Source organism: Bombina bombina, chromosome 4 (assembly GCF_027579735.1).
Source record: "Bombina bombina isolate aBomBom1 chromosome 4, aBomBom1.pri, whole genome shotgun sequence".
Classification (NCBI taxonomy): Eukaryota; Metazoa; Chordata; class Amphibia; order Anura; family Bombinatoridae; genus Bombina; species Bombina bombina.
The window spans coordinates 856,631,579-856,703,667 of NC_069502.1; the positions used below are offsets into that span (position 1 = coordinate 856,631,579).

Here is a 72,089-nt window from a genome sequence, read left to right on the forward strand (position 1 = left end):
GGAGCACCCCAGCGGATTTATTGTGGACTTCTGTTGTGGTATTTTTAACACTGACCTTTATTTAATATTGACTGTTTTTTCTTGACACACATTTCTTTCTTGAAACATTTTTTTCTACACTGGACACATTTTTGAATTTATTGGATTTTTTTTTTTTTTTTTTTTTTTAATTTTACTGATTGTAACCACCTCATTTTTTAGCACATTGGAGTATTGCACCAAGTCACTTTGCAGTTTACCTGTGATATTGCTGTTTTTGCACATTCATCTTGTGTATATTGTTATAAGTGCTTATATATTTCACATTCTTATCCTCATTGTAATTAGCGTGGATCCATGCCATTTTAAATTGCTTTTAAATTGTATTTACAATACTGTATTTTTAAACCTTGTACCCTGAGTTGTATTAAATATTTTATATACCTTAGCCACTTGTTGGCGCCTAGGATTACCTTTTTCACATTATAGCAGTGAAAATAAAGACTCCTTAACTTTAGGAGTAAAGGATATTACACGCAGATAGATAAGTGTAACCAAAGTAAGTGAAAAGTTACTTTTGAAGTGATAGAATTGTGTCAATGTATGAAGCTAGCAACAGTATCTAACTGAATCTGGTAGCCTTTTACTATGCTAACCTAAGACTTCAAGCGTCTAACAAAGTTCATTAGAGGCATTCAGAGGAGACTCATTCACTTTCATAAGTATCCCAGTAGCTTTCAGGGTTATGCACATATACAGTTGATAAGTTCGTATAAGGATAGACTGTCAGTTAATACTTGCGGTTCTGTAGCACACTGATTAGCGGTTCTGTGAGGAGGTATAGCGTGGTGCTGGTAATTGGTGATTTCAGCGTTGCTGACAGGCGAGCTGCCGATGCAGCGTGTGATTCAACACAGCGTGTGGGAGAGGTGTGGTGCTGCAGAGTGCGGCTCTGTGTTCAGTGCAGGCCGATATCCAGCGGAAGTTGGAGTAGCTGCGGCTAGCTGGGGTTTGCTTAGGATGTCAGATGGCAGTTTAAACTGCAGCGAGGTTATGAGGTAAGATTAGATTAGGACTTCGAATCTTAGCACTTGTCAAAGTACTTGGAAGTGAAATTGACTTGAACTGTTTTAGAATCTTTGGCTTGAAGACAATATGTCTTAGAAATGGGCTAAGCAGAAACTTCTGTAGTCACTATGAACCTAATGAATCAAAATACTTAGCAGTGCAACAGGATGAGGAGGGGCCTTTTATAGACTTTTGAGCTATGCCTTAAAGGTACAGAACAGAACATTACAGAACACCCCCTCCAAGGAGCCGCTCCGCGGATCAGGGTCCAGGCCTGTCAGGCCGCTTACGGTGGAAGTCAGAGACAAGACGAGGAGCAGAAACAGCGGAAGACGATTCCCATGAATCCTCATCAGGACCAAAACCACTCCATCTGATCAGGTATTGGAGTGCCCTGCAGCGATATCGGGAATCCAAGATAGCCTGTACCTCGTACTCATTCCCTGTGTCGATTTGAGCAGGAGTAGGACGACGACCCGAGTCAGGTCTACCCGGGTGGTACGGTTTGAGCAGGGCTACATGGAAGACCGAGTGAATTCTGTATCTAGGAGGTAGAAGCAATCTGATGGAATTCCTATTCAGTACCTTTTCCACAGGGAAAGGACCAATGAAAAGAGGTGCTAGCTTCTTGGTTGGTACGGGTAGCTTCAAGTGCTTGGTGGAAAGCCACACTTTGTCACCAATCTTATAAGGGGGTGCGGTCGTTCTTCTTAAGTCGTAGTAGTGCTGTTGGGTTTTTTGTGCGTCCTGAAGGATGGACCTCAGGGTACAGAGTCCCTGAGCAATGGAATTCACTAAGTCATTAATGACTGGAGAATCAGTATTAGAGCAGTTATTGAGGTGATATGTGGGATGGAACCCGTAGTTGATGTAGAAAGGGGTGTTTCTTGTTGAAGCATTTGCAGAGTTATTAAAAGCAAATTCAGCTGATGGTAATAGATCTAACCAGTTATCCTGTTGTGCAGAACAGTAACAGCGTAGAAACTGCTCCAAAGTTTGGTTTGTTCTTTCACAAAGACCATTGCTCTGGGGATGGAAAGCGGTTGACATGCGCTTTTCTATTTGAAGTGTCTCGCATAGACATGACCAAAAGCGGGAAGTAAACTGCGTTCCCCTATCTGTGGTTATTGAGTCGGGGAGTCCATGTAAACGGACAATGTGGTTAAGGAAGAGTTGAGCAGTTTCTTTAGCAGTTGGTAGACCGATTGCAGGAAGGAAATGTGCCATTTTAGAAAAATGATCTACCACAACAAGTATCGTGTTGTGATTCCGAGATGTTGGAAGATCAACGATAAAGTCCATGGCGATGGCCTTCCATGATCTTTCCGGTACCGGTAAAGAAAGAAGTCAACCGTAGGGATGGTGTCTCAAGTGTTTGTTCTGTGAACAGGTGATACAAGACTTCACATATTCCTTTACGGAGTCAGTCATGTGTGGCCACCAGTAATCTCTTCTTAAAATGTGGAGAGTCTTTTGTACACCTGGATGACCAGCTAGCAGGGAGTCATGGGCTGATCGAAGTACTGTCCCACGTAAGGTGCTGGGAACGTAAATTTGTTTTCCTCTGTACAATAGTCCGTTAGCAGCTTTATGAAGTGAGAGAGAGTTTGTAGAGGTATCCCGATTCTGATGTAACAGGAGATCAGAGTTGTTAACTGTAGTGAGACCGATTATTCTGTCTTGAGGAACAATGGTGTCTGATTGGATGGAGGATAAGGGTCTCAGGTCTCTCCTGTATAAGGCATCAGCCTTTCCATTCTTTGTTCCAGGTCTATAGGTAATAACAAAATTGAACCTGCTGAAGAAAAGGCTCCAACGTACCTGGCAGGCACTGAGAGTCTTACTTGTCTTGAGGAACTGTAGGTTTCTATGGTCAGTGAGTATGACGATAGGCGTGGAGGTACCCTCAAGTAAATGCCTCGAAAATTCCAGAGAGGCTTTTATAGCCAGAAGTTCCTTGTCCCCCACAGCATAATTAAGTTCTGCAGTGTTCATGAGCCTAGAATAGTATGAAACGGGATGAAGACTTTGAGTCGGTGGATGTCTCTGGGATAGAACTGCTCCGTTTGCATGGTCCAAGGCATCAACCTATAAAGTGTACGGTAGTGATGGGTCAGGGAATTTGAGAATAGGTGCAGTTACGAACCGTCCTTTGAGAAGTTGAAAAGCGGTCTGGGCTTCTTTAGTCCAGATGAAGCGCTGATTTTTCTTGGTTAAAGTGGTTAATGGTTTTACTATAGCAGAGAATCCGTGTATAAATTTCCTGTAGAAATTTGAGAAGCCTAAGAACTTTTGCACGTCTTTTTTGGATGATGGTGTTGGCCAGTTCGTGACAGCCTCGACTTTGTTGTCTTCCATCTTGATTCCTGAGGGTGATATGTGGTATCCAAGGAAGGATATAGTGGTGGTATTGAATATACATTTCTCCACCTTTACGTAGAGGGAATGCTCTCTTAAACGGGTTAAAACCGTTTTTACATGAGAATATGATCTGGTAGATTGTCAGAATAAATCAAGATGTCGTCCAAGTAGATCACCATTATAACATCCAAGAGGTCCCGAAACAGGTCATTCATAAAGTGCTGGAATGTTGCGGGGGCATTGCACAGGCCGAATGGCATGACCGTATACTCGAACAAGCCATACCTTGTTCGAAAAGCGGTCAGCCATTCATCGCCCTTCCTGATTCGAACCAAATTGTAGGCTCCACGTAGGTCTAATTTCGTTAACACTTTAGCGCCTTGTAACCTTTCGATTAGTTCGGGTATAAGAGGTAACGGATACCTGTTTTTTTTCGTTCTGGCATTAAGCTCCCGGTAGTCTATAATAGGTCTTAAGCTTTTGTGCTTGTTTCTGACAAAAAAAATACCTGCGCCTGCAGAGGATGTTGAGGGTCTAATGAAACCTTTGCGCAGATTTTCATTCAGGTATTCTTTTAAGTGCTGTAGTTCAGGTTCCGATAAAGGAAATATATGACCATAACAGGGGCGTATTAAGGCATAGGCCAACAAGGCCGGTGCCTAGGGCAGCAGATTTTTAAGGGGCAGCAGAATTTTGAGTCCTTAGGGCCACTCTACTGTGGGTGCGCATGACGTGGTGACAGTGGAGGCGGAGCTCACTTGCGCAGCCTGGCCTGGACTGAGAGGGAATGCGGTATTCTTCCTGGCTCCACCGCGTGATTGAGACTCACACAGACTACACAGTGCAGTGTACACTACAACGTGACCACTGTGAAACAGCATATGCCTTTCTCCCTTCAATACATCTTCATTAGGCATTAAAATACTTAAACGGATTAGTCACTAAATACTTGTACATTTACTGTTTGTCTATCTGTCATGCATGCAAAGAATAATTATTTATTGCTGAATCTATACAACTATGTGACTTAAAACACAACTGAAAATATGTTGTATGCATTTAATACATTCAGAAATATTACAAGTATATACTTTATTATGATTGTATCATGTGACTTTATCCCCTAGGATACAATTCCTAAACCTATCATAACTACTGTTGTATTTTTTAAGTACTTTTAAAGGCCAGTTTGTATATTCATTACATATTTATCCAAGCAGATATTTTGCCTAAATAACTGTCAATCACCAAAGAAGATGTTTAAGGTTAAACAACTACCTACTGACAAACTATCATACAGTGAAGGATATTTTTTTCTGATATAAACACTTTAATCATCTGACTTGCAAAATAATGTCTTTTTATAAATATGTATATATGTGTGTGTGTGTAACCAGAGTGAATGCAAGCCCTGGTGAACATCTACTTAAAAAGACATTTGTTTTTTAATTTTTTACACCCTGCCCCAAAAATATTATGTCTAAAAAAGGCCTTAAACCTGGGGTGGGGTGGGGCAGCAGAATTTTGAGTGCCTAGGGCAGCACAAAACCTAAATACGCCCCTGGACCATAAGGAACGGTGACATCGGGTAGAAGTTCAATCGGGCAATCATATGGCCTGTGCGGTGGTAGAGCCTGGGCCTCTTTTTTATCGAAAACATCTGCAAACTCCTGATAGCAGTGGGGTATAGAGAGCTCTGTTATCTGTAGGAGGATACGTGGGCCTTGAGTGATGCAATGCTCTTTACACTCCTTGGATAGGAATTGCAGATCGCCGGTACCCCAATGAATAGAGGGGTTATGGAGTTTGAGCCACTTTAAACCTAGGATAAGTGGAAATAAAGGAGTTAAAATCACTTCAAATACTACAAATGGTGTGTTATCGGACCGGATTTAATGGAAGAACCATCCACAAGTCTAATAGGTAGTGAATTAAGCTTTTTTATTAGTGGAATATTGTGTAGTTTGACAAAATCATAATCAATGAAGTCTCCCGTGGCTCCGGAATCAATCACGGCTCGAGTACGTACTTGGAGTTGTTCCCACTGCAGAGAAACAGAGAAGCACAGGTGAGATGTTGATTTGTAATTAGTGACATGACAGACAGAATCTCTTTCGTTATAGGACTTACCCTTCCTTTGTCTGGTGAGGTTAGGGCAGTCCTTCACGGTATGTTCGGTACTAGCACAGTACATGCATAGGTTCAATTGCTTGCGGCGGGCTTTCTCCTCTGGTCTGAGGGGACCCTTGACGAAGGCGATCTCCATGGGCTCCTCTGTTGATCTAGAGGGCGCAACTGTGCTGATGTGCTTCTTCACATGATATTCAGGGGTACCCCTTTCAGATTCCCTCTCCCGGAGACGTCTGTCTATAGAGATGCAAAGAGATATTAGACACTCCAAGCTGGTAGGCATAGTGATGCGTGCCAACTCGTCCTTGATGCTTTCGCTGAGGCCCATTCGGAACTGGTTTTTGAGCGCATGCTCATTCCAGAGCGTGTCAGGAGCCCATCTTTTGTACTCTGCTATGTAGTCTTCTACAGGGCGTCTGCCCTGTCGGATTCCCCTAATTGCGGTTTCGGCAGTGGCTTGCCTGTCCTGATCCTGGTACAGAAGTGCCATAGCTGAGAAAAACGAGTCCAATGAGTTGAGGATAGGATCATTGGACTCATAGAAGGTATTAGCCCAGGTTCTTGCCTCTCCAGAGAGGTAAGAGATTACTGTCAGTACTCGAATGCGGTCATTCGGAAATGTTTTAGGTTTTAACTGAAAGAATAGGTTACAGGAGTTCTGAAAATCCCTGAACCGTGCCCTATCCCCTGAGAATTTTTCAGGGGGGCATATCTGTGGTTCAGGCAATTCACTTATTTCTGTTTTTGCTTGCATTTGTTCATTGATGTACTTCCGTAGTTGCTGATTTTCAGCCTTGATCTCTCGCAACCCTTGGAGCATAAGGTCCATATTTTGAGACAGGGTGCCAACCCTGGAGGATAGCTCACTTAAATCCATATTTTCTTATAGGCTGGTATGCTATTCTTTTTGTGGCTAAGTATTATGTAAGGTTCAGTAAGATAGACTAATAGTGTAGCATGCAGCCTATGAGTACCGCTCCGTCTCACACCAAACCTTTAGACTTTATAAGTATAAAGTCCAGTTCTTGCTCATAGACGTGAGGGGACTAAGATTTAGTCAGAAAATAGTGGAGGAGCAAGTGAATATAAAGTGAAAAAAGGAGGATTGATTAGCAGTGAAAATAAAGACTCCTTAACTTTAGGAGTAAAGGATATTACACGCAGATAGATAAGTGTAACCAAAGTAAGTGAAAAGTTACTTTTGAAGTGATAGAATTGTGTCAATGTATGAAGCTAGCAACAGTATCTAACTGGATCTGGTAGCCTTTTACTATGCTAACCTAAGACTTCAAGCGTCTAACAAAGTTCATTAGAGGCATTCAGAGGAGACTCATTCACTTTCATAAGTATCCCAGTAGCTTTCATGGTTATGCACATATACAGTTGATAAGTTCGTATAAGGATAGACTGTCAGTTAATACTTGCGGTTCCGTAGCACACTGATTAGCGGTTCTGTGAGGAGGTATAGCATGGTGCTGGTAATTGGTGATTTCAGCGTTGCTGACAGTCGAGCTGCCGATGCAGCGTGTGATTCAACACAGCGTGTGGGAGAGGTGTGGTGCTGCAGAGTGCGGCTCTGTGTTCAGTGCAGGCCGATATCCAGCGGAAGTTGGAGTAGCTGCGGCTAGCTGGGGTTTGCTTAGGATGTCAGATGGCAGTTTAAACTGCAGCGAGGTTATGAGGTAAGATTAGATTAGGACTTCGAATCTTAGCACTTGTCAAAGTACTTGGAAGTGAAATTGACTTGAACTGTTTTAGAATCTTTGGCTTGAAGACAATATGTCTTAGAAATGGGCTAAGCAGAAACTTCTGTAGTCACTATGAACCTAATGAATCAAAATACTTAGCAGTGCAACAGGATGAGGAGGGGCCTTTTATAGACTTTTGAGCTATGCCTTAAAGGTACAGAACAGAACATTACACCCATAGACTTCAATGTAGTGTGAATAGCATAAAAAAAAATAACGCCCTTACTCAATTGCTAACCCCCATTGCAATAAGCCCTCTACTTTAATAATGCCTAAAACACCACATAAACCACAGCAAAGTACCCCACTATTATCCCCTAAATTGCACCGCACTACACTATTAACTCCTAAACCGCCTTAAACCCACATCGCAAATGACTCCGCTACACTATTAACCCCTAAACCACCACTCATCCCTATATTAAATTACTCCTCTACACTATTAACCCCTAAACCGCCACAACCCCCATTATAAAGTGCCCACTAACATCACTAACCTAGCACCCCCTAAGTTACCAAAAAAACAACCTACCATTACATTAAAATATAAAAACTAATATTATAGAAAAAAAAACATTACATAAAATTGAAAAAAAACTCCCATCACTAAATCCAAAAATTGGTACTCACCAAACTTGAATCCGGCTCCTAGGTGATTGTCTTCGGCAGTGTTCCTTTCTTCATCCATGGCTGCGCTCCGCTGGGCCGGTCGTCTTCCATTTTCTTTCTTCCATCTGATGCTTCTTCTTTTTATCTTCCACCCAATACGTCTTCATGCGGTCACTGCTGCACACTGAAGATTGAATGCAAGGTTCCCCCTTATTTACAGACAGACGCAAGATGAGGAATCAAGTGTGTGTACACAAAGTGATAACATAATGGGATCTGATATTACCTGCATGCTCAGCCCATTTCAATAGGTTGTGTGTTTTTAAAGCACAAAACCAGCTAATTCATATAAACAAATAAACCTGAAAATGCAATTTCTCATACATTTTATACTCTGCAGCTGGTATAACAAGTCATTGGAAATACATTAAGAGAAATATAATTTTACTGTATACTGTCCCTTTAATGTAAGGGTAGGTTTGTTTGTTTTTGGATGCTAGGTTAGGAGTGTTAGGGGTTAGCGGTTAAGATTTTAGTGGGTATTTTGTGATGGGGGTAGTGCCGGTTTAGTGGCTAATAGTCTAACAGGGTAGTTTGCAATGTGGGGGTGTGGTGGTTTAGGGGTTAATAGTGTAGCACTTTAGGTTGTAATGTGGAGCTTTGGTGTTAAGGGGGTTAATAGTATAAAGGACCACTCAATGCAGTAGAATTTCAAGTTCATAATAAAAAGACAATGATTTAACACCTATTCTGAATTTCAAATAAGTAGCATTTTTTTAAAAAAAATTCTGACAAATTTATTTTTTCCCCAGAAAGTGCAAACATAAAACGACTGTACAAAATTTGATAATGGAAGTAAATTCGAAAGTGTCTTAAAACGTTGAGTTCTTTCTGAATCATAAAAGGTTTGTTTTGACTTGTGTCCCTTTTCAAGTTGCAACTTTTTCCTCCACCAAACTTTTTCGTGATCATATTTATTTTCAACTTGTAATACAAGCCCACATTGCCGCTTAACACCGCCCATAGAAAATATAGGGAGCTTAAATTTCTGAAAATTTAAACAGCACGCAACTTGTAATATGGATTTAAGTGTACAAAAAATACTGCAATCTCACGATCATATTTATGCTCCTTGAGCTAACAATAGCGCTCCACTCGTAATGTAGCCCATAGTGGGGCTTAGTGAGCTGTAAAGGGGAAAACTACAGAGCTGAATTCTGGGTCAGGAGGTTAAGGGACATTAGAACAAACTATCATGTAGTTCTGTTATCCCCAGATATACTGAAAGTAAACATTACAAGGTCTACTTAGTCTTTATCTGTGAGAGATCAGCGCAGGAGCACACACACAGTGCCAGTTTCAGCGTATATCAAGCCCCTGATTGTTGCATCAAGCATATGCACAGAGTGTACACACCAGTAGGAGGCCTCATGCTCCAAAATTGCCACCATCGGTTTGTAAATGGTGCCAGTCTTAGAGCACTAGACTGTTCCTTTAAGCTTAGTGCAAGATCAGCAGATTATAATGTACAGACTGGATCTTCCCCTCTTGATAACGCACTGTTCTATCAACAGAGCTCTTTAATGAAATGTCTGTATATTGAGCATGAAAGCTTTTTGCCCTCTCTGGCTTGTGTGGGGTGAGGACTAGGTGGTGCAGCAAGTGGGTTTGGGGAGGGGTTTAACTGGTTCCTGATTTCCTAGGAGCTAAATAGAAGAAAACAGCAGGACTTTGTCAAAGAACATACCTAGGTAGCCTCAGGAGTACACATGTCTTAAACACAATGGGGCAGATTTATCATGGCCTGAATGGTGCCTAATGCACCCGTTTCCACGTGAGCCTTCACGTCTTAAGACCGCTGCTCCTTAAAGGGACACTGAACCCAAATTGTTTATTTCATGATTCAGATAGAGCATGCAATTTTTTCCAACTTTCTAATTTACTCATATTATCATTTTTTTCTTCATTCTCTTGATATCTTTTTTTGAAAAGCAAGAATGTAAGTTTAGAAGCCGGACCATTTTTGGTTCACAACCTGGGTTGTCCTTGCTGATTGGACAGCACCAATAAACAAGTGCTGTCCCGCATCCTTAACCAAAAATTGTCTGGCTCCTTAGCTTAGATGCCTTCTTTATCAAATAAAGATAGCAAGAGAACAAAGAAAAAATGATAATAGGAGTAAATTAGAAAGTTGCTTAAAACTGCATGCTCTATATGAATCATAAAAGAAAAAAATTGGGTTTAGTGTCCCTTTAACTCCTCTGAGGCTGCGAACATCAATTCGCCCGATCGTGTACGATCGGGTTGATTGACACCCCCTGCTAGCGGCTGATTGGCCGCGAACCTGCAGGGGGCAGCATTGCACAAGCAGTTCACCAGAACTGCTTGTGCAATGCTAAATGCCGACAGAGTATGCTGTCAGCATTCAGAGATGTCTGGTGGACATGATCCGCCAGACATTGATAAATCGGCCCCTATATGACAACAGTATTTTTAGCAATATCAAACACTGAAAACACTGCTCCAAATAGTTCTCAAGATACAAATATTTTGGCATAAATAATGAGATGCCAGCAAGCTGGTTATATTGCAGAGCCTAGTGATCCCGAGCCCTAAAGGCATCTTAAAAGCAAGCCCTGGATTTGATATTTATGGGTCCTTGCATTGTCTCTCTAGTTTCATATCACTATATTGTGTGTGTGCTTTATTTTCTCCATTTGTTCTATTTATTGTGCACAGCATGAGATCTACATTACCCAGCATGCCATGTAACTTATCTGCGATGTAACTTATCTGGTTTTCAGTAAGATCAGCTGCTCCAAGACATTACACAGTTCATAGCCCACACAGTAGCACTGTCAGTGTGTGTACAAAGTGGGGCCATGACCTTGCAAGCAGCTACATGGGTGCCCATAGCCATAGCGTCACACACTCTCTATATAAAATAATGTGTTTGTCCAGCCCAGATCTAGTGAATAATCCGGCACCTAAGGAATACATTTACATAAGTTTGCATCAGGATGAAGTTGTTCAGCTAACTCTAAATATTGAAGCTCATTAGCTGAGTAGTGTCTGGTTACATGAACATATTTACCAGGGGAAGCCATATGTCTCTCAACGCCCTGATATGTGCCTGCTGAGGTACAGCCTGTTTCCCTAATGCTACCTGATGTTGTTATAAAGCTGACCTGACTCTTGACCGTTATATTCTTCTTTCCTCTCAATCATTAATTCATGTTTTGGGTAATCAGGCATATCTTCATGATACCAAATTGTAATGTTTTTGTCCCCAAGTCAGGTATAGGGACTGTTGGGATACTAGTGTTTTATTGTCACTGTCAGGTATATGGTCTGTTGGAATGTTAGTGATGTATTTTTCTCCTTTTAGGTATAGGGGCTGTTGGAATACTAGTGCTATTTTATCCTCCTGTCAGATATAGGAGCTGTTACTAGTAGTGAATACTAGTGCTGTATTGTCTCTATGTCAGTTAAAGGGGCTGTTGGAATACTAGTACTGTATTGTCTCCATGTCAGGTATTGGGTCTGTTGGAATTCTAGTACTGAATTGTCCCCATGTCAAGGTTGCCGTTATTTCCACTGAAATAAAGGCACCTCAAAGGGGAAATGGTTACATTATACAAATATATACAATTATCAGACCTTTTCATTAATAGGACTCACAAAGTACAAGAGGATCTATTGAGCCTTGAGGAACAGAGATTTCACCTACATCATTGTAAGGGGTTCCTTAAGTAAGAACAATAAGGATATGAAATTCTCTGTTGTTGTTAGAAATTCAGTTGATGTTTATTTTTATTTTTTAAAGGACTGGATGTGTTTTTGGCAAAGCAGGGCATGCAGGGATAAAACAGTATAGACAGTATAGTAGCTGGGTATACAGGGATATAGCAGTATAGTAGCAGGCTATACAGGGATATAACCATATTGACAGTATAGTAGCTGGGTATACAGGGATATAACAGTATAGTAGCAGGCTATACATGACTATAACAGTATTCACAGTATAGTAGCTGGTTATACAGGGACATAACATTATAGTAGCAGGGTATACAGGGATATAACAGTATAGTAGCAGGGTATACAGGGATATAACAGTATTGACAGTATTGTAGCTGGGTATACAGGGATATAACAGTATAGTAGCAGGGTATACAGGGATATAACAGTAAAGTAGCAGGCTATACAGGGATATAACAGTATTGACAGTATAGTAACAGGCTATACAGGGCCTTTGAAAAAGCAGGATGCGAAACGTGCGTCAGGCGCTTTGTGACTTGATTAGGTCCTGACCAGGGGGCCGTTGGTATTGTATTGCAGCTATATTTGATATGTTCTATTTGCTTTATTGATTTAACCCTATACTAGATGCTTTTGTAGTACCAGATTAGGACAGGAATACCCAGTGTTTTTAAATAATTGTGTAGTAGCAACACGTGAGACTAGCAGTTCGCCAATCCCTTTTTTGCGGTTCTCCTTAGGGAGATAGTATAGTCACCGGTAGACTCGATATTAGAGCTCCTTTTATTTCGTGTTGCACTATATAATGGGGATAATTACCTCCTTTGAACCTTTTCTGGTATTAGGCCTTATATTTTATTGTATAGGTGTTTGCTGCGTGATTTATACAATACTGTGATTTGGACCTTTCATGTCCCTGTATGTTATTTCTCGTTTTAAGTGTTTTAAAAGTGATTTTATATTTCTCTTTTTTTATTTTCTTTTTTTTTTTTTTTCTTTTTCTTTTTTCTTTTCTCTTGATGACATAATAAAGAAAATACAATATACAAAACACCAATTATACAAAAACCAAGAGTACAGTTCGAAAACAAAATTTCAGGAATATTTTCCATTAATTCTCCTTCTTTCGTTTCCTACGTAACTTCAACAATTATAAATTTCATTGTTCTATTTGTTAAACTTAAACAATAACTTCATTTATTTCATAGAAGGAAGATATCAAATCTCAGGTGTGCAGAGCTGGCACGGTGGGGAGGAGAAAAAAAAATATTAGGATAATTATTGTGGCATGGAGGATCTAACCCAGCTATCTAGCTTGTCCAACTAGTGGGGAAATTACCATTAAGCATGTTTAATTGGAAGAAAATAGATTGCTTAAATGGAAAAACCATATGTTTTTGAATTCCCATTGGCATTATTTGGATAACTCTGGTCCATTTGGCAAAAAAAGATTCTATTTGTTTTTCATTCCAAATCTGTATATTATATTGATCTATTATTATTTGTGTTTCTATACGCTTGGAAAACTCAACCATACTGGGGGCTGACGTGGCGTTCCATTTTTCTAATATTAATATCCGCCCAATCATAATAGCCGTATTAATTAAATGAATGTTCCTATACTTTTCCCCTAGGCTAACTAGAAAAACAATCTGTTGGGATTTTAATTATATCTGTGTGTCCAAAAATTTATTGAGCCAAAAATTAATTTTGGACACCACCAAAAACAGTGGAGTAGATCCGCCCTATCTGAACTGCATCTAGGACATAAGTTACTAGATATATACCACCCTGTGATTTTTTTTAGGGGTAATGTAAATCATATTAATCAGTTTAAATTGTGATTCTTTGGAGACATTAGAAGTTTTTGGTTTTTTTGCCAATGAAAAGCTTGCTTGGATATTTTCCAAAGTCACTTCTGTGAACAGTCTATTCCATTTAGTTAATGTTACATTCATAAATTGCAGTCCCATATGGCAAATCAGGGAATTGTAGAAATTAGTGATTGCAAAGTTACCTTTCGAATAAGCTTTAATATTATCTGTTAAGTTTCCTAATTGCCAGTCTGGGCTATATTTAATTTTTATCGCCTGGAAAAAGTGTCTAAGTTGTAAATATGCAAAAAATTCAGATTGGGGAATTCCAAATTCTCTGGTAATCTGGTAAAAGGGTTTGATATGGCCAGATAAGATATCTACTATTTGAACAAGGTAAATTAATCCTTGGTTCTTCCATTTTGAAAAGATTGATCGACCCAATCCTGCAATGAATTCTGGATTCCCAGTAATCGTTAGATACTTCGATACGTATGGTATTACATTGATCTGTAAGCATGTTCTATGCCAGGCACGAATAATATTAGTAAAGGTTATCATATTGCTAATGTTAGCTGGTAATTTAGATGGGCAACAGTGCAAGATCGCATTTAATGTAAATGGCGAGACCAGGTCTGATTCTATTTCTAATGAGGTCAGGTATTCTTTCTTGGTGATCCAGTCTACTGCATATTTGAACAGGGAAACCCAGTTGTAATATTGTATATTTGGAAATGCCATCCCAGCCATACTTTTACGCATGGCCAGTTTCTGGATAGATATTCGTGGTCTTTTCCCATGCCATATAAAAGAGGAACAAACCCGGTTAAACGAACCTAGATCTCTCCGGGATATTAAAAGCGGAAGATTTTGTAACAAGTATAATAATTTAGGGAATAAAACAATTTTAATTAGAGCCACACGTGCAGAGAGAGATAGGGGCAAATTCATACATTGTTCTAATTTATTTTTCCCGTATTCAAAGAATTCCGGGAAATTTAATGCGTACCAGTGTGCAGGATCTGCACTAAGAACAATACCTAAATATTTTATACTTTCCACTTCTTTGAAAGGATGACTTCTTATACTATAGGGAGTCCTCATAATCCAAAGTAACTCTTATTTAGAAGTGTTTATTTTATATCCTGAAATGGAGCTATAAACATCTATAATACGTATTAATTGAGGAATACTCTGTGCTGTATTATTAAGAAAAATAAGCAGGTCATCTGCGTACAGGAGGAGAGTCAAAATATTCTTCCCCAGACATATCCCTTTAAGTTCCTGTCTTAGCAGAATCGCTAGTGGTTCCAGCGATAAATTAAACAAGAGTGGCGACAGGGGACACCCTTGTCTAGTACCTCTATTTAGCTTAAATCTCTCTGAAATGTCATCATTAATAATCAGAGACGAGCATGGATTCTTATAGATATTATGAATAAATTGTTGAAATTGTCCTATAAGGCCGAATTTTGTCAATGAGGTAAATAAATGATCCCAGGTAATCGAGTCGAATGCCTTCTCGGCATCGACTGTAAGGATTGCTGAATCATTTCTTAGGTGGGTTCCTTCTGAATAGGCTTTGTTCCGGTACCAATCCAGCAGAATTGTGACTTTCTGCAAGCTTTTCATTGAACTACGGCCTATCATAAATCCTACTTGGTCACTGTGAATTAATGGGTCAAGATATTTCTGCAGTCTAACAAGATAGTTGTTATTAATTTATAATCTACATTAAGTAGAGATATGGGGCGATAGGAGGCGGGATTCTTCTGAATAGGCTTTGTTCCGGTACCAATCCAGCAGAATTGTGACTTTCTGCAAGCTTTTCATTGAACTACGGCCTATCATAAATCCTACTTGGTCACTGTGAATTAATGGGTCAAGATATTTCTGCAGTCTAACAAGATAGTTGTTATTAATTTATAATCTACATTAAGTAGAGATATGGGGCGATAGGAGGCGGGATTTTCAGCATCTTTATCTTTTTTAAGAATCAGGGCTATGTTAGAAGCTGCAAAGTTATTGGAGCACTCTTTTTCATTCTGGTAATACTCATTAAACAACTTAAATAAAATTGGACTTATTTGTTCTTGGAGCATTTTATAAAATTCGGAAGGGAGGAAATCAGGCCCTGGAGCCTTACTTAATTTAGAGGTTTTAATATTTGCTTTAATTTCCTCCATAGAGATCGGTTGATTAAGATTATTTAATTGCTCCAGGGATATTTTAGGGATTTTGATACTCTGCCAAAATATTTCTTTATTTTCAAGGTGAACCTCTCTTTCTGCATATAAGTCCTGATAAAACTTATGGAAAACTTTTTTTATGTCTGAATTGTTAGTGAATCTTTGTTTATTAGATTGGACTGCCATTATCATGTTATTTGAATTTTTCTTAGTGAGTCGTGCAAGATATTTCGCTGAATGCCCTGAAAAACCCCCATATAGTGCTCTATGTCTCAATTCTCTGCTTGCTGTTTGTTGCTTTAAAAATAGATCTCTCTCAGATTTGGCCTTAATATACTTATCCCAATTTTGTTTGTTTGCTGTTGAAATATATGTCCTAAAGCTATTCTTCAGAGCATTGGCTAACTGATACTCCCTCTGCTTATTCTTACGTTTCCATTTGCACATATATTCTTTTATTTCCCCTCTAAAAAAGCATTTAGCAGTCTCCCAAAAGATTTCTATTTTATTTATATATATTTTGTTAAAATTGTAAAACTCTGTCCATTTAGACTGTAACCAATTTTTAAATTTAATATTATGGACCAAATGTTTAGGAAAGAAAAATTTAGAAAAATTATTTAGTTCCTTCTTAAGATTAGTTTTAATAACCAAAGTTAAGATAGCATGGTCCGAAATCACTATGGCCTAGATTTGGAGTTCGGCGGTAAAAGGGCTGTTAACGCTCCGCGGGCTTTTTTCTGGCCGCACCATAAAATTAACTCTGGTATCGAGAGTTAAAACAAATGCTGCGTTAGGCTCCAAAAAAGGAGCGTAGAGCATTTTTACCGCAAATGCAACTCTCGATACCAGAGTTGCTTACGGACGCGGCCGGCATCAAAAACGTGCTCGTGCACGATTCCCCCATAGGAAACAATGGGGCTGTTTGAGCTGAAAAAAAACCTAACACCTGCAAAAAAGCAGCGTTCAGCTCCTAACGCAGCCCCATTGTTTCCTATGGGAAAACACTTCCTACGTCTGCACCTAACACCCTAACATGTACCCCGAGTCTAAACACCCCTAACCTTACACTTATTAACCCCTATTCTGCCGCCCCCGCTATCGCTGACCCCTGCATTACACTTTTAACCCCTAATCTGCCGCTCCGTAAACCGCCGCAACCTACGTTATCCCTATGTACCCCTAATCTGCTGCCCTAACATCGCCGACCCCTATGTTATATTTATTAACCCCTAATCTGCCCCCCACAACGTTGCCGACACCTACCTACACTTATTAACCCCTAATCTGCCGAGCGGACCTGAGCGCTACTATAATAAAGTTATTAGCCCCTAATCCGCCTCACTAACCCTATCATAAATAGTATTAACCCCCTAATCTGCCCTCCATAACATCGCCGACACCTAACTTCAATTATTAACCCCTAATCTTCCGATCGGAGCTCACCGCTATTCTAATAAATGTATTAACCCCTAAAGCTAAGTCTAACCCTAACACTAACACCCCCCTAAATTAAATATAATTTACATCTAACGAAATAAATTAACTCTTATTAAATAAATTAATCCTATTTAAAGCTAAATACTTACCTGTAAAATAAACCCTAATATAGCTACAATATAAATTATAATTATATTATAGCTATTTTAGGATTAATATTTATTTTACAGGCAACTTGGTATTTATTTTAACTAGGTACAATAGCTATTAAATAGTTAAGAACTATTTAATAGTTACCTAGTTAAAATAATTAAAAAATTACCTGTAAAATAAATCCTAACCTAAGATATAATTAAACCTAACACTACCCTATCAATAAAATAATTAAATAAACTACCTACAATTACCTACAATTAACCTAACACTACACTATCAATAAATTAAATAAACACAATTGCTACAAATAAATACAATTAAATAAACTAGCTAAAGTACAAAAAATAAAAAAGAACTAAGTTACAGAAAATAAAAAAATATTTACAAACATAAGAAAAATATTACAACAATTTTAAACTAATTACACCTACTCTAAGCCCCCTAATAAAATAACAAAGCCCCCCAAAATAAAAAATTCCCTACCCTATTCTAAATTAAAAAAGTTACAAGCTCTTTTACCTTACCAGCCCTGAACAGGGCCCTTTGCGGGGCATGCCCCAAGAAGTTCAGCTCTTTTGCCTGTAAAAAAAAACATACAATACCCCCCCCCAACATTACAACCCACCACCCACATACCCCTAATCTAACCCAAACCCCCCTTAAATAAACCTAACATTAAGCCCCTGAAGATCTTCCTACCTTGTCTTCACCATCCAGGTATCACCGATCGGTCCTGGCTCCGATATCTTCATCCAACCCAAGCGGGGGCTAGACATCCACTGAAGAAGTCCAGAAGAGGGTCCAAAGTCTTCCTCCTATCCGGCAAGAAGAGGACATCCGGACCGGCAAACATCTTCTCCAAGCGGCATCTTCGATCTTCTTCCATCCGGAGCGAAGCGGCAGGATCCTGAAGACCTCTAGCGCGGAACATCCATCCGGCCCGACGACTGATCGACGAATGACTGTTCCTTTAAGGGACGTCATCCAAGATGGCGTCCCTCGAATTCCGATTGGCTGATAGGATTCTATCAGCCAATCGGAATTAAGGTATGAATTTTCTGATTGGCTGATGGAATCAGCCAATCAGAATCAAGTTCAATCCGATTGGCTGATCCAATCAGCCAATCAGATTGAGCTCGCATTCTATTGGCTGTTCCGATCAGCCAATAGAATGCGAGCTCAATCTGATTGGCTGATTGGATCAGCCAATCGGATTGAACTAGATTCTGATTGGCTGATTCCATCAGCCAATCAGAAAATTCATACCTTAATTCCGATTGGCTGATAGAATCCTATCAGCCAATCGGAATTCGAGGGACGCCATCTTGGATGACGTCCCTTAAAGGAACAGTCATTCATCGATCAGTCGTCGGGCCGGATGGATGTTCCGCGCTGGAGGTCTTCAGGATCCTGCCGCTTCGCTCCGGATGGAAGAAGATCGAAGATGCCGCTTGGAGAAGATGTTTGCCGGTCCGGATGTCCTCTTCTTGCCGGATAGGAGGAAGACTTTGGACCCTCTTCTGGACTTCTTCAGTGGATGTCTAGCCCCCGCTTGGGTTGGATGAAGATATCGGAGCCAGGACCGATCGGTGATACCTGGATGGTGAAGACAAGGTAGGAAGATCTTCAGGGGATTAGTGTTAGGTTTATTTAAGGGGGGTTTGGGTTAGATTAGGGGTATGTGGCTGGTGGGTTGTAATGTTGGGGGGGGGTATTGTATGTTTTTTTTTACAGGCAAAAGAGCTGAACTTCTTGGGGCATGCCCCGCAAAGGGCCCTGTTCAGGGCTGGTAAGGTAAAAGAGCTTGTAACTTTTTTAATTTAGAATAGGGTAGGGATTTTTTTATTTTGGGGGGCTTTGTTATTTTATTAGGGGGCTTAGAGTAGGTGTAATTAGTTTAAAATTGTTGTAATATTTTTCTTATGTTTGTAAATATTTTTTTATTTTCTGTAACTTAGTTCTTTTTTATTTTTTGTACTTTAGCTAGTTTATTTAATTGTATTTATTTGTAGCAATTGTGTTTATTTAATTTATTGATAGTGTAGTGTTAGGTTAATTGTAGGTAATTGTAGGTAGTTTATTTAATTATTTTATTGATAGGGTAGTGTTAGGTTTAATTATATCTTAGGTTAGGATTTATTTTACAGGTAATTTTGTAATTATTTTAACTAGGTAACTATTAAATAGTTCTTAACTATTTAATAGCTATTGTACCTAGTTAAAATAAATACCAAGTTGCCTGTAAAATAAATATTAATCCTAAAATAGCTATAATATAATTATAATTTATATTGTAGCTATATTAGGGTTTATTTTACAGGTAAGTATTTAGCTTTAAATAGGATTAATTTATTTAATAAGAGTTAATTTATTTCGTTAGATGTAAATTATATTTAATTTAGGGGGGTGTTAGTGTTAGGGTTAGACTTAGCTTTAGGGGTTAATACATTTATTAGAATAGCGGTGAGCTCCGATCGGAAGATTAGGGGTTAATAATTGAAGTTAGGTGTCGGCGATGTTATGGAGGGCAGATTAGGGGGTTAATACTATTTATGATAGGGTTAGTGAGGCGGATTAGGGGCTAATAACTTTATTATAGTAGCGCTCAGGTCCGCTCGGCAGATTAGGAGTTAATAAGTGTAGGTAGGTGTCGGCGACGTTGAGGGGGGCAGATTAGGGGTTAATAAATATAATATAGGGGTCGGCGGTGTTAGGGGCAGCAGATTAGGGGTACATAGGGATAACGTAGGTGGCGGCGCTTTGCGGTCGGAAGATTAGGGGTTAATTATTTTAAGTAGCTGGCGGCGATGTTGTGGGGGCAGATTAGGGGTTAATAAATGTAATATAGGGGTCGGCGGGGTTAGGGGCAGCAGATTAGGGGTACATAAGTATAATGTAGGTGGCGGTCGGCAGATTAGGGGTTAAAATTTTTAATCGAGTGGCGGCGATGTGGGGGGAGCTCGGTTTAGGGGTACGTAGGTAGTTTATGGGTGTTAGTGTACTTTAGGGTACAGTAGTTAAGAGCTTTATAAACCGGCGTTAGCCAGAAAGCTCTTAACTCCTGCTATTTTCAGGCGGCTGGAATTTTGTCGTTAGAGCTCTAACGCTCACTGCAGAAACGACTCTAAATACCGGTGTTAGAAAGATCCCATTGAAAAGATAGGCTACGCAAATGGCGTAGGGGGATCTGCGGTATGGAAAAGTCGCGGCTGTAAAGTGAGCGTTAGACCCTTTAATCACTGACTCCAAATACCAGCGGGCGGCCAGAACCAGCGTTAGGAGCCTCTAACGCTGGTTTTGACGGCTACCGCCGAACTCTAAATCTAGGCCTATGTCTGCAATGTCTGTAACTATATTTGATCCATATATTTTGTCTGAAACCAGGAACAGGTCAATTCTCGAGAATGTTTTGTGGCTTTTCGACTCACAGGTGTACATTCTCAAATCCGGGTTTTGTAGTCGCCAAATATCTTTGAGAGCCAGAGAATTACAAAAATTTCGGAGCAATCTATTTTCACAAGTTTTTTTACATTGCTGTCCTTTATCGAATCTATCAAGCTTAGAGTCAGGTACCATGTTAAAGTCCCCCGCTATAATTATATTTTCTTTGGAAAATCTTAAAAGTTTTCCCCGGAGGTTATCCCAGAATTCCCAATCAATTGAGTTGGGACCATATACGTTACATAAGATAAATACTGAGTTGTTAATTTCTATTTTTACTATTTGAAATCTACCCTCGCTATCTTCCTCATCATGGGCAACCTTATACATCAAGTTCTTGTTGAATAAAATTGCAACCCCCCTCTTTCTTTGAGTGCATGGAGTAGCAATCACTTCACCTACCCATTGAGTTTTTAATTTGGCTAACTCTGGGGCTTTAAGATGGGTCTCTTGTAAACAAAGGATATCCGGTTTTGTCTTCCCAGCCTGCCTAATGATAGATTTTCTTTTACTGGGGGAAGTTATCCCTCCGACATTCCAAGATAGAATTTTTATATCAGAGCCCGCCCTATTTTTTATAAAAAAAAAAAAATTGATATACCCCCCCCCCCGTGCCAAACACTTCCTGTAAGATATGAATGTATGTTCATAACTTCGAGTACATGCATATACCCAAGAAGGGAAAAGCAAAACCAGACACAAACCGAGCAAGACATTTAAATACAATACCTTTTAAGCATGATAATACTAAAACAGCAGGCTAATCAATCTTATTTTCTGTTAAAAAACTTTGTGCTTCCTTAGGGTCTTTTAATATCATAATTTCACCATTTAACCTCACTGCAATTTTTGCTGGGTACAGCAACCTAGCATTATAATTAGCTTGTATAAGTTTTGAACAAAATGGGGACATTTCCCTGCGTTTACCTAAAGTTTCTATAGAAAAATCTGAAAACAAGAGAATCTTGTGTTGTTCTATTGTCAATGGGTATTTCTTCCTATAGAATCTAAACGGATTAATCTTATCTTGAAAGTGCGATACTTTAACTATCACAGCTCTTGGTCTCGAATTTCCATCTTTACTTGTGAGTGTTTGTCCTACTCTGTGTGCACGTTTAATCCTTATAGGACTATTGTTTGGGCAATTTAATATCTCAGGAAGCATAGTAGAGGCAAAAGCAATTAGATCCTGATACTTGTCAGATTCTGGTAAACCAATTATCCTAAAATTGTTGCGGCGGGCACGATCCTCTATCTCTTCAATTCTGGCCTGCAGCTCATCTAACTTATTTTGGTGTACTATAATAAGTTGGTCTTGGCTATTAGCCCTGTCTTCTATGTCAGAAATCCTGTTTTCTGCTTCTTCAAGCCTGGTATGAAACTAAACAATATGACACTAGCATCTCACACGAAGCCACACCTAACACATCTATAAATCCCGACTGGCCTAACCTTCTCAGCCAAATAGCTGGAATTATCAATCCACAGTTTGATTCATTAAAGATAGAGATAACCACACTAACAAATGAGGTAAGACAGTTTCATACCACTCTTTTTTTATTTTCTTGATATAATAAATGTTGTTTTTTTTTTTTTTCCCCTTATATTGTGGTGAGGATTAAGAACCCCTCCATTTCATTGTGTGTCCTCTTTTGGATCAATCTAATTTAGTGTTTCCCAGAGTGCTTAAAAGATGCTACTTTTTATTTTCTTTTTTGTACTTAATTATCTATGTCTGCATCTAGCACCACCTGTCTGGAGGGCTTTCCTTAGCTGTCTCATTCAGGTTACTTATTGTATGATATATACTCCTTAATTATTTAATCAATATACAGGGATATAACAGTATAGTAGCAGGGTATACAGGGATATAACAGTATAGACAGTTTTGTAGCTTGTTCATACAAGGAGAAATCTGATTATCACTTATAGTGAAGAAGGAATGTTTTTTTTTCTTTGGGGCACAACTGGAAATAAATTAAATGTATTTCTTTGTTTGCCTTTTGTATAAACAAAAGTAACAGTTTTATGAGTTGAAAGCCGGACAGATAGCTCAGCATGCTAAGGCACCGTGGCTGAGCTCTGTAGCAACCCAAGGGTTGCAGGTTTGATCCCCAGTGAGGTCCACTCAGCCTTTCATTCTTCCGAGGTTGATAAAATGAGCAGCACCTTGAGACCCTTACGGGTGATTAGCTGCGCTTTACAAGTACCCAATACATACATACAGTTGATAAAAGACTCAAGTCCATCGAGTTCCACCTTTCATGCATTCCTAAGTAACTATTTAACAGATAGAAAAAGTACCACAGTGAGTGTATTTTGTGCTATTGTCTATCTGGAAAATACAGACATATAACAAAATCAGTTTAACCCTTGTTTAGTTTGTGTTGTAAAAAGTGCAGAGTGTGTGTACTTGGTGATATTGTCTGTCAGGGCAATACACAAACTGTTTTATGGTAAAGTTATAAAAACTAGATCATGTGATATAAAATATAAATCTGCTTTATTTGTACAGATGAAGATAACGCTGATATAGTGAAAGCTGAGATAACAGAAGATCTTTGTGTGAGTTGTCAGCTGGGAGACCCTAATGAGGAAACCACTGACAGTATCAGCCCAGGTGAGTGTGCACGTGTCTTGTGTTTAAGGGATGCAGGTCACAGGTGATTGTGCATGTATGGTATATCGGACACGAGTTACAGGTGAGTGTACATAAATGTGATAATTTGCTAAATAATTTTTAATGTGCCCATAGTAATACCTTGGTGACCACATGATTTTATTTATAAAGAGAGAGATATTGATACATCCCATGTTCACTACAAACATTACACATACACGTGTATTCTCACTGTGCAGGCATTAAAGGGACATTATACACTTGATTTTTCTTTGCATAAATGTTTTGTAGATGATCCATTTATATAGCCCATACAGGTTTTTTTTTTTTTTTTTTTTTTTTTTTTTAAAATCTATAGTTTTACTTATTTTTTAATAACATTGCTCTGATTGGCAGACTCCTAACCATGCCCCAAAGTTTTAGGAGAATACTTGCTCCTGTTTGTGTAAAGAGTCTTTTCGTATACAGGGGGAGGGGGGTGTCTGTTATTTCCCACTTAAAGTGGGTGTTCTAGCTACCTTTTTAATAGAGCTAAACTGGGAGCTTCTAAGTTTTGTTTTTTTTAAACGGTTTTCTACTGGATTTTTATATCCGTATCTGTGCATATTATTTTTTATAGTAGTGTCTATTTCTATTACATGCAGTTATATGAGAATTGGTGTATACTGTCCCTTTAAGGATATGACACCTTTAACCCTTTGAGTGCTAAGCAATTTCCCACCTGGGAGCTAAGCTGATTTGATGATCCCCAAGACAAGGTTAGGTGATTACAGGCTTCTAAGCAGCATGCTCCCTTTCCCTATACTTGTCATTGTAATTTTTCAAAAAAGTTACGGGGTGACGTCATCACGTCATTGCGCGTGATGTCACAGTGCAAAACTTGAAGCCCCGGCGATGCCTGTCACTATACAGGCCCGATCGCCAGAGTAGGAGCAGGTGGGAGCCCCCAGATCTCCCTCAATGTGTAAGAGTGCTAGCGACGGCCGTTGTTGGCACTCAGGGGGTTAAATGGCTCAGTGGTTGAGCACGGAGGAGAACCATATGTGTGTTATCGCATGAAGCCTGAGGAGGATTAAGTTCCTATAAATATGGCTATAGGTGATTAGCGAATATTAAGTAAAGGGAAGATTCTGTGATAGATAATTTTGTCTCTTGAGAATAACAGTTATTTACAAGAGAGGGACACAGGGCACATGTGAGTTTGTGTGTGTGTGTGAGGGATGCAATTCACATGTGAGTGTACATGTGTGTCGTATATGAGTGAAGCAGGTCACAGGTGTGTGTCATGTATGAGGGAAGCAAGGCTCAGGTGAGTGTACATGTGTGATGTGTCTGAAGGCAGCAGGGCACAGGTGAGTGTACGTGTGTAACATTCAGATATTACAGTTTCCTTGTGCAGTGCTAAAATGTGACCATATTTAAATTATCAGTGCAGGTGATGTTAAGACTGAAGTCACACTTAATGCTGAACAAACAAATGATCTGTATGTAAAGAGTCAGCAGGGAGTTGTGAAGCAGGAAATCGGTGACAATATCAGTACAGGTGAGTGCATGAGTGAGAGTATGATGTGTCTGAGGGATACAGATCACCTGACTCACTAAGGACAAGAATACAGTTGGAGCCCGGGCAACGAAGGAGTGGCTTTGGAAGAAGCATTTCAAGGTCCTGGAGTGGCCTAGCAAGTCTCCAGATCTCAACCCCATAGAAAACCTTTGGAGGGAGTTGAAAGTCCGTGTTGCCCAGCGACAGCCCCAAAACATCACTGCTCTAGAAGAGATCTGTATGCAGGAATGGGCCAACATACGAGCAACAGTGTGTGACAACCTTGTGAAGACTTACAGAAAACGTTTGACCTCTGTCATTGCCAACATAGGATATATAACAAAGTATTGAGATGAACTATTGATATTGACCAAATACTTATTTTCCACCATAATATGCAAATAAATTATTTCCAAATCGGACAATGTGATTGTCTGGATTTGTTTCCACATTTTGTCTCTCATAGTTGAGGTATACCTATGATGAGAATTACAGGCCTCTCTCATCTTCTTAAGTGGGAGAACTTGCACAACTGGTGGCTGACTAAATACTTTTTTGCCCCACTGTGTGTGTGTGTATGTATGTATGTATGTATATATATATATATATATATATATATATATATATATATATATATATATATATATATATATATATCCAAGATATAACACAAGCACTCACTGGACTTGATACAGGTGAAATAAAAAACATAATTTATGTAAGAACTTACCTGATAAATTCATTTCTTTCATATTAGCAAGAGTCCATGAGCTAGTGACGTATGGGATATACATTCCTACCAGGAGGGGCAAAGTTTCCCAAACCTTAAAATGCCTATAAATACACCCCTCACCACACCCACAATTCAGTTTAACGAATAGCCAAGAAGTGGGGTGATAAGAAAAGAGCGAAAGCATCAAAAAAATAAGGAATTGGAATAATTGTGCTTTATACAAAAAAATCATAACCACCACAAAAAAGGGTGGGCCTTATGGACTCTTGCTAATATGAAAGAAATGAATTTATCAGGTAAGTTCTTACATAAATTATGTTTTCTTTCATGTAATTAGCAAGAGTCCATGAGCTAGTGATGTATGGGATAATAAATACCCAAGATGTGGAACTTCCACGCAAGAGTCACTAGAGAGGGAGGGATAAATTAAAGACAGCCAATTCCGCTGAAAAATGAATCCACTACCCAAATCAAAAAAGTTTCAATTTTTATAATGAAAAAAACTGAAATTATAAGCAGAAGAATCAAACTGAGACAGCTGCCTGAAGTACCATTCTACCAAAACTGCTTCTAAGAAGAGAAAACATCAAAATGGTAGAACATAGTAAAAATATGCAAGAAGACCAAGTCATTGCTTTGCAAAATCTGATCAACAGAAGCTTCATTCTTTAAAAAGCCCAGGAAGTAGAAACTTACCTAGTAGAATGAGCCATAATCCTCCGAGGCGGGAATCCACCCGACTCCAAATAAGCATGATGAATCAAAAGTTTAAGCAAGATGCCAAATAAATGGCAGAAGCTTTTTGACCTTCCTAAAACCAGAAAAGATAAAAAATAGACTAGAAGTATATCTGAAATCTGAATAGCTTCAACATAGAAAGTAAGAATCTATCCAAAGAAGTCTTAGGAAAACAATAATTCCTTCCTAATGTTTGTTAGAATTTACAACTTTAGGTAAGAATTGAAATGAGGACAGCAAAAACCACCTTTTCCTGATGAAAAAAAAAAATCAGAAAAAAGAGATTCACAAGAAAGAACAGATAATTCAAAAGCTGTTCTAGCTGAAGAGATGTCCAAAAAGAACAATACTTTCCATGAAAGTAATTAATGTCCAGAGCAAGCATATGCTTAAATAGAAGAGCCTGAAAAACCTTCAGAACCCAAATAAGACTCCAAGGAGGAGAAATTGGCTTAATGACAGGTTTGATACGAATCAAAACCTGAAAAAAATTATGACTATCAGGAAGTAACACTGCCTTATCCTGATGAAAAATCAGAAAAAGATATTCACAAAAAAGAGCAGATAGCTCAAAAATTCTCTTAGCAGAAGAAATAACCAAAAGGAACAATACTTTTCCAAGAAAGTAATTTAATGTTCAGAAAATGCATAGTTTCAAACGGAGGAGCCTGTAAAGCCCTCAGCACCAAATTGAGACTCCAAAGAGGAGAGATTGAATTAATGACAGGCTTGATACGGACCAAAGCCTGAACAAAACAATGAATATCAGGATGATTAGCAATCTTTCTGTGAAAAAAGAACAGAAAGAGTAGAGATTTGTCCTAACAAAGAACTGCAGACAAAACCTTATCCAAACCAACCTGAAAAAAATAATAAAATTCTATGAATTTTAAAAGAATGCCAAGAAAAGTAGGTCTTCCAGACTCAATAATAAATCTTTCTAGAGACAGATTTACGAGCCTGAAACCAAGCGTTCAATCTCCATCCCTTCAAATTTAATGATTTGAGATCCTGATGGAAAAAATGGGCCTTGAGAAAGAAGGTCTGGTTTAAACGGAAGTGTCCAAGGTTGGCAACTGGCCATCCGAATGAAATCCGCATACCAAAACCTGAGAGGCCATGCTGGAGCCACCAGCATAACAAACAAATACTCCATAAGAATTTTGGAAATCATTTTGGAAGAAGAACTAGAGGCGGAAAGAAATAGGCAAAAAGATAATTTCCAAAGAAATGTCAATGCATACACTACTTCCGCCTGAGGATCCCCGGACCTGAATAGGCCCCTGGGAAGTTCTTTATTCAGATGAGATGCCAACAGATCTATTTCTAGAAATGCTCACATCTGAAAAATTGAAAAACATATCTGGGTATGAGAGACCATTCTCCCGGATGTAAAGCTTGAATAACAGAGATAATCCGCTTCCCAAATATCTATACCTGGGAAAAAAAACACAGAATTTAGATAGGAGCTGGATTTAGCCTAAGCTAATATCCGAAACACTTCTGTCACAGCCTAAGGACTGATAGTCCTACCCTGATGATTGGCATACACCATATTTGTGATATTGTCTGAAAAACAATAAACGTCTCTTCCTCAAAAAGAAACTAACTGAAAAACTCTGAGAAAACACGGAGTTCTAAAATATCAAATGGTAATCTCGCCTCCTGAGATTTCCAAACCCCTTGTGCTGACAGAGATCCTCAGACAGCCTCCCAACCAAAAAGACTCACATCTGTAGAGATCATGGTCCAGGTTGAGAACTAAATGATGGTGATCTTAACCACCAAATCAAGAGAGATAAATATTAGGATTTGAAGATTTAAAATGTGAAATCCTAGAATCCCTGCACCATAATTCAGCATAAAAGACTGGAAAGGTTCTGTCTATTGAAAATGAGCAAAGGGAATTGAATCCAATGCTGTGGCCATAAGACCTAAAACTTCTATGCATATATAGCAACTGAAGGAAATAATAGAGACTAAAGGTACCGACAGACGGAACCCAATAAAATTGTCCCTTGTCTGATAGAGACAAAGACAGTGACACAAACTATCTGGAAACCTAAAAAAGGTGACCCTTGTGAGAGGAATCAAGAGCTTTTGAAAAAAAGATCCTCTAACTATGTCCTGAAGAACAAAGTGAATCATATGAGATTCCGCATCCTCAGAAAATAATCTGAATAAATACAGAAAAAATATGCATTTATTGTATCTAATGAAAACAAATAATGCTATCACTGACCAAAAAAAGGCAGAATAGTTTGAATAAAAACTCCAAAACCCAGTTCCTAAAAATGGAACTGGAAGAAATACCCCAGAAGATTCCAGGTCTGAGCAGCGCTTGAACCCCTCCGGTGACCAGCCATGCTTCAACAGTACCCAAAATAAATAGGACCGAAACATACTTAAAGAAAGTGTTAGCCTTACTGGAATAAAATCAAAGAAATTTGGACCGAATAGAACCAAATAAATTTAAAAAAAGTCTTAACCTGCCCCTTGCCAGCCAAGCTGGAATACGGCACATACATTGCAATTTAAGGGAGCTGATTTCGAACTGAAAAAATTTCCAATTAAAAACATTCATTCCTTAATAAGAACAACCAAATTAGTATAAGCTTAAAGTTTTAGTCTTAGAACTCAATCTTGAAGCCCAGAGTAACCGTTAAGAATTGAATCCAATTATAAAACAAATAATTGATTATCTTAGAACAAAAGAAATATGGATTTTTAGAAATCACAAAATTCTTCTAGCTCAAACAGCTAAAGACATATATTAAACCTCATTTGCGAAAATATTCAATAAAATGAAGACACAAATGAAATTATTAGCATGATAGTCCAGTTAAAGGACCAGACAATACAGTGGACTTGCACAACCAACAAATGCAAAACAACAAGACAAATGCAACAGCACCTAGTCTAGTAAATGTTGTCCCTTTAACAAATGCTAAAATAAATCATAATCTGATACTTGATCTTAAAGTAAACAGAAAAACTGAAGCAATTGCAACATCCAAATAAATCACAGGTCCAAGAAAGGTACCTGAAACTAAATAATTTTCCATAAATAAGATACAACCATCTAAAGGAAAATAAATACTATTTTGCTATAGAAACAATAGCATAATTAGTAGGAGTAGAGATAGCCCCAATAAATTGGAGAACCCTACAAATTGAATTAAACTGCCGGCAAAGAGTATAGTTTAAAACCTTTGAAGAAGGAATAAAAGAAAATTCTCAGCCTATTCCATTCCCTAGTATAAGGAATTGGAAAAAACCTCTGAAAACACAGAAGAATAAATAAGCAGAAATAGTGTTAGCTAGTCTTGAAAAAGAACTAGTTACCTTAATGTCCAAAATAATCAACACCTTTTCAACAAAGAACAAATGTACTTTAATAAAAAAGTAGATTTGTTAGTGTCAATATCTGATGAAGAAAATTCTGAATGAGAAAAAACATCATCAGAGAAGGATAAATCAGAATGTTGTTGGTCATTTGAAACCTCAATAAAAAAGAAGTTTGAGGGGCGGAGCCTGGCCATAGCTGAACATGGCTGCTTTCTAAAAAAGCTCTGATGTCCCTGCCGAGCTTACACTAAAATAAGTGCATACATTTTATAACCTTAACCAGAAATTAGCATTTTCTTTCATCCTAATGCCTACTCTCTAATTTGAGACACCTTTAACAACTCTGTGGCTACTTAATCCACTGCTTAGCCGCACTCGATCGCGGCACCGCCATTGCTGGGCCTGAGCATACACGGAGGTAGCGGATACACTCAGACACCCCTGCACAGCTTTGAGCCTTACCGACTTAGCAACGGATCAAGAACGGAGCAGTATAGCACCGGAACCGAACGGTACTATCGTAACCTTGGAGCTGTCTTCGGCGGAGGTGAGCCTAGGCGCTGTACACATACAGCGTGGGATATAACGGCTGAGTTAAATAAGCCTAAATACAAGCCACGATTAAGAAGGCACACTCACCGGACACCAGCCTCCTTCACAGTGACCCCGAACAACAAACGTGACAGAGCCATGGCCTGAGAGCAGAACGGGCCTAGGCAAGATCGCTCCGCCAGACTTCTGTGCAGGGACACGCAGTAGAAAGGACCACTGTCTCCTATTTATAAGGTACTGAACTTTAATACCCTTACCGGATTTATTTTTATGGACCCTGGGGTGGAGGCTTATCACAAGGGAACAGTGGAACTGTCGTAGCCACACCCGAGTAGGCCGCAAAATTTATAAGCGCACCACGCACTCAGAAAATCTGATAAGCCATATACAGCACAAAATAGGGCCTAGCCAACAGATCTCCCCAACAACTCTAGTGCCTTAGATCTGAAGAAAGAAATACAACCACTCATAGTAATACACAGGCAGCATATAATTCAACATTGCTACTTCACAGTGATAACCCTGTCTGTGTTCACCTACTGCTGGGCCTGTCTCATTAATCCAGACGCATAAAGCTCAGTCTGAGGGTGCCTATGTAATGTCTAATAGAAGACAAACCAGACTGCCTAAGAATTCCCAAACTACAGTGATGGACAACTTCTTAATAGCAAATGATCCTGCAACCCCCTCAGGGAGGCCTGAAACACACCAGAAAGGAGTAACAGCACAGATTCATAACTCTGAAACAATGTCTACCCACCAAAACTGTGTGACTAAAGAGGATATAAAGCTCCTCTCTTCCAAAGCAGACATAAAGGAGGCCATGAGGGAATTCAAATCTATGTTTCATGAACTTAAACAAGACATTTCAGCTGTTGACCGTAGAGTAACTCAAGTAGAAGAAAAACATGAGGCACTCAACTCTGACCTACAACATCAAGCTAGCTTTTTACAAGCACAAGAGAGCACTGTACACACGCTTCTAGATAGAATTGAAGATCTTGAGAATCGCAGTAGGAGGAACAACCTCAGACTGCGAGGAGTTCCAGAATCAATTGAACCCCCTGCTATTCAGGAATATATCCAAGACTTCGTCAAATATCTTAGAAATGATATTGTAGGCCCTGAGATCCAGATTGAAAGAGCGCATAGGGCGCTGCGCCCTAAACCCCCTAGCCGGGCTCCACCTAGAGATATCATCTTAAAACTGCTATCCTTTAAAGAAAAAGAAGAAGTGCTTAAACTGGCTAGAAATAAGCAACATATAGAATTTAGAGGCGTGGAGTTACAAGTGTACTCAGATCTAAGCCCAACTACTCTCCAAAAGAGGAGAGATCTCAGATTTGTTACCTCGGTCTTGAAAGCTAATAGAATCCCATACAGATGGGGATTCCCCACTAGCCTCATGGTCACAAAAAATAATGTCACACATGTCCTCAAGAACCCAGCTGACCTCCCTTCCTTCAACCAGGCACTGGATCTTAACATAAGGCTTCCTGTGAAGGCTCCCGTGGCTCCAGAGGGCCCAGCGGATGGAGAACCCAGTGGCTTGTAGCAATCCGCAGTAGGACTATAAGGAACATTCTTTTTCATTAACATTCTTATGCTGTGACCTACCTATCCTAGCACCAGTCCTGAACCTGGGCTGCAATATCCTGGACATTGAGAATCGTCTCAGATAAGTTATGATTTTATGGTGTCTTTGTTTACTTCAAGACTTGACTGATTACAGCCCATGTGGTCAATCTTTATAACTATACTAGTAATAATGATAGATGAATACATGTATTCCCTATGTTTAGAATGTTTTGTTATAACTGCACATGTATGGATAATTGTATTTAGTTGCTCATGGTTCTAGAGATTAGAGTGGATTATATCAATATTAATAATTATATCAAGTCCATAAGACAAACAAGTGGGGGAGCAGAAGCGCCAGGGTCTGTCTCAAGAGTAGACTGACAACAACCCATGTGATCAATCCAAAGAATTGCACTGATAGTTCTGGATAAATGTATGTGGTTCTAATACTAATAATGTCTTGTAGCATCTACACATGTTTGATCTGTTCCCTGTTACTACCTCACGTTCCCAAACTAGAGTCTAGAACTACATTCACATCACCCCCGTGTATTAGCAAGGTTTGAGTGAAACACGGAACACATGACTCAGACAGATCAGCACTCAAAGCCTAATTGGAACACACCAGCTAGCATGAGGCTTATAGAAATTAATCTGTCAAAGAAAACACATTGGGTTACAAAGTATAGGTTCTACAGTAAGACCCTTCTAGAGCAATCACAGGAAGACCTTAATCTAAGTCTCTTTCTAAATATGTGGAATAACAATTATGCTTACCTAAATAATTATCAGGAGCTGTTGGTAAAGGGGAAAATGTATCTTAGCTCCCTAAATTAACAGACTAGGGCAGAGGGAGATGACACCATAGTATAATAATTCTATTGTGCTCCTAAATCAAATCAGATGAGAGCAGAGGTGCTACAAAAATTGGGCCTCCCTTTACTCAGATACCCCTCGACCAACCTTAACAGACGCCTTCTGCCTATTCGAAGTAGAAAGCACACAATAAACGCACAGTTAGACAAGAACAACATGGTTGATCACAAGTTTAGAGAACACCTAAAAACAATCACCTAAATCATCAAGGATTAGAAGAGACAGGGACCTCTTCAACACATAGACTACTGAATTTATGTTAGGTCCCCCCCTGACATCCGATAAGAGATTCAACACAGGAGCGCACACATAGAGATATGGTGGGTAGGTCGTGAAAATGCTTTCACTAAATGCACTTATTACTGTCGTTTATCTTTTCTAAGTAATATATATGTAGTGTAAGTAGGCGGGGAACACTACCCCTGCTTTTACTGTTCATTGTTGTTATCTGTTCTTTCTTAACAGATTGGTTTCTTTACACTATCAGATTAGATTTTACGTATTCATCCTTCTAACTTTCATCTAGTACTCTCTCTTACTCTCCCTCTATCCCCTCTATTCTTTTTACCTCCCCCCTAATCCTATTCCTCTACCCCCCCCCCTTTTTTTTTTTTTTTTTTTTTTTTTTTTTTTTCACCCCCTCTCCCCTTCTGAAAAGAATAGGGAAAAATGGCGAACCAGCGCTTAGGAATAGTATCTCGTCCCATAGAATTAATTTCTATAAATGCAAAAGGCCTGAACAGCCCAGCTAAACGCTCTATGGTAATGAGAGACCTACATAGACAGGGAGGTAACATCATCTACCTCCAAGAAACACACTTTGCAATAGGGCACGAACCCCGCTGGTTTAACCGACAATACCCACTTGCCTTTTTTGCCTCAGGCCCCCAGAAAAAAACGGGGTAGGTGTACTTTTTAGTGCAGACATACCTTTCAAACTTGCACAAATATACAGAGACCCAGAAGGTAGATACTTGATTCTCACAGGCTCACTATACAACAGGCCTCTAACTTTAGTTAACATTTACTGCCCGAACCAATCTCAGCAGGTCTTCTTTCAGAAAGTAATCCACAAAACGCTTGAGGTTCAATCTGGGATTCTATTCTTGGGTGGGGACTTAAACATCTCCCTGGATCCAACCCTCGACACCTCCGATGGACTTTCCAGCGTCCCCCATAAATCGCTTAAACGATTACTGACTACTATTAAGGACGCAGCACTACATGACATTTGGCGAATACACCACCCCACAGCCAAGAACTATTCATTCTACTCCCACCCACACAGAAAATACTCCAGAATAGATTACTGGTTAACAGACACTATCGGACTCACACTCTCCACCAATAGTAACATACTTCCCATTACATGGTCAGATCATGCCCCGGTCACTTGTACCGTATTATGGTCTAATGTCCCGGCCACACCTTACATTTGGAAGATGGATGACCTTCTCCTGGAGGATCCAGTATTTAAACTGGAAGTTGAAGGGGCTCTAAAAGAATACTTCCAAATACATAGAGATTCGGATTCCCAGACCACTGTGATCTGGGAGGCTCATAAATGTACAATCAGAGGCCTCTTTCTCAAACAAAAGGCTAGACTAGTCAAGGGAAGGAGAGAGAAATATCGCAGATTGCTTGATGCAGTAGAAATAGCTGAACAAGCACATAAAAGAATGCCAACTGATATCGCATTGACCAAGACTCTAGCTCAGGAGAGGTCGGAACTTATGAAGTTCCTCCAAGTTGATTATCAAAAAGCGGCCTTAATTTTAAGGCAACAATTTTACGAACAAGGTGATAAAGCTGGACGCTTACTGGCCAGAGCAATAGCGAGGAAAAAAACCAAACACTATGTATATAGTATGATACACCCAGATGGGGAATCGAGAGAGGACGGCAAGTCAATCGCTGAGATCTTTGGATCTTACTATGATGGCCTGTATAACATACAGAGAATGCCTAATGTGGGAGACGAGCCCCTCCTCCGATCACGAGAATCGCAACAGATTCTGGAATATCTAGAAGGGGTAAAGATCCCTCAGCTTTCTGAACAAGACTCTGAAGCGCTGGAGTCCTCGTTCACGCTATCAGAAATTAAACAAGCCATTAAAGATCTGGCAACCGGGAAGAGCCCAGGCCCGGATGGATTTGGAACCAAATACTATAAAACATTCGGTGATATATTGGCACCAGAACTGCAGAATCTTTTTAATCAATTGTCTGACTCCCCGGTTTTACCCCATTCCATGCTAGAAGCGCACATCACAGTCATCCCTAAACCCAACAAACCTGACAATAAACCAGAGAACTTCCGCCCTATCTCATTACTAAATTCAGATATCAAGATTCTGGCGAAAGTTATAGCCAATCGTCTCAATAAATACCTACCGCAGCTGATTTCCACTGACCAAGTGGGCTTCATCCCAAAACGTGAGGCAAGGGATAATACCCTTAAGGTCCTCCAGATTATAACACATGCTCACATCACCACAACCCCGCTGGCCCTGGTCTCTACAGACGCAGAAAAAGCGTTTGACCGGGTCAGCTGGGTATTTATGCGACACACTTTAGAGAAATTCGGCCTGGGCTCCAAATTTATAAACAGGATCATGTCCTTGTACTCTTCCCCGAACGCTAGAGTTAGGGTGAATGGAGTGCTCTCTGGCGCCTTTACAATCCGCAACGGGACTAGGCAGGGATGCCCCCTGTCCCCCCTCTTATTCGCGTTGACAATTGAGGTCTTAGCGAGTAGAATCAGAGCAAATCCAGATGTACACGGTATTCCAGTGGGAGGCGTTGAACATAAGCTCGCCATGTACGCAGATGATGTCTTACTTATGATATCAGATGTGAAGGGATCACTGACGGCGGCCTTAGAAGAATTCACACTCTTTGGCACCGTATCAAACTTCCTTCTGAACCCCACCAAATCAGAGATTATGAACGTTACAATTCCACACCCTGACTTTCAGGCGTTGGAAGGCTCATGCCCGCTAAAAATAGCACAGGGCACTGAAATATCTTGGTATCCATCTAACTTCAAACATAAAAGAGATAGTGGATATGAACTATAAAAACATCAGAGACGAAATCCTTAAGGACCTCTCGTCCTGGAGAAATAAAACCATCTCTTGGCTGGGGCGTGTAGGGGTGGTCAAGATGAATGTGTTACCAAGGGTGCTATATATCATGCAAACCATCCCTTTATCGATGGCCTCACACATTATTCATCAGATACAGTCTGCACTGGAGTCCTATATTTGGAGAGATCTGAAACCGAGAATCAACAGGAAAACTACTTTCCTACCGCGAAATAGAGGCGGACTCGGCATACCAGACCACACAGCTATATCCCTCCAGCGATTAGTAGAGTGGTGTCACAACTCGGCCCAAAAGGCATGGGTACAGATAGATGGTGTAATTCTAAAGAGGGGCAATGTGGGAGCTCTCGCATGGACCCCTGCTAATGACAGACCCCCAGTAATCAGTCTATACCCAATGATCGAGGAGGTGTTCTCGATTTGGGATAAACTACTTAAAAAAGCCAATCATGTCTCGACGCTACCCTCACCGATTACATCCCTCAATGAAAATTCTGAGATGGAATTTCTGCCCAGACTCAATCTCCCGAACAAGACGTATAGTCTAAGCGAAGCAGCAATATATAACATACTCACTCGGGACAAATTGAAGTCACAAGAAGAACTAGTTGAGTGGAACAGAGAGGCATTTACCTCATGGTTCACAGTGACACAGACTCTGCACTACTTCACCACTCATAAAGCTAAATCAGATCTGACTAGACGCAGAACCTACTTTGAAACTCTGTGCACAATGACTATTCCCCCTTCTCATTTGATCTCTCAGATTTATAGATTACTACAGCAAGGCGGAGAAGACTACCTTCCCGGCTTCACACAGACTTGGCAAAATGAACTAGGCTTAGATATAGGACCTAAGGAATGGAACAAGATATTTGACAAAACAAAGAAAGCTTCAATTTCAGCCAGGGTTCAAGAAACACAATACAAACTGATGAGCAGGTGGTACCTGACCCCACAAAGGCTAAAACACATATACCCCCACACAAATGGGGGATGCTGGAGAGGATGCGGAGAAAATGGCACCTTACTACATATTTGGTGGACCTGTCCCCTACTAACATCTTATTGGAATGACATAATGGCCGAAATGAGCAGGGTCCTCGAGGTGATCATACCTCCTAACCCAAGTTATTTACTATATCATCAGTTACCTAAGATCACGAGGGAAGATAAGTATAGGCTTCTTCTGGTGATGCTCAATGGAGCAAAAAGCTTGATCTCCATGTATTGGAAAAAACAAACTATCCCCAGTGTTCAAGAGTGGAGAGCTAAAGTGGCAGACCTGCTGAGACTCGAAAGATACCACTACCTTAAAATAGGAAAACTAGGTACACATGAGATGATGCTTATGATCTGGGAAGGAAGAGGACTATGAACTAAAGAAGTGTCGCAATGGTCTGAGCTGGTACATAGTTTAAAGGGGAAGAGTCTCCTTCTTCCCCTTCCCCCCCCCTTTTTTTTTTTTTTTTTTTTTTTTCCTTCCCTCCCTCATCTCCACATCCTGTAACCCCTACCCACTTATTCTACCTCTCTAGATATCTACTTTTTCTTTTTTTTTCTTTTTTTTTTTTTAGGAGTACTGTATTATGGGCAGCAGTGTGATATGAGTAAGCTGCTGAAAATTGATAAATACCATGTGATCTGTACTCGAGAAATTATGTTTATCCTTCTTTCTGATATCCTCTATGTATTTCTAATCTATATCACTAAGCAGCTGATATTAGACGTTATTGTTATATAGTCAGTATACGTTTCTGTGGTATCTGACGAAGTTTTTTCTAATGCTGTTTGAATTGAACTAATTCCTATCTGCGAAATGACATAATCAAACCTTAACTGTACAGGTGTTTGAAATTTTGTACAACTGACTTTGCAATGTAAGCATGTTTATGCCCTGTATTTTTCACATTTCGCTAATAAAGCTTTATTTTGAAAACAAAAAAAAAAGAAGTTTGAAAAAGACCTAAAAAATGTATTAGAAGGCACAAAGTCAGACAAAGCCTTTAAAATCTTCTAAATATTTCTTGTACATAAGATATAAAAAGAGTGGCAATATATAAAGCATAATTACTAATGGATTCTGCATGTAAAAGTTTATCATGATAACCTATTACAATCCATAGCTAAAGATAAACATTCATAACATTTAAAATAAATGAACTTAGCTTTGGTAGGACTGAACTCAGTCAAGCGTTTTTCCAGAAGTAGCTTCTGATCCAGGGTCAATCTGAGACATCTTGCAATATGTAATAGAAAAAACAACATATAAAGCAAAATCTATCAAATTCCTTAAATGACAGTTTCAGGAATGGGAAAAAATGCCAATGAACAAGCTTCTAGCAACCAGAAGCAAATAAACAATGAGACTTAAATAATGTGGAGACAATAATGACGCCCACATTATTAGGCGCCTAAATGCTTTTGGCGCCAAGAATGACGCCACATCCGGCGACGCCGACATTTTTGGCGCAAAACGTAAAAAAAATGACGCAATCACAAACAACTTCCGGCGACAAGTACGACGCTGGAAATGACAAATAAATTTTTTGCGCAAAAAAAATCCGCGCCAAGAATGACGCAATAAAATGAAGCATTTTCAGCCCCCGCGAGCCTAATAGCCCACAGGAAAAAAAGTCAATTTTTAAGGTAAGAAAAAAATTAATTATTCATATGCATTATCCCAAATAATGAAACTGACTGTCTGAAATAAGGAATATTGATCATCCTGAATCAAGGCAAATAAATGTTTAAACACATCTATTTAGAACTTTATATAAAAGTGCCCAACCATAGCTTAGAGTGTCACAAAAAAATAAGACTTACTTACCCCAGGACACTCATCTACATGTAGTAGAAAGCCAAACCAGTACTGAAACGAGAATCAGTAGAGGTAATGGTATATATAAGAGTATATCGTCGATCTGAAAAGGGAGGTAAGAGATGAATCTCTACGACCGATAACAGAGAACCTATGAAATAGATCCCGTAGAAGGAGACCATTGAATTCAAATAGGCAATACTCTCTTCACATCCCTCTGACATTCACTGCACACCGAGAGGAAAACCGGGCTCCAGCCTGCTGCGAAGCGCATATCAACGTAGAATCTAGCACAAACTTACTTCACCACCTCCACGGGAGGCAAAGTTTGTAAAATTGAATTGTGGGTGTGGTGAGGGGTGTATTTATAGGCATTTTAAGGTTTGGGAAACTTTGCCCCTCCTGGTAGGAATGTATATCCCATACGTCACTAGCTCATGGACTCTTGCTAATTACATGAAAGAAAGTGTTTTATTCCATATAAACCAGTGACGTTTCGGGGTGTTCACCCCTTCATCAGACCAACAATTGTACCTAGTGAATCAAACATTTTATACCCATTGAAACCCCACTCACTGTGTAAAAAAAAACACCCAACTGTTGCCATAGCAACCATAGAAAAGACAAATACATTGTGAATGCTCATAGTTACTAATCCTGTGTTAATATTATACAGTGCAATAATAAACATATAGGGCGCGATCACATATACGGCGCAGGTTTCGGCGCAAGCGTGGGAACCTGCGCCGCCCGTAATTTCACCTTGCACATCGCGGTATTACATATACCCCGCCGGCAGTTCATAAAGTGCCGTAAGTCTGATAAACTAGCGATATATACTTCATTACTGCGACTCCAGTCCCCTTTTTTTCATATTGTTTACAGCCATGATTTGAATCCTTGCTTCTCCATTTGGGTTATGGCAAGCATTAGTTAGATCACTGCTGTAGGATGTTATTGGAAATCAAAGGGTTAAAGGGACACTAAACCCAAATTTTTTCTTTCATGATTCAGATAGAGAATACAATTTTAAACAACTTTCCAATTTACTTCTATTATCTAATTTGCTTCATGTTTTAGATATCCTTTGTTGAAGAAAGAGCAATGCACATGGGAGAGCCAATCACAGGAGGCAACTATGTGCAGCAACCAATCAGCAGCTACTGAGCCTATCTAGATATGCTTTTCAGCAAAGAATATCAAGAGAATGAAGCAAATTAGATAATAGAAGTAAATTAGAAAGTTGTTTAAAACTGCATGCTCTTTCTAAATCATGTAAGAAAAATTTTAGGTTTCATGTCCCTTTAAGTAACTATTGTGATAGTGTGTTCTGCTTCATTACCTATGTATGTTACAAATGTTGTTTAAATCACTGCTACAACAATTGTGCTACATAAATAGTGTTATAGCCAAGTTCTTCAAAGAAATACCTTGTTACTTTTCTTCATAATATTTTTTTATTGAATATATGTATCATCAATCATTATTACATAAAGAAAAGAAAAATTAAAAATAGATACAATAGATATTAATAATATATATCAGCAATTAAAGAAAAAAAGGAACAAATTACAAAATGTGTGGTTAAATATCTTTAACCCCTTAAGGACAAGGCAATTTTTCAATTTCTTTCCCTTAATGACCAGGGCTATTTTTACATTTCTGCGGTGTTTGTGTTTAGCTGTAATTTTCCTTTTACTCATTTACTGTACCCACACATTATATATCGTTTTTCTCCCATTAAATGGACTTTCTAATGATGCTAAATAGTTTCTAAATTTTGTCCTGAGTTTAGAAATAGCCTATGTTTACATGTTCTTTGCTTTTTTTGCAAGTTATAGGGCAATAAGTACAAGTAGCACTTTGCTATTTCCAAACCTTTTTCTTTTTTTTTTTCAAAATTAGCGATAGTTACATTGGAACACTGATATCTGTCAGGAATCCCTGAATATCCCTTGACATATATATATTTATTTTAGTTGATAACCCAAAGTATTGATCTAGGCCCATTTTGGTATATTTCATGCCACCATTTCACCGCCAAATGCGATCAAATAAAAAAAATTGTTCACTTTTTCACTAACTTTAGGTTTCTCACTAAAATTATTTACAAACAGCTTGTGCAATTATGGCACAAATGGTTGTAAATGCTTCTCTGGGATTGCCTTTGTTCAGAAATAGCATACATATATGGATTTGGCATTGCTTTTTGGTAATTAGAAGGCCGCTAAATTCCGCTGCGCACCACACGTTTATTATGCCCAGCAGTGAAGGGGTTAATATTCTAAACCCCCTCCCAAATCGATTTTCAATCAATTATTTCCCCTCTCCCTCACCTACTCCCTTAGGCAGTATTTGGGACTGACAGACTGGTGATCGGTCACGTGCGCGCCCTCTTTCATGCTCCTGCCCCCCTTCCTGGAACAACAACCGGAAATAGTCCACCTCCCTGCAGCTGCTTCTACCCACCAAAAATCAGCACCATTGCTGTGCAATGCAGAGAGGGCCACAGAGTGGCCATCTCTGCTTCGAAAACTCTGCATATCTATTTCTGCAGTGCCCCACTCATGGGGCATGCAGAAATAGTGCAATCTTACTCTTTTGAGGCAGAGAGAAGCCCAGGACTGCAGTGACGTACAGGGTACGTCTCTGGTCCTTAAGGGCATAACGACCAGTGTCGTAAAGGGTATGACACTGGTGGTTAAACCTTATAGCTTATATTTGTAACAGAACTGCCCAAATTATAATTTTATTTTGTATAGTACTACGTTATTACAGCTAATTACATAATTAAAGGGACAGTCAAGACCAAAAAAAACTTTCATTTTTCAAATAGGGCATGTAATTTTAAACAACTTTCCAATTTACTTTTATCAACAATTTTGCTTTGTTCTCTTGGTATTCTAGTTAAAAGCAAACCTAGGGAGGCACATATGATAATTTTTAAGCCCTTGAAGGCCGCCTCTATTTTATTTACTTTTCACAGCAGGGGAGAGCAAGCTCATGTAGGCCATATAGATAGCATTGTGATCACGCCCGTGGCTAGTGGCAGACACTGCACTAATTGGCTAAAATGCAAGTCAATAGATAATAACTATAAGTCATGTGATTAGGGGCGGTCAGAAGATGCTTAGATACAAGTTAGTCACATAAGTAAAAAGTGTATTAATATAACAGTGTTGGTTTTGCAAAAAACTGCGGAATGGGTAATAAAGGGTTTATCTATCTTTTTAAACAACAAAAATTCTGGTGTTGACTGTCCCTTTAAGTTAATTTTTCTCTTTTCTTTCTCTCCTATCTTTTAACTATAACACAAAAATACAAATGGCAGCTATATAAACTATAAATTATGTAATTATAATGTAGAACCAATATTTTAAAAACAAAATATTTTCTATTTTTCTATTGTTTATATTTTTTAACATTGTTATCAACATAAATTAAGTAGCTTAGATACACACACAAAAAAAAATCATTGTTACTTTTAAAACAGTTGTCCTCTGTGCTAGCTTGGTCCTGCTCATCAATATACAGGTGTCACAGGCATTACAGATTGCATGTGCCAAGAAAACATATGTGCACACACCCAAACAAATATTTACTGGCTGTAAGGCACCACTGTGACACCAGCTTACACAGGGCCCAAGTGTGCGTCTGAAATTTCTAGGTTGCATAATGGCACTGCCCTGTAGATGGTACAGGTGTCTTATCTTAAAAATTCAAAATGGTAGATTTTTTATTAGAGAATTGTTTTTACCTTTTTATATTTATCTCTCGCATTTTTATTTTAAAGTGAGGGTAAACTGTAGTAAACCAAAATATAGACATGAAATCTTTGTCATAAGTATAGATCTACTTAAAAAAAAAAAAACATTAGTAAAGGGGTTAAACTTACTTTTTAATCTAGCTGTGTCATTTTAATACCCCTTGCTCCAGCCGCCCACTTCAACGGCTTGAATTGACACTTTTTTTGTAGCTAGAGCACCATTTGGAGAACAATTTTGAACTGTTAGCTCAGAAAAAAATTTGAGTTTTGAAGTGGGCAGCAGTATTAGAATGGCACAGCTACAGCGCATCTTTATTTGAAGTGACCAATTAAAGTCCCTGTAAAATATAGCTTTGATACCAGACCTGATTTTAAAACATGTAAAGTTTTCCTTAACTTTAAGTGTTCTCTAGATAAAATAATATTGACATTAATAAATAACATTACTCCCTTTGTATTTCTCAACAGGTGAATTCACAAACTGCAATAATCATGGTCATAGTGCTGATGCTTCTTTCAATCTTATTCAAAGAAGCCACGTGAAAAATGGATGTTCTGATTGTGGTAAATGTTTTACCTGGAAATTTCAACCTGTTACTCATTGGAAAATTCATGCAAGAGAGAGAGTATTTTTGTGCCCTGAATGTGGGGAAAATTTTATCAAGAAATCAGATCTTATTGACCATCAAAATATTCATACAGGCATGAAAGCATTTTCATGTCCTGACTGTGGAAAATCTTTTACTCTAAAATTAAATCTTATTATTCATCAGAAAATCCATTCAGGGGAGAAAGCATTTTCATGTTCTGACTGTGGAAAATCTTTTACTCTAAAATCAAATCTTATTATGCATCAGAAAATTCATTCAGGGGAGAAAGCATTTTCGTGTTCTGAATGTGGGAAATGTTTTACTCTGAAATCAACTCTTAGTAATCATCTAAAAATTCATACAGGAGAGCAACCATTTTCATGTTTTGACTGTGGAAAATGTTTTGCTGTAAAATCAAATCTTATTAGGCATCAGAAGATTCATACTGGGGAGAAAGAATTTTCATGTTCTGAATGTGGCAAAGGCTTTACTCAGCAATCAAGTCTTAATAATCATATGAAAATTCATACAGGAGAGAAACCATTTTCATGTTCTGAATGTGAGAAATGTTTTCCTCTGAAATCAACTCTTATTAGGCATCAGAGGATTCATACAGGGGAGCAAGGATTTCTGTGTTCTGAATGTGGGAAATATTTTATGCAGAAATCAACTCTTAATAAGCATCTGAAAAGTCATATAGCAAAGAAAGTATTTTCATAATTAGGGATAGGTAAAGTGTGCAAAGAATCTCTGTGTGGAATATAGAGACTTTGAACCCTATTAAATAGTTACTTTTTTAGTGTGTGCACTTTCACACGAATAATTATGGCTCAGAAAATAGCCAAACTGCACAAGTGGCTGCCTTCTTCTGCATTCTGATGCCACCAAAGCATCAAACTGCTCACCTGTACTGCACACAGCCTTTGATTGCTGCAAAACATTATTTCTGTTCATAATTGATCTCAATAGATGAGATTAGATATGGGAAACCTAGGTTTTAACATGGTGGTGCCCTTACTTTTTAGAAAAAATAAATACATATATATATATATATATATATGTATGTATATAAACAAACACCAAATTCAAAATCAGACTTTTATAATTCAGACAGAATATGCTATTTAAAAAACTTTCCACTATCTAGTTTGCTTCCATTATTAAATTGTGCAGTCTTTTTATTTGCACATTTTTTAAGGGACCCGCTTTTACTGAGCATGTGTAAAGGTTCACAGTATATAGATATGTACATGTGTAAAAGTCCACAGTATATATGTGTGTTTGTGATTGGCTAATGGCTTAAGTATAATACATGGGGCAAGGAAATGAAAGGGAACATTGAAATTTGTCATAAAAAATGTCTTCTCATTTAAAGTAGGTGTTACTGTAATGTCTTTAATTAGGCATTTGTTGATTATGCAATTAGACTGTTTAATGGCCATTTAAACAAAGTCTTTGTTTTTGCCGTTACAAAGAATAAATGTGTATCTATAGGAATACATCTGTTTGTATCCACAAATGTAATAAATGTAGCAAAAAGACTATGGGCATCCCCCTTTAGCAACCAAAGGATCAAACTAATAAGTTATGTTAAGTACAGTGGAGTAAAATATTTATATCTGTGTCCCACAAGCTGAAGAAGCCATTACAGTTCTATGGGAAGAAAAACATGTTTCCTATATACAGCTGACCTAGAGACCTTATTGCCTTGGCACAGCTTACTATTCTTTTACAATTGTGCATTTTGTGGTGGGAAAGAATAACCTTTATAAACTCACCACGCATGATCACACAATACTGAAATGCAAAGTCTTATTTCTTGTTAAATCTGCTCTTCTACCGGTCACAAACATGAATGTCTGATCCAGAAGCCATTTGTTACATATATAGTTTATCTTAAGTGTACACGTGCAAAATCAGGCACCTTATAATACCTAGTAAATTAGCAGTATCAGTTACATAAAGCACACTGATAAATTGGTAATATAATCCTATCTTACATGTGCAGCCAGAGGGCAAACAATATACAAGATAATGCACGACAGACCAGGGCAATAGCCTGAACTATTAAAATGGAAACACAGTATTTCCAAATTTTACTGTTTGTGCCTTAAACATGGACTTTGAATAATAAAATAATTCACATAAAACAACTATAAATATTGTTTTGTATTTCTTTTTATTAAAGGTAAAAAATATATAACAACAAAAAACATCTGTTTTGGAGATAATATTATTTGTAAGATATAACAAAGAGGTAAATAACAATAAAGACGGTTCCGGTGTAGGACAGTGGTTACACTTGCACTAGTGTGGACAACAATGCCAAGAAACCATGGTGTGGAGTGGAAGTTTGTAAAGCTGAGCTGTAAGACTTTGGGTGGTTCAAATATTATAAGGTTTATTGCAGTGAGTTGCTCATTTTCATCACAATAACAGTAAGAGTATGTTCATTGGTACCAAATCAGGTGATTAGATGGATCACATCCCTTACAGATTGGCACATAAAGTGAACAGGTCTTTAGATATACATTATTAACATGAGTCATAATAGGTTAAGAAACAAATGACTGGTATACGCATCTAATAGACATACAGATAGTGCATAAAGAGTGAAAGGAATGCAGCAAAAAGCCCTGTGAACCAGTAGATCATGTGGGTTGGAGTCTGAGGGGTCTGAGAAGGTCTACGCTTAAAGTAACTATTTCTTTCATGTAATTAGCAAGAGTCCATAAGCTAGTGACGTATGGGATATACATTCCTACCAGGAGGGGCAAAGTTTCCCAAACCTTAAAATGCCTATAAATACACCCCTCACCACACCCACAATTCTGTTTTACAAACTTTGCCTCCCATGGAGGTGGTGAAGTAAGTTTGTGCTAGATTCTACGTTGATATGCGCTTCGCAGCAGGCTGAAGCCCGGTTTTCCTCTCAGAGTGCAGTGAATGTCAGAGGGATGTGAAGAGAGTATTGCCTATTTGAATACCATGGTCTTCCTCTAGGGCAGTGCTTTCCAAACTGTGTGTCGGGACACACTAGTGTGTCGGCAGCAGTGTGTAGGTGTGTCCCTGCTTCAGCATAATTTTTTTTTTTTTGGTTTCTGACTTTCCGCCTGCCTGCTACGCATTTCACATGGTTGACACGTGATTGATATCTAGGGGGTCACAGATCATCTTAACCTATTGGCGCAGCTCAGTGAGAACTGAAACTATTCCCATTGGCGGCACATTGGCTCCTGATTGCACGTGTAGTCTCCTTAATTGGCTTGTGACTGCATGTGTAGTCAGTGAGTGGGACAGCAGTGTGTTTGCAGTGCGGGCAGTAGTCAATCAGACTCACCGAGCTCTGAGGGCGGCAGCTTAAACACTGAGCTGAAGTCAGTGGGGTTTTTTCTGCAACTAGCTCCCAGTAGTGCATTGCTGCTCCTGCTCTTGATATATGGATAGGAAGGGGAAACTTAAAAATGCTTGATGATAAAATGCGAGTGTCTTTATATATACACCAAATATTCAGAAATTGTGTTCATCCCATCAACCTCATACATCCCATTAAAATACTAAGTAGCTATTGGTGTTATTAAACTTTTTTTAATTCTTGCACATATTTAAATACTGTTACTTGTAAATACATTTCGTTATTATATCATTTATGTATGTGTCCGTATCTCTTAAAACAAGTTAGTTTAACCTCCTGTTTGCCAGTACAACTGAATTACTGTGTCGCAAAATGATGTAGGTCTAAAAAGTGTGTCACTAACATAAAAAGTTTGGAAAGCTCTGCTCTAGGGGATCTATTTCATAGGTTCTCTGTTATCGGTCGTAGAGATTTCTTTCCCTACCTCCCTTTTCAGATCGACGATATACTGTTATATACCATTACCTCTACTGATTCTTGTTTCAGTACTGGTTTGGCTATCTACTATATGTAGATGAGTGTCTTAGGGTAAGTAAGTCTTATTTCTATTTATGACACTCAAAGCTATGGTTGGGCACTTTATATGTAAAGTTCTAAATATATGTGTTTAAACTTATATTTGCCATGATTCAGGATAATCAGTATTCCTTCATTCAGACTGTCAGTTTCATTTTTTTGGGAAAATGCATATAAATTTTATTTTTCTTACCTTAAATTTTTCAATTGACTTTTTTTTCAAAAATTGCGGGCTGTTAGGCTCGTGGGTACAGAAAATGCTTCTATTTATTGCGTCATTTTTGGTGCGAGACTTTTTTGGCGCCAAAATTTCGGCATTTCCGGCGTCATAGTTTGCGCCGGAAGTTTTCACGTAATTGCGTCATTTTTTGACGTATGCGTATTGTGGACGTTTTTTGGCGCCAAAAAATATGGGCGTCATTCTTGGCGCCAAAATATGTGGGCGTTATACTTGGCGCCAAAAATGTGGGCGTCATACTTGGCGCCAGTTTTTTTCACATTATTTCAGTCTCACTTTTTAGTTGCTTCTGGTTTTCTAGAGGCTTGTTTCATTTTGCATTTTTTCCCATTCCTGAAACTGCCATTTAAGGAATTTGATCATTTTGCTTTATATGTTGTTTTTTCTTTTACATATTGCAAGATGTCACTACCTGACCCTGGATCAGAATCTACTTCTGGAAAAGCGCTGCCCGATGTCGGTTCTACCAAAGCTAAGTGCATTTGTTGTAAACTTTTGGTAACTGTTCCTCCGGCTGTAGTTTGTGTTAGTTGTCATGATAAGCTATCAAACGCAGATAGCATTTCCATTAGTAATAATCCATTACCTGTTGTTGTTCCTTCAACATCTAATGTTCAGGATGTTCCTGTTAATGTTAAAGAATTTGTTTCTAATTCTATTCGGAAGGCTCTGTCTGTTATTCCTCCTTCTAGTAAACGTAAGAGGTCTTTTAAAACTTCACATATTTCAGATGAATTTTTAAATGACCGCCATCATTCTGACTTATCTATTTCTGATGAGGATCTATCTGGTTCAGAAGATTCTACCTCAGATATTGACACGGATAAATCTTCATATTTGTTTAAGATGGAGTTTATTTGTTCTTTACTTAAAGAAGTGTTGATTGCATTAGATATGGAGGAGTCTAGTCCTCTTGATATTAAAACTAATAAGCGTTTAAATTCAGTTTTTAAACCTCATGTAGTTATTCCAGAAGTTTTTCCAGTTCCTGATGCTATTTCAGAAGTAATTTCTAGGGAATGGAATAGTCTGGGTACTTCATTTACTCCTTCTCCAAGGTTTAAGAAATTGTACCCTTTGCCATCTGATAGATTAGAGTTTTGGGAGAAAATCCCCAAAGTTGATGGGGCTATCTCTACTCTTGCTAAACGTACGACTATTCCTACGGCAGATAGTACTTCTTTTAAGGATCCTTTAGATAGGAAGCTTGAATCCTTTCTAAGGAAGGCTTATTTATGTTCAGGTAATCTTCTCAGGCCTGCTATTTCTTTGGCTGATGTTGCTGCAGCTTCTACCTTCTGGTTGGAGGCTTTAGCGCAACAAGTGTCAGACCATAATGCTTATAGCATTGTTAAACTTCTTCAACATGCTAATAACTTTGTTTGTGATGCCATTTTTATATAATTAGAATTGATGTCAGGTATATGTCTTTAGCTATTTTAGCTAGAAGAGCTTTATGGCTTAAGTCTTGGAATGCAGATATGACTTCTAAGTCAACGTTGCTTTCTCTTTCTTTCCAAGGTAATAAATTATTTGGTTCTCAATTGGATTCAATAATTTCAACTGTTACTGGGGGGAAGGGAGCTTTTTTGCCTCAGGACAAAAAGTCTAAAGGTAAATATAGGGCTGCTAATCGTTTTAGTTCCTTTCTTCAGAATAAGGAACAAAAACATGACCCTTCCCCTAAAGGAACAGTTTCCGTTTGGAAACTTTCTCCAGTCTGGAATAAATCCAAGCCTTTTAGAAAGTCAAAACCAGCTCCCAAATCCGCATGAAGGTGCGGCCCTCATTCCAGCACAGCTGGTAGGGGGCAGGTTACGATTTTTCAAAGATGTTTGTCTCAATTCGATTCAAAGTCTTTGGATTCAGAACATTGTTTCACAAGGGTACAGAATAGGTTTCAAGGTAAGACCGCCTGTGAGAAGATTTTTTCTCTCACGCATTCCAGTAAACCCAGTAAAGGCTCAGGCGTTTCAGAAATGTGTTTCAGACCTAGAGTCGGCTGGGGTAATTGTGCCAGTTCCAGTTCTGGAACAGGGTCTGGGGTTTTACTCAAATCTGTTCATTGTACCAAAGAAGGAGAATTCCTTCAGACCAGTGCTGGATCTAAAAATATTGAATCGTTATGTAAGGATACCAACATTCAAAATGGTGACTATAAGGACTATTCTGCCTTTTGTTCAGCAAGGGCATTATATGTCTACAATAGATTTACAGGATGCATATCTTCATATTCCAATCCATCCAGATCACTATCAGTTTCTGAGATTCTCTTTTCTAGACAAGCATTACCAGTTTGTTGCTCTTCCTTTTGGCCTAGCAACAGCTCCAAGCATCTTTTTGAAGGTTCTCGTGCCCTTCTTTCTGTAATCAGGGAGCAGGGTATTGCGGTATTTCCTTATTTGGACGATATCTTGGTACTTGCTCAGTCTTTACATTCTGCAGAATCTCACACAAATCAACTTGTGTTGTTTCTTCAAAGACATGGTTGGAGGATCAATTTACCAAAGAGTTCCTTGATTCCTCAGACAAGGGTAACCTTTTTGGGTTTCCAAATAGATTCAGTGTCCATGACTTTGTCTCTAACAGAAAAGAGACGTCTGAAATTGGTTTCAGCTTGTCGAAACCTTCAGTCTCAATCTTTCCCTTCGGTAGCTTTGTGCATGGAAATTTTAGGTCTCATGACTGCTGCATCAGACGCAATCCCTTTTGCTCATTTTCACATGAGACCTCTCCAGCTTTGTATGCTGAACCAATGGTGCAGGGATTATACAAAGATATCACAATTAATATCCTTAAATCCCAGTGTTCGATCTTCTCTGACTTGGTTGTTGGATCACCATCGTTTAATTCAAGGGGCCTCTTTTGTTCGTCCAACCTGGACTGTGATCTCAACAGATGCGAGTCTTTCAGGTTGGGGAGCTGTATGGGGATCTCTGACAGCGCAGGGGGTTTGGGAATCTCAGGAGTCGAGCTTACCAATCAACATTTTGGAACTCCGTGCAATTTTCAGAGCTCTTCAGTTCTGGCCTCTTCTGAAGAGAGAATCGTTTATTTGTTTTCAGACAGACAATGTCACAACCGTGGCATATGTCAATCATCAAGGGGGGACTCACAGTCCTCAGGCTATGAAAGAAGTATCTCGGATACTTCTATGGGCGGAATCCAGCTCCTGTCTAATTTCTGCGGTTCACATCCCAGGTATAGTCAATTGGGAAGCAGATTATCTCAGTCGCTAGATGTTACATCCGGGCGAATGGTCTCTTCACCCAGAGGTATTTCTTCAGATTGTTCAAATCTGGGGGCTTCCAGAAATAGATCTGATGGCCTCTCATCTAAACAAGAAACTTCCCAGGTATCTGTCCAGATCCAGGGATCCTCAGGCGGAAGCGGTGGACGCGTTGTCACTTCCTTGGAATTATCAACCTGCTTATATCTTTCCACCTCTAGTTCTTCTTCCAAGAGTGATTTCCAAAATCCTAATGGAGCGTTCATTTGTACTGCTGGTGGCTCCAGCATGGCCACACAGGTTTTGGTATGCGGATCTCGTTCGGATGGCAAGTTGCCAACCTTGGACACTTCCGTTAAGGCCAGACCTTCTGTCTCAAGGCCCATTTTTCCATCAGGATCTCAAATCATTAAATTTGAAGGTATGGAGATTGAATGCTTAATACTTAGTCATAGAGGTTTCTCTGACTCAGTTATTAATACTATGTTACAGGCTCGTAAATCTGTGTCTAGAAAGATCTATTACCGAGTCTGGAAGACTTACATTTCTTGGTGTTCTTCACATAAATTCTCTTGGCATTCTTTTAGAATTCCTAGAATTTTACAATTTCTTCAAGATGGTTTGGATAAGGGTTTGTCTGCAAGTTCCTTGAAAGGACAAATCTCTGCTCTTTCGGTTCTTTTTCACAGAAAGTTTGCTAATCATCCTGATATTCATTGTTTTGTACAGGCTTTGGTTCGTATCAAGCCTGTCATTAAGTCAATCTCTCCTCCTTGGAGTCTTAATTTGGTTCTGAGGGCTTTACAGGCTCCTCCGTTTAGGTAAAAAATTAAAGTTGTGAATTCTAACAACATTAGTAGAGAAATTGTTGTCCCTTCATTGTGTCCTAATCCTAAGAATTCTCTGGAGAGATCTTTACATTCTTTGGATGTAGTAGGAGCTTTGAAATATTATGTTGAAGCTACTAAAGATTTCAGAAAGACTTCTAGTCTATTTGTTATCTTTTATGGTTCTAGAAAAGGTCAGAAGGCTTCTGCCATTTTTTTGGCGTCTTGGTTAAAGTCTTTGATTCATCATGCTTATGTAGAGTCGGGTAAATCCCCGCCTCAAAGGATTACGGCTCATTCTACTAGGTCAGTTTCTACTTCCTGGGCTTTTAGGAATGAAGCTTCTGTTGATCAGATTTGCAAAGCAGCAACTTGGTCTTCTTTGCATACTTTTACTAAATTCTACCATTTTGATGTTTTCTCTTCTTCTGAAGCAGTTTTTGGTAGAAAAATACTTCAGACAGCTGTTTCAGTTTGATTCTTCTGCTTATAATTTCAGTTTTTTTCATTATAAGATTAAAACTTTTTGATTTGGGTTGTGGATTATTTTTTCAGTGGAATTGGCTGTCTTAATTTTATCCCTCCCTCTCTAGTGACTCTTGCGTGGAAGTTCCACATCTTGGGTATCTGCTATCCCATACGTCACTAGCTCATGGACTGTTGCTAATTACATGAAAGAAAACATAATTTATGTAAGAACTTACCTGATAAATTAATTTCTTTCATATTAGCAAGAGTCCATGAGGCCCACCCTTTTTGTGGTGGTTATGATTTTTTTGTATAAAGCACAATTATTCCAATTCCTTATTTTTGATGCTTTCGCTCCTTTCTTATCACCCCACTTCTTGGCTATTCGTTAAACTGAATTGTGGGTGTGGTGAGGGGTGTATTTATAGGCATTTTAAGGTTTGGGAAACTTTGCCCCTCCTGGTAGGAATGTATATCCCATACGTCACTAGCTCATGGACTCTTGCTAATATGAAAGAAATGAATTTATCAGGTAAGTTCTTACATAAATTATGTTTTTTATTTCACCTGTATCAAGTCCAGTGAGTGCTTGTGTTATATCTTGGATATATATATATATATATATATCCCATACGTCACTAGCTCATGGACTCTTGCTAATATGAAAGAAATTAATTTATCAGGTAAGTGCTTACATAAATCATGTTTTTCCATTAAGGAAAACAGTTCCACTGTTCTGTCTATACAGGGCTGGAGTGTGAGTATCTGAGTGGATTTCCAGTGTCTAGCTATTACTGAACCATTAAGTTTTATTTCTAAAACTTGTGTTCTAAATACGCAAAGGGACATGGGTTTCATATTTAGAAGGGTCACTAAGTGGAATATTTAAAAAGTGGCACTAAATAAGGGTCTGAGGAATGTTTTCATTGAGGTCTAGAAGGGCTCAGGGATTTACATGTCCACCAGATATGTGATAATGTACCTGTTTCTCCACAGCAGCTCCTGGAAAGTTAAAGGGACAGTCAACACCAGAATTATTGTTGTTTTAAAAGATAGATAATCCCTTAATTACCAATTCCCCAGGTTTGTATAACCAACACAGTTAGAATTATACATGTTTTACCTCTGTAATTACCTTGTATCTAAGCCCTGCCCCCTTATTTCAGTTCTTTTGACAGACTTGCATTTTAGCCTATCAGAGCTGACTCCATGGTAAATTCACGTGCATGAGCTCAGTGCTATCTATATAAAACACGTGAACTAATGCCCTCTAGTGGTGAAAAACTATAAAAATGCATTTAGATTAGAGGCGGCCTTCAAGGTCTAAGAAATTAGCATACAAACCTCCTAGGTTTAGCTTTCGAGAACAAAGCAAAATTGGTGATAAAAGTAAATTGGAAAGTTGTTTATAATTACATGCCCTATTTGAATCATGGAAGTTTTTTTGGAACTTGACTGTCCCTTTAAGTATATATGTATCTGAGCTAGCTGGGGAAGATACCTGTGTGTTCATTTTTTTTGTATGCCAATCCTCTGAACTAAGGAGCATCTCCAAGTGTTTCCACCATTGGTTAGTGTAGGCTAGAAGAGTAGACCTGGCAGGGGAAGATAATAGTTATCTTGTAAGTGCTAGGTGCCTCTCATAGTAATGTCTTATAGGCACCTTAGTTCAAGTTAAGTGGGAATCCTAGTCAGCTCCTCCCGACAGGCTGAAGTCTGTAAATAGTGGTACAAATAAGATCCTCTTCCAAATGTTCTTACTTCTTAATCCACCTGTTCCTCTCTAGGACATAATCTTTCCCCGATTAGTATGCAAATGATATGTACTGTAGGACCTATTTCTATAGGCACCCTTGGCATATTCTCACATATAAACCTCCTAGAAATTGTATGAGACTGGTGTGAGCAGAGATCTAATCGAGGAGATAACATTTCTACATTTAATAAATTGTCCCTAGTGCTGAATATGTATTTATAAAGGTGCTACTGCTGACCTATAGTGGTGCTACCTGTGGTATATTTAGACTTTAAGAGTCCAATAAAACCAAAGTCTTGTCCTCTCCACCTTTGTGCCAATCAAGTGCCCTTTGTAGTGTAATAGTTGTGAAGAATAAGAGAAAGTCTGGTCAGTTTACTAGATTATAATGTAAGAATTAAAAGTGGATTAAATGCACCTAGATGCCTCAAACATGGATCACTGGTAACATGAAACTCTCCAACCAGAATAACGTCCTCTAAAGCAACTTTATTAGTATCAATGGCTATTACATAGTGCACAGAACAAAACAAGATAACATCCTCCTCAGCAGGACAGTGCATGCTTATAGCCATGTACAGTTTTACCTATGTGTTCCTCATTCAACAAAAACAAAGATATTTGTCTGGTCACATGTTAACCCCACAGCTCATCTCAGTCTCAAGCCTGACATGCATTACAGAGATCATCAAGCTGGTTGGAGATTTAGGGGATGTACATAGGTACAATGAGAAGCTAAATTATATATAACATAGGCTTAGATGTGAACAGTGGTTAATGATTTAAAAAGATTAACCTTTAGAACAATAAATCTATATGATACTAAAATGCACATGGAGCATATTTGCTGGAAATATTTAATTACAGTTTGTTTCTTTAAAAAAGGACAGTGACTGGGGTTATGACGTCTCTATATAAAAGCTGCTGTGTCATAACTATTAAACCTTATACAGCTTTGGTTCAGAACCATGTATAGCGCTTGCTGATTGGTGGCTACATTTAGCCACTAATCAGCAAGTTCTACCCAGGTGCTGAACCAAAGATTGGCCGGCTCATTAGCTTACATTCCTGTTTTTTTTTTCTTCAAATAAAGATACCAAGAGAACGAAGAATATTTGATCATAGGAGTAAATTAGAAAGTTGCTTAAAATTGCATTCTCTATCTGAATCATGAAAGAAAAAAGTTGGGTTCAGTATCCCTTTAAATACAAAACAGGACAACTGCTAGTAACACTCTTGTCTAAAAAAGGGAGAAATAAGCTTTACACAATCTAAATCAGCTAGTAGCATAACCATCTGCCAATCACACCCCATCACTTTACACAAAACACAAGTGCTACACAATTCACCCAGATATTACTAGATGCTGCAGTAACTCTCACCTCACACACCTGACTGAGGAAGAATTAGGGGAAAGGAATGATTTGTTTATGACACTAAACCCACGTCATTCAGTGCACACATCAGCAGGAGGTTCTCCTGTTATCTCAAAACATCCACCAGGGGGCACAGGAGAATTGTAAATAAAAAAATACATCTACTTATTATTCCCAGGTTTATCTTTTGTTTTACATACATAAATATATCTAACACATATTTATAATTTCATGTCCCTTTAAGAATGTGCAGCTCTGCACTACACACTTAGATTATCCCTATACCCACATCATAACTGACCCTGCAACTTTTCTGTCATCCCCATTGCCACATCACACTTCTGACCCTGCAACTGTTTTGTCATCCCCACATTAGACCCCTGACCCTGTAATTGCTCTGAGATCCCTGTACTCACATCCAACCCCTGACCCTGCAACCGCTCTGTCATCCCAGTACCTACATCACATCTATGACCCTGCAACTGCTCTGTTATCCCTATACCCACATTACACCTTTGACCCTGCAACTGTTCTGAGATCCCTTTTTGTGACGGACCCTTCGGTCAGGACTGAAAGCGTTAACTTTATTTTCTAAATACAAGTTGCTGGCTCCAGCCATAATTTAGTTAGTGATAAGAATTCCATTGTTTAATCACCTCCAGAGTCAGACTGTTGGTGATAAGGACTCCATTATGTCTTATGTTTAACTTGCTATCTGCCTAAGTAAAGTAATGTATTCTATTGTATCATGTAAAAGGGCGTGTTCCCTCCATGTAATGTACAACAGTCTTTCAACCCCCCCCCCCATCTGGGGTCAAACCTGTATAAATACTAGGCATCTAGCCTTTAATAAATGTCATTCTGTTTTAAACCTGATGTGGAGCCTGGTCTCATGTTTGTGGGGAAAACTGGTTGGGGTTGTGAATTGCTGATTCCCTGTTCAGGACATTGTTCTCTGGTATTAACCTTGGTATCCTGTTGGTACCGTAACAATTGGTGGCAAGCGACGGAATGAACCTTATCGCCCAGAAGAGCAACTACACAAGCCAGTAACCTCAGGAAGAGGGGGATTATTACAATACTGACTAAGATGGAAAGAGTACCAGGGACAGAAGGAACCAATGGGCCCAGCATAGCAGACAGAACCCCCGCAGAAGCAAGCTTTGATCGGGCGGTTAAAATAAGACTGGCACATTATGGCCCCAACCCATCTGCGGAAATTATCAACCGGGTCATAGCAGCTGCGGAGGCCAACCTACTTCGCCAAAGCGGCGCTGCAGCAAACCCAGTGGAAAAGAGAAAAGTAAATTTTGCAGCTTTTAAAAACTTCCTGGAAACAGAAGGAGAGATTGATGGGTACCTTGCGGATTTTGAGAGGCAATGTGCACTACACAAGGTATCCGCAGAGGACTGGGTCATGATATTATCCGGAGAATTATCCGGCCGGGCCAGTGAGGCTTTTCGGGCCATTCCAGATGAGGAAGTCGGGGATTATAATACTGTAAAAGAGGCTCTGCTCTCCAGGTATGCGGTTACACCGGAGGCATACCGGAGGCGGTTCAGAGACACTTTTAAATTAGCTGGTGATTCCTACCTTGAGTGGGCATGTAAGGTGCACCGCACAGCAGCTCACTGGATAGCGGGGTGCCAAGCCGTATCGGGGGAAGAGGTGCTGCAGCTATTCCTGTTGGAACATTGCTTCGACAAGTTACCCGCAGGAGTTCGAGAGTGGGTTCGGGACCGTAAACCCTCCACCCTGCATGAAGCGGCTCGCTTGGCAGATGAGTATACGGATGCCCGCAAACTGGACACTGCTACCACTAAGCCCCCTGCTAGAGTGGAGTACAGACCCCCAGTCACCCCAGCAGCTGCCAGTTACCAACCCCCGGCGCACCGCTATACCACACGGCCTCTGGCCACGAACTACCCTCAGAGAGCCCGGTTCAATTCGCGGGGCTACTCACAACCTATTCGGTGCTTTGGATGTAAGCAACTAGTGCACAAAAGACCAGAGTGTCCCCTAAATGCAGCGAACCAAGCACAGTCCTGGAGAAGACCCGCCGGCGGAATCCCACGTAACCCTCAGCCTGCGGCCCGCTACGTAGGGGCGCAAGAATGCTGGGGCATCCTACATGAGGCAGACCTTGTGCAAGCTGCCCACCGGAATTACCGGCAACTGGTTAAAGTGAATGGGAAGGAGGTCAGTGGTCTACGGGATACTGGTGCTACCACGACCTTGCTTCGAAAGAACTTGGTGTCTGAGAAACAGCACACTGGAGACACTGTGGCTGTGAGGGTAGCAGGGGGCACTGTGTTCCGCCTACCTGTTGCCAGGGTACATTTGGATTGGGGAGGGGGCGCTAGACCTGTGAATGTGGGGGTCATGAAGGATTTACCCGCTGATGTTCTCCTTGGAAATAACTTGGCCCCCCTTGTTTCTGCCTATGCTCCTATGGGTCCCGCTGATGTTAACCCTGTGATTACCCGTGCCCAGATCCGTGCAGCAGAGACTGACCCCCCTGCTGCTAAGCCCCAGGACGCTGAGCTCAGTAAATCTCTATCCGCTATTGATACGTGGAAGTCCCGTTACAATGCGCTGATGAAGGAGAAGAGGAGCGCAGAGGAAAAAGCACGTTTAGAACGTGAATCTCTGCTAGACAAGCTGCACCGACAGACTGCAGAAAACACCAGCTTGAGAGTGGAACATGAAACATTAAAGACAAACTTAATGACACTTGAGGAGAAGCTGACGCTGGCTCATAGTGAGGTGCAGCAACTCAAGGGCACCCTATGTCAGTATGAAGGGATTGTGGATACCTATAAAGAGCAGGTACAGAAAACTCGTAAAGAAGCTGATGGGATTTTGAAGGACTGTTTAGCCCTAGTCTGGGCACTGAGGAAGTTGAACCCTTGTTTGTATGGACAGGAATTCTCTCTCATAACGGGAATACAGATGGATTGTCCCGGCAAACTGACATGCCTACCACCTCCTAGTCCGGTCATCCCCAGGTTGACCCGCCAAAGGGTCAAGCCGGGTCTGCCGGAGTGTTCCACAAGGGGGGAGCTATGTGACGGACCCTTCGGTCAGGACTGAAAGCGTTAACTTTATTTTCTAAATACAAGTTGCTGGCTCCAGCCATAATTTAGTTAGTGATAAGAATTCCATTGTTTAATCACCTCCAGAGTCAGACTGTTGGTGATAAGGACTCCATTGTGTCTTATGTTTAACTTGCTATCTGCCTAAGTAAAGTAATGTATTCTATTGTATCATGTAGAAGGGCGTGTTCCCTCCATGTAATGTACAACAGTCTTTCAACCCCCCCCCCATCTGGGGTCAAACCTGTATAAATACTAGGCATCTAGCCTTTAATAAATGTCATTCTGTTTTAAACCTGATGTGGAGCCTGGTCTCATGTTTGTGGGGAAAACTGGTTGGGGTTGTGAATTGCTGATTCCCTGTTCAGGACATTGTTCTCTGGTATTAACCTTGGTATCCTGTTGGTACCGTAACACCTTTACCCACATTAAACACTCGACCAAGCAACTTCCCTGTCATCCCAGTATCCACATCACACCCCTGACCCTGCAACTGCTCTGTCATCCCTATACACACATTACACCTCTCACCCTGTAACTGCTGTCATCCCCATACCCACATCACACCCCTGACCCTGTAACTGTTCTGTCATCCCCATACACACATCAGACCCCTGACTCTGTAACTGCTCTGTCATCCCCATACTCACATCACACCCCTGACCCTGTAACTGCTCTGTCATCCCCATACCCACATCACACCCCTGACCCTGCTACTGCTCTGTCATCCCTATACCCACATCACACCCCTGACCCTGTAACTGTTCTGTCATCCCCATACACACATCAGACCCCTGACCCTGTAACTGCTCTGTCATCCCCATACCCACATCACACCCCTGACCCTGTAACTGCTCTGTCATCCCCATACCCACATCACACCCCTGACCCTGCTACTGTTCTGACATCCCTATACCCACATCACACCCCTGACCCTGTAACTGTTCTGTCATCCCCATACCCACATCACACCCCTGACCCTGTAACTGCTCTGTCATCCTCATACCAACATCACAACCCTGACACTGCAACTGCTCTGTCATCCCCATACCCACATCACACCCCTGACCCTGTAACTATTCTGTCATCCCCATACCCACATCACACCCCTGAGCCTGTAACTGCTCTGTCATCCCCATACACACATTACACCCCTGACCCTGTAACTGCTCTGTCATCCCCATACCCACATTACACCCCTGACCTTGTAACTGCTCTGTCATCCCCATTCCCACATCACACCCCTGACCCTGTAACTATTCTGTCATCCCCATACACACATCACACCTCTGACCCTGTAACTGCTCTGTTATCCCCATACCCACATCACACCCCTGAGCCTGTAACTGCTCTGTCATCCTCATACCAACATCACAACCCTGACACTGCAACTGCTCTGTCATCCCCATACCCACATCACACCCCTGACCCTGTAACTATTCTGTCATCCCCATACCCACATCACACCCCTGAGCCTGTAACTGCTCTGTCATCCCCATACACACATTACACCCCTGACCCTGTAACTGCTCTGTCATCGCCATACCCACATTACACCCCTGACCCTGTAACTGCTCTGTCATCCCCATTCCCACATCACACCCCTGACCCTGTAACTATTCTGTCATCCCCATACACACATCACACCTCTGACCCTGTAACTGCTCTGTCATCCCCATACCCACATAACACCCCTGAGCCTGTAACTGCTCTGTCATCCCCATACACACATTACACCCCTGACCCTGTAACTGCTCTGTCATCCCCATACCCACATTACACCCCTGACCCTGTAACTGCTCTGTCATCCCCATTCCCACATCACACCGCTGACCCTGTAACTGCTCTGTCATCCCCATACCCACATTACACCCCTGACCCTGTAACTGCTCTGTCATCCCCATACCCACATCACACCCCTGACCCTGTAACTGCTCTGTCATCCTCATACCCACATTACACCCCTGACCCTGTAACTGTTCTGTAATCCCCATACCCACATCACAACCCTGACCCTGCAACTGCTCTCTCATCCCCATACCCACATCACACCCCTGACCCTGTAACTGCTCTGTCATCTCCATACCCACATCACACCCCTGACCCTGTAACTGCTCTGTCATCCCCATACCCACATCACACCCCTGACCCTGTAACTGCTCTGCCATCCCCATACCCACATCACACCCCTGACCCTGTAACTGCTCTGTCATCCTCATACCCACATTACACCCCTGACCCTGTAACTGCTCTGTCATCCCCATACCCACATCACACCCCTGACCCTGCTACTGCTCTGTCATCTCTATACCCACATCACACCCCTGACCCTGTAACTGTTCTGTCATCCCCATACCCACATCACACCCCTGACCCTGTAACTGCTCTGTCATCCTCATACCAACATCACAACTCTGACACTGCAACTTCTCTGTCATCCCCATACCCACATCACACCCCTGACCCTGTAACTATTCTGTCATCCCCATACCCACATCACACCCCTGAGCCTGTAACTGCTCTGTCATCCCCATACACACATTACACCCCTGACCCTGTAACTGCTCTGTCATCCCCATACCCACATTACACCCCTGACCCTGTAACTGCTCTGTCATCCCCATTCCCACATCACACCCCTGACCCTGTAACTATTCTGTCATCCCCATACACACATCACACCTCTGACCCTGTAACTGCTCTGTCATCCCCATACCCACATCACACCCCTGAGCCTGTAACTGCTCTGTCATCCCCATACACACATTACACCCCTGACCCTGTAACTGCTCTGTCATCCCCATACCCACATTACACCCCTGACCCTGTAACTGCTCTGTCATCCCCATTCCCACATCACACCGCTGACCCTGTAACTGCTCTGTCATCCCCATACCCACATTACACCCCTGACCCTGTAACTGCTCTGTCATCCCCATACCCACATCACACCCCTGACCCTGTAACTGCTCTGTCATCCTCATACCCACATTACACCCCTGACCCTGTAACTGTTCTGTAATCCCCATACCCACATCACAACCCTGACCCTGCAACTGCTCTCTCATCCCCATACCCACATCACACCCCTGACCCTGTAACTGCTCTGTCATCTCCATACCCACATCACACCCCTGACCCTGTAACTGCTCTGTCATCCCCATACCCACATCACACCTCTGACCCTGTAACTGCTCTGTCATCCCCATACCCACATCACACCCCTGACCCTGTAACTGCTCTGTCATCCCCATACACACATCACACCCCTGACCCTGTAACTATTCTGTCATCCCCAAACACACATCACACCCCTGGCCCTGTAACTGCTCTGTCATCCCCATACCCACATCACACCCCTGACTCTGTAACTGCTCTGTCATCCTCATACCCACATCACACCGCTGACCCTGCAACTGCTCTGTCATCCCCATACACACATTACACCCCTGAACATGTAACTGCTCTGTCATCCCCATACCCACATCACAACTCTGACCCTGCAACTGCTCTGTCATCCTCATACCCACATCACACCTCTGACCCTGCAACTGCTCTGTCATCCCCATACCCACATCACACCCCTGACCCTGTAACTGCTCTGTCATCCTCATACCCACATCACACCCCTGACCCTGCAACTGCTCTGTCATCCTCATACCCACATCACACCCCTGACCCTGCAACTGCTCTGTCATCCCCATACCCACATCACACCACTGACCCTGTAACTGCTCTCCCCATACCCACATCACAACCCTGACCCTGCAACTGCTCTGTCATCCTCATACCCACATCACACCCCTGACCCTGCAACTGCTCTGTCATCCCCATACCCACATCACACCCCTGACCCTGTAACTATTCTGTCATCCCCATACACACATCACACCCCTGACCCTGTAACTGCTCTGTCATCCTCATACCCACATTACACCCCTGACCCTGTAACTGCTCTGTCATCCCCATACCCACATCACACCCCTGACCCTGTAACTATTCTGTCATCCCCATACACACATCACACCCCTGACCCTGTAACTGCTCTGTCATCCCCATACACACATTACACCTCTCACCCTGTAACTGCTCTGTCATCCCCATACCCACATAACACCCCTGACCCTGTAACTGTTCTGTCATCCCCATACACACATCACACCCCTGACCCTGTAACTGCTCTGTCATCCCCATACCCACATCACACCCCTGACCCTGCAACTGCTCTGTCATCCCTATACCCACATCACACCCCTGACCCTGTAACTGTTCTGTCATCCCCATACACACATCAGACCCCTGACCCTGTAACTGCTCTGTCATCCCCATACCCACATCACACCCCTGACCCTGTAACTGCTCTGTCATCCCCATACCCACATCACACCCCTGACCCTGCTACTGCTCTGTCATCCCTATACCCACATCACACCCCTGACCCTGTAACTGTTCTGTCATCCCCATACCCACATCACACCCCTGACCCTGTAACTGCTCTGTCACCCCCATACCCACATTACACCCCTGACCCTGTAACTGCTCTGTCATCCCCATACCCACATCACACCCCTAACCCTGTAACTGCTCTGTCATCCTCATACCCACATTACACCCCTGAACCTGTAACTGTTCTGTAATCCCCATACCCACATCACAACCCTGACCCTGCAACTGTTCTGTAATCCCCATACACACATTACACCCCTGACCCTGTAACTGCTCTGTCATCCCCATACCCACATCACACCCCTGACCCTGTAACTGCTCTGTCATCCCCATACCCACATCAGAACCCTGACCCTGCAACTGCTCTGTCATCCTCATACCCACATCACACCCCTGACCCTGTAACTATTCTGTCATCCCCATACACACATTACACCCCTGACCCTGCAACTGCTCTGTCATCCCCATACCCACATCACACCCCTGACCCTGTAACTATTCTGTCATCCCCATACACACATTACACCCCTGACCCTGTAACTGCTCTGTCATCCCCATACCCACATCACACCGCTGACCCTGTAACTGCTCTGTCATCCCCATACACACATCACACTGCTGACCCTGTAACTGCTCTCCCCATACCCACATCACAACCCTGACCCTGCAACTGCTCTGTCATCCTCATACCCACATCACAACCCTGACCCTGCAACTGCTCTGTCATCCCCATACCCACATCACACCCCTGACCCTGCAACTGCTCTGTCATCCCCATACCCACATCACAACCCTGACCCTGCAACTGCTCTGTCATCCACATACCCACATTACACCCCTGAACCTGTAACTGCTCTGTCACCCCCATACCCATATTACACCCCTGACCCTGTAACTGCTCTGTCATCCCCATACTCACATCACACCCATGACCCTGCAACTGCTCTGTCATCCCCATACCCACATCACTCCCCTGATTCTGCAACTGCTCTGTCATCCACATACCCACATTACACCCCTGACCCTGTAACTGCTCTGTCACCCCCATACCCATATTACACCCCTGACCCTGTAACTGCTCTGTCATCCCCATACCCACATCACACCCCTGACCCTGCAACTGCTCTGTCATCCCCATACCCACATCACACCCCTGATTCTGCAACTGCTCTGTCATCCTCATACCCACATCATTCATGAGTAAGAGAGAACAATTTTAAAATAAATTTACATTTTACTACTATTATCAAATTTCCTTCAAGCTCTTGGTATCCTTTGTTGAAAAGATCAGGTGAGCCAAGGACAAGAGGCATATATGTACAGCCACCAATCAGCAGTAGTGCATTGCTGCTCCTGGGCCTACCTATGTATGTTTTTAACTATTTCCAAATTTCCAAAGTAACCTCAAACCACCACAGTTAATAGCAGTTATATCACAAACAAGAGACTCAAGTTTAAATGAGTGTTAAGAACATGCATGAGTGAGTGAGATTCATCTCTCTGTTAAAGATGATATATATTATATGTAAAGTATATATTACCTTGATATAACACATCCTCTAAGCCAGGGTTCTTCAAACCATGGTTCGGGACCCAGTACTTCTGTGTGAGTGTAGGAGAGTGTGTGTGTGGTGTAGGAGAGTGTGTGGGGTGTAGAAGAGTGTGTGTGGTGTAGGAGAGTCTGTGTGGTGTAGAAGAGTGTGTGTGGTGTAGAAGAGTGTGTGTGGTGTAGGAGAGTGTGTGTGGTGTAGAAGAGTGTGTGTGGTGTAGGAGAGTGTGTGTGGTGTAGAAGAGTGTGTGTGGTGCAGGAGAGTGTGTGTGGTGTAGAAGAGTGTATGTGGTGTAGAAGAGTGTGTGTGGTGTAGGAGAGTGTGTGTGGTGTAGAAGAGTGTGTGTGGTGTAGGAGAGTGTGTGTGGTGTAGAAGAGTGTGTGTGGTGTAGAAGAGTGTGTGTGGTGTAGGAGAGTGTGTGTGGTGTAGAAGAGTGTATGTGGTGTAGAAGAGTGTGTGTGGTGTAGGAGAGTGTGTGTGGTGTAGAAGAGTGTGTGTGGTGTAGACGAGTGTGTGTGGTGTAGAAGAGTGTGTGTGGTGTAGGAGAGTGTGTGTGGTGTAGAAGAGTGTGTGTGGTGTAGGAGAGTGTGTGTGGTGTAGACGAGTGTGTGTGGTGTAGGAGAGTGTGTGTGGTGTAGGAGAGTGTGTGTGGTGTAGAAGAGTGTGTGTGGTGTAGAAGAGTGTGTGTGGTATAGGAGAGAGTGTGTGGTGTAGGAGAGTGTGTGTGGTGTAGAAGAGTGTGTGTGGTGTAGAAGAGTGTGTGTGGTTTAGAAGAGTGTGTGTGGTGTAGGAGAGTGTGTGTGGTGTAGGAGAGTGTGTGTGGTGTAGGAGAGTGTGTGTGGTGTAGAAGAGTGTGTGTGGTTTAGAAGAGCGTGTGTGGTGTAGGAGAGTGTGTATGGTGTAGGAGAGTGTGTGTGGTGTAGGAGAATGTATCTGTTGTGTGTACGTTATGAGAGTGTGTGTTGTATGAGAGTGTGTGGTATGTGTGTGTGTTGTATGAGAGAGTGTGTGTGTGTGGTGTGTGTTGTAGAAGAATGTATTTGGTGTGTGTGTGTTATGAGAGCGTTTGTAGTGTGTGTTGTATGAGAGTGTGTGGTATGTGTGTGTTGTATGAGTGTGTGTGTGGTGGGTATGTTGTATATGAGTGTGCATGTGGTGGGTGTGTTGTATGAGTGTGTGTGTGGTGGGTATGTTGTATGAGAGTGTGTGCGTATGTTTGAGAGTGTGTGTGGTGGGTGTATTGTATGAGTGTGTGTGTGTGATGGGTATGTTCTATGAGAGTGTGTGTGTGTGTGTGTGTGTGGTGAGCATGCTGTAAGACAGTGTGTGTGTGTGTGTGTGTTGTATGAGTATGAGTATGCACACATTTTAGTCACTTGTCCAAAAATTGCCGCTATCTTTCTTGTATATTACTTCAGAAATTTTCAGACAAGCATAAAAATAGGGTCATAAAGGTATGTGGTATCATGGCACTGGGTCTTGGGGAAAAGAAGTTTGAAGAACCCTGCTCTAAGCCCTGTTTATTTTGTTTCTGCTGTATGTGTAGTGTCAATACAGAGAGCTGCTGAAGCAGAAACACTTTTATTGATGCACTTATCTATACAATAAGCTGTACTTATATAGCAACAACTGAGACGTGATTGGCTGCTGCTTACAACAAATGTATGAATAAATTACAAGGCTGGCAGGTGATTGGCTGCACTGACACAGCTCAACCAACCCCAAAGTATATGGACTAATAGAGCTGTGTAACCCAGTGTCTATGTTCTGTAATAATATAAATATATCAGTAAACACCTAAATCCTTGAACAAGCATAAAACCTATAAACCAGTTAAAAAAAAGACGAGCAAGTTTACATTTTAATTAAAATTAATTTACTTTTTAGAAGCCAATGTGATCGTGAAAATGTCAACAACGAGGCTATAAATCCATATGAAGTATTATACAGCTTTGAAAGGTATAAGCAAATTGGGGAAATGCAAATAAGAACTGTTTCCTCCTGATAACTGTAACATTATCTGAATAGGCCAATGGGAATATGAGATATTTAGAAGAAGATACAACAAATAGGTTAAAGATCCTAGTGGTTCAGAGGATATATGTACAGCCACCAATCAGCAGCTATCTCCCAGTAGTGCATTGCTGCTCCTGGGCCTACCTACAGTATGTATGTTTTTAACTCTTTCCAAATTTCCAAAGTGTCTATGTTCTTTGTACTTGGTGTTAAAGGGACACTGAACCCAAAAAAAAATGATTTCTTTCATGTAATTAGCAAGAGTCCATGAGCTAGTGACGTATGGGATATACATTCCTACCAGGAGGGGCAAAGTTTCCCAAACCTCAAAATGCCTATAAATACACCCCTCACCACACCCACAATTCAGTTTTACAAACTTTGCCTCCGATGGAGGTGGTGAAGTAAGTTTGTGCTAGATTCTACGTTGATATGCGCTCCGCAGCAAGTTGGAGCCCGGTTTTCCTCTCAGCGTGCAGTGAATGTCAGAGGGATGTGAGGAGAGTATTGCCTATTTGAATGCAGTGATCTCCTTCTACGGGGTCTATTTCATAGGTTCTCTGTTATCGGTCGTAGAGATTCATCTCTTACCTCCCTTTTCAGATCGACGATATACTCTTATATATACCATTACCTCTGCTGATTCTCGTTTCAGTACTGGTTTGGCTTTCTACAAACATGTAGATGAGTGTCCTGGGGTAAGTAAATCTTATTTTCTGTGACACTCTAAGCTATGGTTGGGCACTTTGTTTATAAAGTTCTAAATATATGTATTCAAACATTTATTTGCCTTGACTCAGAATGTTCAACTTTCCTTATTTTCAGACAGTCAGTTTCATATTTGGGATAATGCATTTGATTTAATCTTTTTTTCTTACCTTCAAAAATTTGACTCTTCCCTGTGGGCTGTTAGGCTCGCGGGGGCTGAAAATGCTTCATTTTATTGCGTCATTCTTGGCGCGGATTTTTTTGGCGCAAAAAAATCGTTTCCGTTTCCGGCGTCATACGTGTCGCCGGAAGTTGCGTCATTTTTTGACGTTATTTTGCGCCAAAAATGTCGGCGTTCCGGATGTGGCGTCATTTTGGCGCCAAAAAGCATTTAGGCGCCAAATAATGTGGGCGTCTTATTGGCGCGAAAAATATGGGCGTCGCTTTTGTCTCCACATTATTTAAGTCTCATTTTTCATTGCTTCTGGTTGCTAGAAGCTTGTTCTTTGGCATTTTTTCCCATTCCTGAAACTGTCATTTAAGGAATTTGATCAATTTTGCTTTATATATATATGTTGTTTTTTCTCTTACATATTGCAAGATGTCTCACATTGCATCTGAGTCAGAAGATACTACAGGAAAATCGCTGTCTAGTGCTGGATCTACCAAAGCTAAGTGTATCTGCTGTAAACTTTTGGTAGCTATTCCTCCAGCTGTTGTTTGTATTGATTGTCATGACAAACTTGTTAAAGCAGATAATATTTCCTTTAGTAAAGTACCATTGCCTGTTGCAGTTCCTTCAACATCTAAGGTGCAGAATGTTCCTGATAATATAAGAGATTTTGTTTCTGAATCCATAAAGAAGGCTATGTCTGTTATTTCTCCTTCTAGTAAACGTAAAAAATCTTTTAAAACTTCTCTCCCTACAGATGAATTTTTAAATGAACATCATCATTCTGATTCTGATGACTCTTCTGGTTCAGAGGATTCTGTCTCAGAGGTTGATGCTGATAAATCTTCATATTTATTTAAAATGGAATTTATTAGTTCTTTACTTAAAGAAGTACTAATTGCTTTAGAAATAGAGGATTCTGGTCCTCTTGATACTAATTCTAAACGTTTGGATAAGGTATTTAAAGCTCCTGTGGTTATTCCAGAAGTTTTTCCTGTTCCTAAAGCTATTTCTGCAGTAATTTCCAAAGAATGGGATAAATTGGGTAATTCATTTACTCCTTCTAAACGTTTTAAGCGATTATATCCTGTGCCGTCTGACAGATTAGAATTTTGGGACAAAATCCCTAAAGTTGATGGGGCTATTTCTACCCTTGCTAAACGTACTACTATTCCTACGTCAGATGGTACTTCGTTTAAGGATCCTTTAGATAGGAAAATTGAATCCTTTCTAAGAAAAGCTTATCTGTGTTCAGGTAATCTTCTTAGACCTGCTATATCTTTGGCTGATGTTGCTGCAGCTTCAACTTTCTGGTTGGAAACTTTAGCGCAACAAGTAACACATCATGATTCTCATGATATTATTATTCTTCTACAGCATGCTAATAATTTTATCTGTGATGCCATTTTTGATATTATCAGAGTTGATGTCAGGTTTATGTCTCTAGCTATTTTAGCTAGAAGAGCTTTATGGCTTAAAACTTGGAATGCTGATATGGCTTCTAAATCAACTTTACTTTCCATTTCTTTCCAGGGTAACAAATTATTTGGTTCTCAGTTGGATTCCATTATTTCAACTGTTACTGGTGGGAAAGGAACTTTTTTACCACAGGATAAAAAATCTAAAGGTAAAAGCAGGGCTAATAATCGTTTTCGTTCCTTTCGTTTCAACAAAGAACAAAAACCTGATCCTTCATCCTCAGGAGCAGTTTCAGTTTGGAAACCATCTCCAGTCTGGAATAAATCCAAGCCAGCTAGAAAGGCAAAGCCTGCTTCTAAGTCCACATGAAGGTGCGGCCCTCATTCCAGCTCAGCTGGTAGGGGGCAGGTTACGTTTTTTCAAGGAAATTTGGATCAATTCTGTTCACAATCTTTGGATTCAGAGCATTGTTTCAGAAGGGTACAGAATTGGTTTCAAGATGAGACCTCCTGCAAAGAGATTTTTTCTTTCCCGTGTCTTAGTAAATCCAGTAAAAGCTCAAGCATTTCTGAAATGTGTTTCAGATCTAGAGTTGGCTGGAGTAATTATGCCAGTTCCAGTTCCGGAACAGGGGATGGGGTTTTATTCAAATCTCTTCATTGTACCAAAGAAGGAGAATTCCTTCAGACCAGTTCTGGATCTAAAAATATTGAATCGTTATGTAAGAATACCAACGTTCAAGATGGTAACTGTAAGGACTATCTTGCCTTTTATTCAGCAAGGGAATTATATGTCCACAATAGATTTACAGGATGCATATCTGCATATTCCGATTCATCCAGATCATTATCAGTTCCTGAGATTCTCTTTTCTGGACAAGCATTACCAGTTTGTGGCTCTGCCGTTTGGCCTAGCTACAGCTCCAAGAATTTTTACAAAGGTTCTCGGTGCCCTTCTGTCTGTAATCAGAGAACAGGGTATTGTGGTATTTCCTTATTTGGACGATATCTTGGTACTTGCTCAGTCTTTACATTTAGCAGAATCTCATACGAATCGACTTGTGTTGTTTCTTCAAGATCATGGTTGGAGGATCAATTTACCAAAAAGTTCTTTGATTCCTCAGACAAGGGTAACCTTTCTGGGTTTCCAGATGGATTCAGTGTCCATGACTCTGTCTTTAACAGACAAGAGACGTCTAAAATTGATTGCAGCTTGTCGAAACCTTCAGTCACAATCATTCCCTTCGGTAGCCTTATGCATGGAAATTCTAGGTCTTATGACTGCTGCATCGGACGCGATCCCCTTTGCTCGTTTTCACATGCGACCTCTTCAGCTCTGTATGCTGAAGCAATGGTGCAAGGATTACACGAAGATATCTCAATTAATATCTTTAAAACCGATTGTTCGACACTCTCTATCATGGTGGACAGATCACCATCGTTTAATTCAGGGGGCTTCTTTTGTGCTTCCGACCTGGACTGTAATTTCAACAGATGCAAGTCTCACAGGTTGGGGAGCTGTGTGGGGATCTCTGACGGCACAAGGAGTTTGGGAATCTCAGGAGGTGAGATTACCGATCAATATTTTGGAACTCCGTGCAATTTTCAGAGCTCTTCAGTTTTGGCCTCTTCTGAAGAGAGAATCGTTCATTTGTTTTCAGACAGACAATGTCACAACTGTGGCATACATCAATCATCAAGGAGGGACTCACAGTCCTCTGGCTATGAAAGAAGTATCTCGAATTTTGGTTTGGGCGGAATCCAGCTCCTGTCTAATCTCTGCGGTTCATATCCCAGGTATAGACAATTGGGAAGCGGATTATCTCAGTCGCCAAACGTTGCATCCGGGCGAATGGTCTCTTCACCCAGAGGTATTTCTTCAGATTGTTCAAATGTGGGAACTTCCAGAAATAGATCTGATGGCCTCTCATCTAAACAAGAAACTTCCCAGGTATCTGTCCAGATCCCGGGATCCTCAGGCGGAGGCAGTGGATGCATTATCACTTCCTTGGAAGTATCATCCTGCCTATATCTTTCCGCCTCTAGTTCTTCTTCCAAGAGTAATCTCCAAGATTCTGAAGGAATGCTCGTTTGTTCTGCTGGTAGCTCCGGCATGGCCTCACAGGTTTTGGTATGCGGATCTTGTCCGGATGGCCTCTTGCCAACCGTGGACTCTTCCGTTAAGACCAGACCTTCTGTCACAAGGTCCTTTTTTCCATCAGGATCTGAAATCCTTAAATTTAAAGGTATGGAGATTGAACGCTTGATTCTTGGTCAGAGAGGTTTCTCTGACTCTGTGATTAATACTATGTTACAGGCTCGTAAATCTGTATCTCGAGAGATATATTATAGAGTCTGGAAGACTTATATTTCTTGGTGTCTTTCTCATCATTTTTCTTGGCATTCTTTTAGAATACCGAGAATTTTACAGTTTCTTCAGGATGGTTTAGATAAGGGTTTGTCCGCAAGTTCTTTGAAAGGACAAATCTCTGCTCTTTCTGTTCTTTTTCACAGAAAGATTGCTATTCTTCCTGATATTCATTGTTTTGTACAAGCTTTGGTTCGTATAAAACCTGTTATTAAGTCAATTTCTCCTCCTTGGAGTTTGAATTTGGTTCTGGGAGCTCTTCAAGCTCCTCCGTTTGAACCTATGCATTCATTGGACATTAAATTACTTTCTTGGAAAGTTTTGTTCCTTTTGGCCATCTCTTCTGCCAGAAGAGTTTCTGAATTATCTGCTCTTTCTTGTGAGTCTCCTTTTCTGATTTTTCATCAGGATAAGGCGGTGTTGCGAACTTCTTTTGAATTTTTACCTAAAGTTGTGAATTCCAACAACATTAGTAGAGAAATTGTGGTTCCTTCATTATGTCCTAATCCTAAGAATTCTAAGGAGAAATCGTTGCATTCTTTGGATGTTGTTAGAGCTTTGAAATATTATGTTGAAGCTACGAAATCTTTCCGTAAGACTTCTAGTTTATTTGTTATCTTTTCCGGTTCTAGAAAAGGCCAGAAAGCTTCTGCCATTTCTTTGGCATCTTGGTTGAAATCTTTAATTCATCTTGCCTATGTTGAGTCGGGTAAAACTCCGCCTCAAAGAATTACAGCTCATTCTACTAGGTCAGTTTCTACTTCCTGGGCGTTTAGGAATGAAGCTTCGGTTGACCAGATTTGCAAAGCAGCAACTTGGTCCTCTTTGCATACTTTTACTAAATTCTACCATTTTGATGTATTTTCTTCTTCTGAAGCAGTTTTTGGTAGAAAAGTACTTCAGGCAGCGGTTTCAGTTTGAATCTTCTGCTTATGTTTTTCGTTAAACTTTATTTTTGAGTGTGGATTATTTTCAGCAGGAATTGGCTGTCTTTATTTTATCCCTCCCTCTCTAGTGACTCTTGTGTGGAAAGATCCACATCTTGGGTAGTCATTATCCCATACGTCACTAGCTCATGGACTCTTGCTAATTACATGAAAGAAAACATAATTTATGTAAGAACTTACCTGATAAATTCATTTCTTTCATATTAGCAAGAGTCCATGAGGCCCGCCCTTTTTTTGTGGTGGTTATGATTTTTGTATAAAGCACAATTATTCCAATTCCTTATTTTATATGCTTTCGCACTTTTTTATCACCCCATTTCTTGGCTATTCGTTAAACTGAATTGTGGGTGTGGTGAGGGGTGTATTTATAGGCATTTTGAGGTTTGGGAAACTTTGCCCCTCCTGGTAGGAATGTATATCCCATACGTCACTAGCTCATGGACTCTTGCTAATATGAAAGAAATGAATTTATCAGGTAAGTTCTTACATAAATTATGTTTTTGTGATTCAGATAGAGCATGACATTTTAAGCAACTTTCTAATTTACTCCTATTATCAAATTTTCTTCATTCTC

At 40.4% G+C, this 72,089-nt stretch overlaps 1 protein-coding gene across 1 annotated transcript; it reads left to right on the forward strand.

Annotated features, from left to right (window-relative positions):
• The first annotated feature begins 23,225 nt into the window (after window positions 1–23,225).
• On the forward strand, window positions 23,226–45,129 carry LOC128655656 (gastrula zinc finger protein XlCGF49.1-like). The gene is made up of 2 exons (XM_053709242.1): window positions 23,226–23,314; window positions 42,848–45,129. The coding sequence occupies exon 2, from the start codon at window positions 43,084–43,086 to the stop codon at window positions 43,687–43,689; it is 606 nt and encodes a 201-aa protein (XP_053565217.1). The 5' UTR covers window positions 23,226–23,314; window positions 42,848–43,083; the 3' UTR covers window positions 43,690–45,129.
• Window positions 45,130–72,089: the final 26,960 nt, after the last annotated feature.

What these genes read in the sequence shown, in the direction of transcription:
- LOC128655656 (XM_053709242.1), top strand. Translation starts at nt 43,084, where the DNA reads ATGAAAGCATTTTCATGTCCTGACTGTGGAAAATCTTTTACTCTAAAA.